The sequence below is a fragment of the Canis aureus genome, chromosome 13 (assembly GCF_053574225.1).
Source record: "Canis aureus isolate CA01 chromosome 13, VMU_Caureus_v.1.0, whole genome shotgun sequence".
In the NCBI taxonomy this organism is placed as follows: Eukaryota; Metazoa; Chordata; class Mammalia; order Carnivora; family Canidae; genus Canis; species Canis aureus.
In genome coordinates, this window is record NC_135623.1 from 60,072,632 (window position 1) to 60,144,720 (window position 72,089).

The 72,089-nt window shown below is 38.1% G+C and overlaps 2 protein-coding genes across 2 annotated transcripts; one reads left to right on the forward strand and one right to left on the reverse strand.

Annotated features, from left to right (window-relative positions):
* The first annotated feature begins 865 nt into the window (after positions 1 to 865).
* TDO2 (tryptophan 2,3-dioxygenase) lies at positions 866 to 19,764 on the forward strand. The gene is made up of 12 exons (XM_077846488.1): positions 866 to 977; positions 1,203 to 1,308; positions 2,606 to 2,696; positions 4,578 to 4,648; positions 5,956 to 6,083; positions 7,746 to 7,932; positions 9,272 to 9,379; positions 12,290 to 12,401; positions 13,660 to 13,717; positions 15,139 to 15,218; positions 16,269 to 16,359; positions 18,513 to 19,764. Exons 1-12 carry the CDS (start codon positions 943 to 945, stop codon positions 18,664 to 18,666), a joined length of 1,221 nt encoding a protein of 406 aa, XP_077702614.1. The 5' UTR covers positions 866 to 942; the 3' UTR covers positions 18,667 to 19,764.
* Positions 19,765 to 21,903: 2,139 nt separating this feature from the next.
* Positions 21,904 to 45,624, reverse strand: CTSO (cathepsin O). Its single transcript, XM_077846489.1, has 8 exons — positions 45,463 to 45,624; positions 37,147 to 37,255; positions 36,424 to 36,563; positions 33,854 to 34,021; positions 32,562 to 32,683; positions 26,439 to 26,602; positions 25,756 to 25,848; positions 21,904 to 23,517 (listed from the first exon to the last, which is right to left on the reverse strand). Exons 1-8 carry the CDS (start codon positions 45,604 to 45,606, stop codon positions 23,483 to 23,485), a joined length of 975 nt encoding a protein of 324 aa, XP_077702615.1. The 5' UTR covers positions 45,607 to 45,624; the 3' UTR covers positions 21,904 to 23,482.
* Positions 45,625 to 72,089: the final 26,465 nt, after the last annotated feature.

Consider the following 72,089-nt stretch of genomic DNA (forward strand, 5'->3'; position numbering starts at 1 on the left):
ACTTTGGTAAATTAAACCTCAATTGACCTTTTTAGATAATTCAATTGATGAGAAATACTGACTCTACATGTAGTGGTTAGTGCGTAGCCGTGGTTGTACAAAGGACAGGGTGATGGAGCTCCTGGCCTGGTTCAATAGTTTTCAAAGTAACAATTGAGAAGTTAAACTAATAAATAATGTGTTCTAGGAAAAATATTTTATCACTGACATTATTTGGAATTGTGGGCTCTTTATTATTATTTTTACATTCTGTACAAAGTACCCAGTGAGGATGATTCCCATTGTCCCATAATTGCTTATGGGACAATAAGGTAAACAGTAAACTAGTAATGTCCATTTAGGTTCCAATACAATACAGCAGGCCACCTGCTGCTAATTATTAGATGAGATTTAGACCAGAAAAACAGTAAAAACGAGATGGAAATGGGGTATGAGCATGTACCCTGCCTCTGTCACACTCAAGTTCAGCTTTTGGCTGAATAGTAGTAAGAATAGCCAAATCTGAGACTGAGAGAATAAATATTTGTTTTTTACAAGCTCATTATATTATATATCCTAACATTGTGCCAAATGTGTCCTTGGAATAAAATAATTAAATGTCATTTTTTTTCTTTTTTTTTTTTTTTCTAGCCTCCATTGATTTTTTTTTGACTTTTGTTGTTTTGGTTATAAAAACAGAACTTAGCTAGTCAAATGATTTGGTCTGGCAGAAATCTTGCTTTTTTAGCAAACAAACAGTCCCCAACACAAATGCTCTCCAAAGTTTACTGAGTTCAGCTTCTGGACAGACTGAAATGAGAGCCTACCTCAGAGCACACAGAGAGGGCTGATTGGCTGGTTCAGGGAGGGCAGGATATATAAGAGGCAGCTGTAGAACATCTGGGAAGGTCAATGATATCCTCTGTCTAGAGTCCAACCTCAGCTCTCCTCAGTGCTCTCACCATGAGTGGGTGCCCATTTTTAGGCAACAACTTTGGGTGAGTATTTACCTCTATTTTAAGTATGGCCAAGCTCTTCTTAGAAATGCCTATTAAGAATGCTTTGATTCTGAGTTTTAAAAGCATTCAAAATTATCATCCCTATTCTTGCATTAAAAATCTCCTTTAAAATCAATTAGCCAGAGAATTTTGATCACTCGTCTTATTAGTTACTATGCTTTCTCAAGATCTCCTATTTTTTTTCCTCACTTACGTAACCTGTAGCTGTGCTTTTAAAAAATTATCTGTAGAAGACAATGAAGAAGACAAATCACAAACTGGTGTGAATAGAGCCAGCAAAGGAGGACTTATCTATGGAAACTACCTGCATGTAAGTGGTAGAGGCCTTGCAGTGTTTAGCTTCCACGGTTAGGAGCTAAATTCTGCGAAGTGACATTTTCGTGTTTTGGTTTGTTTGTATGTTTGTTTGTTTGTTTGTTTTCTCAGTCATCAAAAAGTTTTCTGGACATAAATATGCAAATGTATGCTTTTTCAACTTTTGTTAGAACAATTCAGGAGACTCGTATGTGAAAATTCACTTCTCTGACAGAGGTACAGTACACGGCAGAGTGCATAATCTAGAGCAGAAGAGTAGACATGAGAAGATGAAGTGTAGATAACTGGCAGGCATTGCACAACTTGTGTAAATAAGACATGGTCACTAAATCCCAGCCTAGATCATTGCAAATGTATCCAGAAAAATGTATTTTTAAAATCGCTTATCATAAAGTAGAAATGTTGGAGATACAGGTTTTCTTGAAATTATTAGTAAATGAAAGAGGAACATTACAAGTGAAGTATTTGGAGATAATTCTGGGGTAAATTCCATTCTATTTGTCTTCTACATTTTTTAAGAAGTGAATTGTTTGAGCCTTTGATACTTTCAATGATGGGTTTCTAAGGATGAGCTGATAAAAAATGTTACGATCTTTTTAGAATAGGCTCTTTGGGTAGTAAAAGAGCGGGAGGTAAACAGTGAGCTAAATTACCAAGCTTTTATCACACTAGTTTCAAGAGATAGGAAGGATATGGTTACTCATTGAGTGCAATTGTATTTGTAATGATAGAATCCTACCCAATGTAAGTTCTTCTGGAAAGAATAAAAATCATAAATTTAACTCATTCTTTATGATTAAGACTCATGATTTGTTAGAAAGACATAGAATGCTTCCCGAGAATTTGGGTATTCTTTTTTTTTTAGCATTGTATTCTACTTCTTATTTATTTATTTTTTCTTTTTCTCTACTTCTTATTTAAATTGATAAAAAAAAAAGTTTTACAACTTCAAAATTAATCTTTCTTTTTAAAAATCTTTTTTTAGCTTTATTGAGACATAATTAATGTATAATAGTGTGTAAATTTAAGGTATATAACATGTTAATTTGACAAACTTCTATATTGCAAAATGATTACCACCATAACATTAGCTAACATCTGCATTATTTCACATAATTACCATTTCTTTTTTTTGTGGTGAGGACACTTAAGACCTATTCTCTTAGCAACTTTCAAGTATATAATACAGTTGATTAACTATGATCACTATGCTATATATATGATCCTCATTACTTATCCATCTTATACGTGGAAGTTTATACAAAATTAGTCTTTTTATTTTTTGTTTAAAGTTGGAAAAGGTTTTGAATGCACAGGAACTTCAAAGTGAAATAAAAGGAAATAAAATCCATGATGAACATCTTTTTATCATAACTCATCAAGGTAAGTTGCACAAAAGGTTGGATAGTCATTATTCCACAAGCATTTCCCAACAGTAATGAGAGCCACAATTCTTTAAGGTGGCGAAAGATGAAGGAATCACTTCCCTTAGAAATGCTGCCAGATAAATTCTCATAAGGCATCCTTTTAGAATTTTGTAACAGTCTTTTTTATGTAACTTCATTGCTAACTGAATCATGTAGGACTTTAGCTTTTTCTTAAACCCAAGGGAACATTCTATATCTTGGATTTCACAAAGAATTTGCAAGATAAGATGTTACTGCTTTTCAACCTGGAACTTTAAAAAACTAATTTCAAGGGATGCCTGGGTGATTCAGTTGGTTGAGTGACTGACTCTTGATTTCAGGGCAGGTCATGATCTTCTCAGGGTTGTGGATGGAGCCCCACATCAGGCTACTCACTCAGGGGGAGTCTGCTGGAGAGTCTCTATCCCCCTTTCTCTGCCCTTCCCCTTCACTCTTTCTCTCTCTGTAAAAATAATAAATAAATCTTAAAAATAAATAAAATAAAATAAAATAAAATAAAAAACTATTTTCAAGAAACAGACACTCAAATTTATTGTGACTTTACATAATCATAATCTGGTACAAAACAGAAATGTAAAATTTGTCTAAAATGTGCGTTTATTCTCCTCAGGCTTCTTACCTCTGGACAGTGGTTTTTAACATAGGAATCTGTGACTTTGGGAGTTTAGAAAGTCCCTGAACTCATTGAAATTGTGCACAAAATTTCTTGAATATATGTCTTAAAGAGGTTGTGAGCTCAGAATATTAAATTTGACTCTAAGATTGTTGGTGCCGTAATATAGTCCTTTGTCTGACAAGGTCCAATGACTCATGCTAGTCAGTGGTCCATTTCTAGATGTGCTTTCTTTCCCTATCTGTTCTTCATGTCTTTTTCTCAAATGGTTGTTTGCTTCACTGACTGGTTAAAATGATCAACACCTTAGAGTAAAAAAATAAGATAGAAAATAATTGACTTGATATGTTACCTCTCCTGTTTTCATGCTTACATTTTTATTACATTTATTGTCTTAGCCAAGACAAAATTAATAGAAGTATCATGGCAGGGTAGCCCAGATTTGGAATCAGAAAACTGTTCAGAATCCCATCTGTACCATTACAAATTGTGTGACTTTGGTCAGGTTTTTTGACCAAGAATTCTATTTCTCCACCTGCAAAATGGAGACAATTATTTTATCTTCTCATTCATAGCGTCCTTGTGAAGATGAAATAAACTAATGTGCATTGAGCACTTACCCCAAGGTGTAGCATGTGATAAGCATACAAGAAATGGGAGCTATCATGATTTGGTAGGGAGACTTGTCCTTCCAGCCTTCAGTTATGATATGTGGTCAGTGGGGTTATGGAACTAGCCACACAAAGTTAAACTTGAAAAAAAGATATAGAAACTGAGAAATAAACATTTGATTTGCTCTTAGTCCAAATATGAAAATTAGATCCCTTGGAAGTCTTCTTAAACGTAATTTAAAATTATATTTGATTCCTCTACTTAGTACAGAAACATAGCCTTACCCATACAATAGCACCAAATTAGAATGCACCAGGAATCTCTAAGATTTTTGATATTTTATGCTCATCTAATGACTACATTGGTTATTTAGTTCCTTTGTTCGTAAAATAATCACCTATTATTTATTTCATGCTAAGCACTGTGCTTGGTACTAAGAGAGGTAGATGATGAAGATTTAGACTCTTCACAAAAATGTAAGACTATATTGGTATTTATTGCTTTAAAATTACATTTTATTTTTTTCAATGTGTTAATCCTGTCTTTCAGAGAATTATGGTCAAAAAAAAGCTCCCATAACTTTACAATTGACAATGATGTTTCTCGTTGCAGCTTATGAACTCTGGTTTAAGCAAATCCTCTGGGAATTAGATTCTGTTCGAGAGATCTTTCAGAATGGCCATGTAAGTTAATTTTGTCACTATATTGGGTTTATACTTTTTTTGATCACGTAGAAAAATATTGTTTATTAGAAAAACTTAACAGCAAATGATGGAATTATTAATGGAAACATTTTAAAAACCTTTCTGAATGGACAAGAGTGGAATTATACTTTCAGTGCCATTGCTATGGATTGCTTTAAGGTTCCTTTCAAATTTCAATTTCAGGCCTCTTGTTTAGAACTTTTTTTTTTTGCCCTTAAAGAAAGTTGTTGTATATGACGGTGGATTGCCAAAATAGCTAACATAGATTCTTTAACTAACAAGTACCAGAATTGTGTTTCTTTCTTTTGTGTGTGTGTGTGTTTTCTTCAAAGATTTTTTCTAATGAATATTTGATATGGGATGATAGGAACAATGATAAGAAGAGAGAGGCGGGAGGGAGGGTGTAGTAGAAGAAAGAAAAAGAGGACACCTCAGTGGGTCAGCTGGTTAAGCTGCTTTTGGCTCAGGTCATGATCCCAGGGTCCTGGGATGGAGGTGGGAGAGGAGAGGCTCCCTACTTAGCGGGGAGTCTGCTTTTCCCCCAATGCACACCCCAATTCTCTCTCTCACTGTATCTTTCTCTTTCTCTCTCTCTCGAATAAATAAAATTTTTAAAAAAACTTAAAAGAAAAAGAAGAAGAAGGAAAAAGAAAAAAGAGAATAGGAAAGGAATACCGAGGGAAAGCCTGGGGAGGATCAAGAGTGGGCGGAGAGCGGGGTAGAGCTTGAGGTGATTGCAGAAGTCTGAATTACCCTCTCCACCCGGAGCTCTGCCCCCTGCTCCTCCTACACACCTTCCCCAAGCAGGACACAACCTAGTCCCTGCAGCCTCTGAGCCCCTGCTCCAAGACAACTCTGCGCACACAATACTCCTCTTATACATGTCAATACAATTCCCATTTATGTTAATGGACACTTAACATAAAAACAGGTGTTGTTTAGTCCTCAGCCAGAAGTTTCTCTGTTTCCTTGACCTTTACTCCTTAAAGAAAACTAAGAGAGAAATTGACTTTGAAATCAGTGGCTGTTGGGTCTCAAAACTGACTTCTTAGTTACTTCCACATAATTTTCTATTTTTAAAGAAAAATGATTCCAAATTTGCAGACAGTCTTTGCACACAACTTCTAGTCGCTATTAATTCAATATATATATATATGGCAAATTTTAATCCCAATGTTCCTCTTTAAAACAGAGAAAGTTACTAGGAGTACATTATTGTTTGTAGTCCATTTTGTATTTCTAGAAATCAGGATTGATTACTCTGTGTTCCATTTCTTAACCATCAGGTCAGGGATGAAAGGAACATGCTCAAGGTTGTCACTCGTATGCACCGAGTGGCCGTGATCCTTAAACTACTGGTGCAGCAGTTTTCCGTTCTGGAAACGATGACAGCTTTGGACTTCAACGACTTCAGGTGTGTATCTGTGGCTTGTAAGAATGCGGTGGGATTTGCCTTTTCATTTGGGTGGGGTAGAAGGGGAACATGTGTGCTGAGTAAGGCTCCTGTCCTACCGACACTGAGTCACTACAAACATGTGGGAGTCTTGATCACAAAGCATTTGAAAAGTTTTAAAAAATATGCCCTCATTCACTTTTACAGATGAACCTAATATGATCAATTAACTTCAATTCATTGTTATGTGTCTTGTTTTTATCTAAAAAGAATTTCACACTTGATTTTAGCCAAAAGGCCGAGAAGCCACTAAAAGGTATTTTGGACAGGCCATGTGGGCAGCTCAGTCAGTGAAGCATCTGCCTTCAGCTTAGGTCATGATCTTTGGGTCCTGGGATCAAGCACCACATTGCATCTGGATCCCCACTCAGTGGGGAGCCTGCTTCTCCCTCTCCCTCTGCCCCTCCCCCTGCGTGTGCTCTCTCTCTCTCTCTCTCAAATAAATAAAATCTTTTGAAAAAAGGAATTTTGGACAACTTATCAAAATGGCTAACATGACTGACACAATGCATATAACTACATTTTTAAAAATAGCAAAACTAAAAATACAAGAGAAACAAGAGTTGACAGGAAGCCTGTCAGCAAAAGTATCAGTTTAAGTTATGGATTGAACTATAAGCATCAGCTCTGCATTTCCAGGCAGCCAAAGCCATATATATATTTTTTTTTAAAAAAAGCTTTTTCATACTAAAATTGGAGAAGAGATTTTCTTAAGAACATCAGGTGCATTTAAGGATATCACAGGCAGCGTCTCCAACATGTGTGATGGTCAAGTAAAATTTCTTTGTGGTGGTTTTTAAAAATTGAAGTCTTACAATCAATTAGGTGAAGAAAGCTTAGAAGAATAGAAGAGTTAGAAGGATGTAGGATGGGAATTATAACATTTTTTGATTGCCTATTTTGTGCAAGGTGATATCTCATTTGTTTTACTGGTAGTATCTCATTGGTGCTCATAATAATACTAGGTAGTGAGGTCAATGATGACATCCGAGAATACAGATTTTTTTTTTAAATTTTATTTATTCATTCATGAGAGACACAGGGAGAGAGAGAGGGAGAGACAGAGGGAGAAGCAGGCTCCATGCAGGGAGCCCGACGTGGGACTCGATCCCGGGACTCCAGGATCACACCCTGGGCTGAAGGCAGGTGCTAAACCGCTGAGCCACCCATGGATCCCCCAAGAATACAAATTTTAGGAGGGATTGAATAATATGTATAAAGAATCTTTTCAGCACTATAGAATAAGCAGTATTGCTCAATGTCCATGTGTCTTTATCTCAGGAAAAAAAATTGGTGTACAAACACATAAACATATGTGCATATACGTATGTGCGTGTATACGTATATATATGTACACACATGCATATATGCCATTGCCCAAACTATATAAACATTCCATCTTTAAATGTATTAATCGACAGCAACAATGATATTTAGACAGCTCATTGTTTTTCTTCAGCAAGGTCAAATCACTGGTCCAACTCTAGGCAGTTTTGCGTCAGTGTTCTTGGTAATACCTAAGAGAGTAAAACTGATGACCTCTCAAAATAGAAGAAATCAGTGTTTTGTAATGTCAGCTCCTCTCTTCTTTCTCTTCTCTTGCCTTCCTCCATTTGTCCTCAGAGAGTACTTATCTCCAGCATCAGGCTTCCAGAGTTTGCAATTCCGACTATTAGAAAACAAGATAGGTGTCCTTCAGAGTTTGAGGGTCCCTTACAACAGAAGACATTATCGTGATAACTTCAAAGGAGAAGATAATGAACTGCTACTTAAGTCTGAGCAGGAGCAAACACTACTGCAACTGGTGGAGGTACGTATGCTCAAATACTATCCTGACATCTTATTAATTTAGCTTCTGTTAGGTCAAAATTTTAAAACTCAGCTGTTTTGTCACATTAATTGTAAGTAGGAACAGAGAGAATTTATAAAAATACTTAAACTCAACTAATTAAAATGTTTAAAATATAACGAACTATCTTGAGAGTTTCAGAAATATTTATATAATCAATTATGTTCATATTTAATAACTTTCTCATGTTATAAGGCAATTCTTTTAAACAAGCCTACTAAACAACACTTAGCTGATTTTTAAGCTAAGTATAGTCATTTAGTGAGCTTTACTTTTAAAAATATAGTCCATAATTGAACAGTTCCACAAGTTAAGTATTTTTCTCAATTAAAGTAAATTACTAAGAGTAGAGTCTTCAGAATTTGTTTTTTTCATATCTTAATTCTCTATGAGTCTATACAAGGTCTTAAGGGACTACTGTTTCTCCATAAGTAAATTATTAAATCAAGGTTACATGGTTTTGATTTCCTTCATAATGGTTTTTCCCTTTGCAAATTAAAATTTTCTTTACTGACTTCTACTCTGCACACTAATGCCCTTGGTATTGTAAATGTGGATTTAGGTGAATATGCTATATATGATGCCAAATAATAGCTCATAAAGATGGGAGGGAAAGAATCACAAAGCTAATTTCAAAACCAAAAATAGGTTAAATGAGAATCCAAAGAGATGCATGAATTTTGTTTCATTTTTACATGAAAAAAAAATCTCTGTGTTAACTATACTGGAATCAAAGTAAAGTACATTAAAAAAAAAAAAACCAATTCTTGTGGACTCTTAAAATAATCCAATAGTTAGTTCATGCCATAGTTGTTAAGTATACTATGCTTCTACATTTAGAAGAGAGCATATCATAAGCATGTCATAATTCCTTCAGCTCCTAAGCCATAATTTATTTTGAGAATAAACCAGAAGACTTCATTCAAACAACATTTAGATATGCGCATACATTTATAGAACAAAATTGGGATTTCTGTAATCCTATATTTAACAACATTTAGATATGTGCATACATTTATAGAACAAAATTGGGATTTCTGTAATCCTATATTTCTTAATAAATAATGAGTAAATATTATTATATGATTGCTTTAAAGACTAAGAAATGAAATATAATGAATTGCTGTTCTTTAAGTGAAGAAGTTGAAGGGAAAGGGAAAATATACATAAAAAACACTTATGACATATGTTTCTCAAAATTAATAAAATTTCCTATTTCAAGTTCATAGATATTAGATACAATGTATTTTACATTATTTAAAATTCTACAATATATTTACTTAAAAAAATAATGCTTCAGGCATGGCTGGAAAGAACACCAGGTTTAGAGCCACATGGATTTAACTTCTGGGGAAAGCTTGAAAACAACATTGTCAAGGGCCTGGAAGAAGAATTCATAAGAATTCAGGTATTTATGATGCCATAAGTAGATATTTTATTTATTGGAAATTTTATTTAAGAAATCTCCAGCTTTCTCTTAAACTTCCATTTTTCTCATATTCTTTTTCTTTCACAAATGCATCTGCAAGAAATATATTACATGAATGATTTTATTTGTGTATAATACAAAATAAAGAGTTCATAATCGGCATGATTTTATTTTAGATAAATATATCAGATTAATAGATCTTTTTATTTCTATTGAAAATTTCATATCATGAGCAATTTTAGACAGAAGTAGGCTCACAAAAGACCAGTCAACCAAATATATTTAACCATATAATTTACCATGGGCTCATGTATATTTGTTGGACCCTTCCTGTTGCCTCTCGGTTAAAATTTCTTTCACTTAAGAAAGATACTGTTGATTCTTCATTTCCCTCAAGCTACCCCCTCATCCTCTCATCATAACTACATTTTTTCGAAAGAATTGTTTCAATTCTATATCTGAGGAGGCTGTATCAGGTTAGTTCTTAAAGCAGGGACTTTGAAGTCACACTGCATGGGTTCAAGTCTCACTTTCATCTCTTAATGACTGTGACATTGAACTTTTCTGTTATGTAACCTCCCTCTGCTTTGCTTTCACCAATGGTAAAATAGAAAATAAGAGTATTTTCCTCGTAGGATTATTATGAGCATTAAGTTAGATTAATATCTGTACAGTATTTAGCACATAGTTAGCATAATTATTTATTTCTCATCAAATCCTCAACCCAAATCAGTCTGTCTTCTTGTCCCATCATTCATAGGAGGCCTCCAGGTATATAAATCCAATGGCTTCATTTTAGTTTATTTTACTTCATCTCCTAGTGGCATTCAATAATAATGGCTCCTTATTCTTTCTTGAAAAAAATTTCCCCTTGGATTTAATATATGACATTGTCTTCCTTTAGATCACTGGCCCTTATTGTCTTGATTTGTCCCTTTTTTACTGGCTCATTTTTCTTCTCAGACCAATAAGTGGTAGGATTTTGCATTGCATTGTCTTAGACACTTTGTATTCTCTCTCTGCACTCTTTCACCACATGAACTCATTTATACCCAATGTTTTAATATCTACTTATATACCAATAACTCCCAAACATTCATCTCCAGCATAAATAACTCTTTGTTTCAAATTACTTATCTCACACCCTACTTTATAATTTCCCCCTGGTCCTCTCAAAAACAAAATGATAAAACCAAGCTTTCCTTTTCCTTTCCTCCTCATATCAACTCAGTCTTCTACAAATTGAAGAAATTTTTTTCTTATAAACCATCTAGTTTGTCAAGTCTGAAATGTACAACTGATCCTTGGCGCTTCCCTCTTCTTCAATCACTTCTTCAACTTATCACCAAATCCTACCAGTTTTACTTTCTAAATAGGTGTCAGATATCTCCATTTTATCTACCACCCTCAATCACATGAAAACTACTCGTTTTTCACCTGGACTCTTAATTTCTCTCAACTATTCTACTTCTCCCCAATATGATTCCATTCCAATTTATCCTGCATACTGCAATTTGAGCAATCTTCTTAAAATGCAGATCTGATCACATTTTGTTTTTGCATAAAACCTGTTTTTCTCCCAATTGTTTTTAAAATTAAGATAAAAACCTTTAACATAGTCTTCAAGGTGATTCATCATCTCATGTGGTCCAACCATATTGAATTTCTTTACAGTAAATTTAATTCTTTGAATTTATCACCACGGAGTCTTTTTATATGTTATTCTCTGGGCTTAGAATATTCTTCCCCAGGTACTCCTTCCATTCTTCAAGTCTTGGCTCCAGGAGAACTTCAAAAAGATCTCCCCCTGGGACATCTGGGTGACTTAGTCCATTGAGCGTTGGACTCCTGATTTTGGCTCAGGTCATAATATCAGGGTCCTGGGATCAGGCTTCATGTTCAGAGGGGAGTTTGCTTGAGATCCCTCCCTCTGCCTCGCTTTCCCTTCCCCCCAACTCCGTTCACATGCATGCACTCATACTCTCTTTCTGTAAAATAAATAAATAAATCCTAAAAAAAAGGATCTCCCCTGACCTCCTCACTACTGTTAAGTTCTCATGGCATTATATATTCTGCTCCTATATTCTACTGTCCACACTTGCAGTATAATGCCTAGGTAATTATTTGTTCGATGTCTTTTTCCCACCAGATGGTATACTTACTGCATGAGTTCACGGAACTCAATTTTTGCTCACAATTTTATCTCTATCACCTTAGCGTGACATTTACTAAATAAATGAATAATTAATTGACAATAATGTGCATACAAGTTCTTACCACATGAGTGATTGTTCAAACTGAAATAATTGACTTAACTGATTTTTGCTTCAGCTCAATTAATTGAATTGTAAGTAAAGCATTTGTAGTAGGCAGAAGTATAAGAATTTCCTTAAATGGTTCAACAGATTTCAAATGAATAAATATCTGAGTGTGGAAAATATCTAAGAAATTATAGAATATAAATTCTATACTGAATATAGAATTTTAATAGAGTTAATAGTTTTTCTGGCTGGAAATTCTTAACCTTTCCTACGTGAAATTACTTTCCTTCCTGTCTTAAAAAATTACTGTCTAAAATTAGATTATTGGCCACTTGTAAGTTGTCTCCAGTTTTGCCCCTCTGAGTCCATTTCTCATGATATTTATGAAAATAACATTTGAGATTAACAAATCATGTAAACTTAAATAAAAGGATAGAACCAGGGAGTGTGAGGAAGACTCATCTCATAAGCCATAATTTCCAAGTTATATTATTAGATGAGAAGGCAAATATTCCTTCAGAAACTATACCCTTTTTGCTCCTGTGAGTCTATTTCTCACAAGAGATGTTTTCCAAAATTAGAATCTGTGATCTCTCCTGAGAATATTAATGCAATATTTTTCCCAAAGGCTAAAGAAGAGTCAGAGGAAAAAGAGGAACAGATGGCTGAATTTCAGAAACAAAAAGAAGTGTTACTCTCCTTATTTGATGAGAAACGTCATGAACATCTCTATAGTAAAGGTGAGTATTTTATTCTGAGTCCTTTCCCCGTAATGTATGACTGTGAGATTAAAATACCAAATCTTATGTGGGAGAAATAAAATGAAACTTTATATCGTGCTCACAGAAACATGAATAAGGTTAATTTTTTCTGCTATAACTTTATATGGTAAGTTTGTGTGTCCAATATATCTCAAAGACATTAGTCAGAAGCTTTCATATGTATCAGACATACAGGATACCAGGAGAAATTGAATAGGAGTGCATTTTAGTTCACAGCCAAATAAAGACAGAAATGAAGATAAGCAGTGTAACTGTAAATAATACAGCAGTACAGAGCAGAGGAATAATTATTGTGAGGGCAAGGGTGGTTTGACAGAGGAAATCAGTTTCCCAAATAGACAGGGGAAAGCACATATTTAGATTTTCTGGCATAATTAATGTTGGGATATTATTTTCTGAAGCTCATTGACCAGTAATATCATCAATACCTTCATTATTTAACTCTTTTATGTGTTTGAAATTTTTGTGTTCATTTGTATTTGGAACTTTTATTACAAATTACTTATAATTTTTTTGGAAATGAGTGGAATAGAAGGTAAAATTAATTTTTATAACATAAGTACAAGGCATAGCGGTATATGAAATTACTATGAAATGCTACAAACTTAAAGGTTGTTCGTCTGTTTTCTATAAAATCCCTGTAAAGAATAGCAAAAATCTTGTTTTTCTGCAGATAGAAGAAAGCCTTTTAGTAGAGCACCCATAAAAGATTTTATTTTATTTTATTTTATTTTTTATAAGAGATTTTATATAATGGTTGTACTCCTTGAAGCCAAATGATTTCAAGTAATTTAGGTTATTTTGAGTGAATTAGAAGTATAAGAATACTTTCAAATGAACCTCTGAATTAATCTTATTTTTTATAAAGTAAGTCATTATACTATTTGACTTAAATATATTTTAGTATAGAAGTTAAATATTTTCTATATCAAGTTTTCCTAACATGATACTTAAAGGTCATGAAAATTTAAAATGCATACATATATATTTTAAAGGCATATGTATTATATATATAAAGTGTGCATATATAAAATATGTATTACATATATATTTGAAATATATATTAATTTGCTTTGTAAAATCTAAGGAATAAAAAATTTAAACCAAACTACTGTTTTCTAAAAACATATGAAACTCAATTATTTAAGATCATGATGCCAAATTAATATGACTGCCTTAAATTCCTCATTATATTGAAACTCACTGTTTCTTGCAGGTGAAAGACGATTGTCATACAGAGCACTTCAGGGGGCCTTGATGATATATTTTTACAGGTAAAAGCAAAGAAGAGTAGAAGCAGAAGCTGAGGAGTGGGTACAGATAATATATCAAGTATAAAGCTTATGAATTGCAATCATAGTTTTAAGAAGTCATTTAGTTTTGGGAGAAATCTTAGAAAATAATTGTGACATTCATTAATTTGTATTCTAGATAGTAAGAATGTAACTTTACCCCTATAGTGGGTAAAAATATACATACCACACACCAATTAAACTTGCTTTTTATTGAATTCTACAATATTCTATATGACATGACATTTTCTAAATGGCCTAAGTTTAATCTACTCAGAAACTCAGTCATAAAAATGTCTTCCATCATTAAACATTATTGTAGAGTATTCCTGTTTTATGAAATTTTTAAAAAGTGATAAAGTGAAAGCAACTTTATAAACTGATTTCTCTTTATTCTGCAATTACAAGTAAAATTGTCTTTACTGTCCAAAGTGTTTGGGGTGTCCCTTAAATGTCCATGTACTCCCACTCCATTGGTATGAAGGCATTATCTTCATGTTTCATAAATTAAATGTGTCAGAACAATGGAGAGCACACTAGTAAACATTAAAGACAAAAACAAAAATAAAACCGCATTTATTGGACCTCTTATATTTGATTTTTTAATCTTCTCAAATTCATTCCTTCAGAAACATCAACAAAATTTTTTACTCTTTTCCTAAACTTCTACTAAATGTATGCCACTCAAGTTTATGTACCTGAAGCAGAAAATGTACTGAGTGTTGAATGACTAGATAAAGAAAGGGAAAAAAATGTATGAGAGGAAATAAAAAAGCAGTTTTTGTTTTTGTGTTTTAATATTTTTGCCTAGAAGAAGTTTTAATATAGTTTGCCTATAAGAAGCTGGTGAATCTGAAATAGAGTATTTGTCTACTTTTTGTTTCTTTAATTTTAAGGCTTTTTTTTTTTTTTTTTTTTTTTTTTTGAGAGAGAGCATGTGTGCACATGTGTGGGAACTGGGGGGAAGGGTAGAAGGAGAGGGAGAGAGAAAAATCTGAAGCCAACTTCACACTCAGCCTGGAGCCAGATGGGCACCCTGATCTCGGGATCCTGAGATCATGACCTGAGCTGAAACCAAGAATCCAAAGTTTAACCAACTGAGCCACCCAGGTGCTCCTATGTCTATCTTTTAATGAGTGTCAATGTTGAGTGTGATTCTGGCTGGTTACATGTATTACATGGAATATTCTAGACCCTTTAAACAAATACTATAAGCTGATTAGTAGTATCCTCATTTTTGAGACTAAGAAACTAAGACTGAGAGAGTAATTCAGAGCTGCTGCAGCTCTTAACAGGTGAAGTTGACATTTGTTTGGAGAGCCAACAGATTACAAAACTCATGCCCTTCTGAACACACTAGAGTTGCTTCAATAGATATATTTTTATTATTATTTCTTCTTTAGGGAAGAGCCTAGATTCCAGGTGCCTTTTCAGTTGCTGACTTCTCTCATGGACATAGACACACTCATGACTAAATGGAGATGTAAGTTTCCCCACACCTTCTTCTTTTTTTTAAGATTTATTTATTCATGGGAGACACAGACTGAAAGAGAGAAGCAGAGACACAAGCAGAGGGAGAAGCAGGCTCCTCACAGGGAGCCTGATGCGGGACTTGATCCCAGATACCAGGATCACAAACTGAGCCGAAGGCAGACGCCCAACCACTGAGCCACCCAGGTGTCCCTTCCTCACACCTTCCAGCATGACCACCTCAACCCTGATAATTATTCCTTCTCATCCTATATCTTGAATCCTTTTCTCCATCTGTCTGCTCCCTTTCCTGCTATCTTTTCTTTCCTCCTTTGTGTGTGAATGAATTGTGTTTTTTGTTGTTGTTTCTTTTTTTTTTAAATCTGCCCAACAGTTATTCTCTCCCAGGGCCATTTACCCATTATACACAGCAAGCATAATACCAAGGGCCCAGACTATCTTTGGGGCTCCATGAAACTATTTAATAGTCAGAAGAAAAAAATAACTTCAGGTTAAATAGAATGTGTTAATATATAACCATATCTTATTCATCCTTATGCCAATACAATTTTAAAATATAATTTATATATGTGTGTGTATTACTTGTGTGTATATATGTATATTATATATATTATGTATATATGTATATGTATATATGTGTGTATATATATGTATATACATATATATGTCTGTGTAATATATATATATATATATATATATATATATATATATATATATATAAAATGGAGAAAGGGACCCATGAAGGCAAAGGTGGTGAGGGCTTGTGAGTGTCATAATTTGGCCCTACTCTTTCCTATTGTGTTCACAGGCTAGTCCATCATTATTTTGGATGGATTCATATGCATGTAGCCTGAGCCAAGTGGGGTGCCAGGCAACCTACTGGTCTCATCAGGCTCTCACCTGCAAACCTTCCATACGGCTAAATGATAAGGTGTGAACATTTTCTCAGGGAGCAATAATCATTACCAACCACTTGCTTTTAGAAAATTGTGGAACTAATGGCAGAAAAAGATCCATGGAGTTAATTTGTGTGTTTGCCTAGATAACCACGTGTGCATGGTGCACAGAATGCTGGGCAGCAAAGCTGGCACTGGTGGGTCCTCTGGCTATCATTATCTGCGCTCAACAGTGAGGTAAGTTGGGGGAAATTCACCTGTTTTTCTTGGTGGAAGTCACTGATTCTTGGTTCGTCTACATACACATACATTATCTAGGAAATGTGATTTATACTTGCTCTCATCCGAACTGCTAACAACACATTTATCCTGGTTAGATGAAGGCATTCCTATTAGAGAGGTCATTATAAAAATTCTTAGTTCTGGAACTTCATCATTTTGATCCTGAGATGAAATGAGGCATTATTTGTGGTGGCATGACCTATGAGGATATGAGGGAGTTCATCCAGGTAGGAACATTTTCAACTCATTCTGGCTCAAGTTTGGACTAGACTCAAACAATTATCATTTATTCGGCTAATGTCCTCTTGCCCAGGTGAATGACACAGCTGAAAAAATAGTTTCTTATTTCCTAGTATGACTCTGTGTTATAAATACTACTTCCATCTATTCCAGAGAGTGCCCAGGAAGGAAAGAGGTCAAGGAAAGGCACCAACATTTATTTAGCACCTAAAACATGCTAGAAAGATCTATAGGACATTTGTGTTTTTAATGTATTTAATGTTCCCAACATTATAGATGGATATAAAGATAGATACATACATAGGAAAATGGGAAAACTTAAAAGGCCCCGTAAGAAAGGAGAATCAGCTCAAGAATAAATTAGATATTCACATTTATTTTTATTCTTTTTGTTTTGAACATTTAATTTTATTTTTTATTGGAATTCAATTTGCCAACATATGGCATAACACCCAGTGCTCATCCCATCAAGTGCCCCCCAGTGCCCATCACCCAGTCCACCCCCACCCCCTGCCCACCTCCCTTTCCACCACCCCTTGTTAGTTTCCCAGAGTTAGGAGTCTCTCATGTTCTGTCTCCCTTTTTGATATTTCCCACTCATTTTTTTCTCCTTTCCCCTTTATTCCCTTTCACTATTTTTTATATTCCCCAAATGAGTAAGACCATATAATGTTTGTCCTTCTCCGATTGACTTCTTTCACTCAGCATAATACCCTCCAGTTCCATCCACATCAAAGCAAATGGCAGGTATTTGTCGTTTCTAATGGCTGAGTAATATTCCATTGTATACATATTCACATTTAGTCTCCAAAATTCTTCATATTGTATATGGTTTCCATCCCTACTCTTATTATTAGATTGACAATTATAAGACACACAGGTTCAATTTTTCATCTTTCTTATAAATTTTCACTTTACTTAGAAACACACTCTATACTACTTATAAAATTCATTGATTTGAATTTTCATAGTCATCACATATTTTCTCTTTCCCTGGGGAATACATTCTGTAAACATGAAACAGTAAATGATTGTCTGTACCACATGACCCTACACATCAGTGGATGGTGGTAATAATGAACACAAATAGCATTTCTAGTGTGCCATTATCTCATTAAGTCTTTACAAAGGCCTGGTCGGGAGAAGGGGCTCTAGTTTTTATTTTACAGAGTTAGAAACCAAGACACTGAGGGTTAGACAACTCATCCAAGGTCACACAAGTTGCAAAGTAACAGAGAGCAGAAATGAACTCTAATTTGACCTCAAAAGCAAATGCTCGTCTGCTATAAAACAGCAACAATTCAAATAACTAACACACAAGATTGTAAATGTTAAAACAACCTTTATAGATATTTACTATGAATCTAAAAGTTGGCATTTTAATTTATTAATCCATCCATGTCAATTACTTGACAGCTACTTTGGAGGTGGGAAATATTTTCTAATGAACATTCAACTAAGAATTTTGTATGCTTTAATTTTTTTTAATTTTGCATACTATCTTTTAAAAGTCAGACACAAGAGTACACCTTCCCTTATCTTTATAAAGGTAGCATGACAATCATAAGACTCTAGGTTTTAATCTGAACCAGCCTGGTTAGGATCAAGGAAACACATAATACTATTTTATGAGCATGAACTTTGGATATGGAACGAAAAGAAGATGATCTTAAGAAGTTATATGCCTTAACTCCTTACTAATACATACATAATATACACAAAATGTAATATATAATGTATAAGGAAGCATAACATTAAATAATAATTATGACATAAAAATCACCTGAGAAATGAAAATTTTTTGATAAACAATTTTAAACATTTCATGTCAATAAATATACACCATCTGTATATTTATGTTTTTCCAGTGACAGATACAAGGTATTTGTAGATTTATTTAATCTTTCAACATATCTTGTTCCCCGACACTGGATACCGAAGATGAACCCAATTATTCATAAATTCCTTTACACGGCTGAATACTGTGACAGCTCTTACTTCAGCAGTGAAGAATCAGATTAAAACCATCTGCAAAAATCTATGAAGACATCGATTACTCAATCTGTGTTTTTTAAAATTTTCTATGAATTTCATGATATACAAAGAGTCCTAATGTAATATATGTATATACTATAGGTAAGCCCTGTGGTCCTTTGATTCAATCCTGTAAATAATTTTATTAACTCATTTTTGTGATAAGACTAAACATTAAGATGAGAAGTTAACTCAATTGAATTGTACCATTGTACATAGAAGGTTTTCCTATTAAAAACTCTGTCCTTTGATATTTACCTTAATATAACCATTTAACAGGTTCGTCTCATTTCATACTTTAATGAGCTTGTAAACTTCAGCTATTTCAAATATTTTCTGCAATAAAATGTGTCATTCTGTACAAAGATCTACACAATCAAAATATTTAAGAAATAATAAGAATTAGCCTTTTTTCCACATACTATTTTGGAAACATTGCTTGTGTTTATTGGGACTCTTGATGACCAATGACAGGAATCTATCTGAAGCTTGCCTAGAAGGAAGGACATGCTGGACAAGTCTACTAGCTCAAAGAATTGAGAGGAGCCTGGGCATGGGTCCAGTTCCTGGAGTACTATGAGGATCCGCTAAGAAGGACATTTTGAGGGCCCTTTGCGTCTCACCACTTTTTTCTGTAGGTGTTGGCTTTATCTTCCCAGCTCTCCCTCAGGCAAGGTCTCAGCTTCCAACACCTCCTGACCAGAAAGGCAAAGGTGCTCTTCCCAGCTCCGGGAGGCAGAGTCAATGCAGGATTGAGGTTATAATGAGTGATAGTTCCCTCAACTGAAGAATGTTGTTTCAGAAGACAGAAGGAGAAACACACTACATAGTGATTTAGCTCATTTCTAATAACAAGTATTAGACTAAGAGTTTAGATCAGACAGGAGTTTTATTCTTCTTTTTCTAGATCAGCATGGAAATTGGCAATACTTAAGATTTATTTTATGGAGGGAGGGCAAAATACTATCAAAGGAATCTAAATGTAGATCAACCTTGACCTGGAACGATTATCTGTAAGTGAGCAGCAAATTCTTCATGGAATTGAACTATTCTTTGGTCTCAATTATAAGTTTTTTCTTATAAAGATCATGTTGTCTAGTTTATCTCTAGACAGTTACATCTAACTGCTTTTACCTATAAGGCCCTTTCATGTGTGTGTGCCTGCGTGTGTGTGTGTGTGCGCACACATGTACGTAGTACCTGATGGTGGCTAAGCTAAAAAATATAGAGACAAGTAGCATCGTGGCTAAAGGCAATGGCTTCGAAATCAGTGCACATGGGAGCAAATTCTGGCATTGCCATTTATTAACTACCCATTCCAGTACAAACTCAATTTTAAGCCCCAGTTTACTATCTATATGGTGGGGATAAAACTACTTATGTTAAGGGGCGCCTGGATGGCTCAGTCAGTTAAGCATCTGACTTGTGCTGCGGTCATAATTTCAGGGTCCTGGTATCAAGCCCCACATTCAGCTCTCAGCTTGATGGGGAGTCTGCTTGTCCCTCTTCCTTTGCCTCTGCTCCTTCCTCAACTCGTGCTCTGTCTCTCTCTCAAATAAATAAATAAATAAAATCTTTAAAAAAAATACTTATCTCGATCTTTATTCTTCTCATGAAGTAATGAAAAAAATATGCTAATAGATGTTCTGTCACCAAGATATTTTGGAATCTTAGAATAAATGCTATTTGTCAGGCTTTATTCTTGTAACAGACTAAATGATCTCACTTAGCTCTTTTATTTTCTGGTATGATTAAACTATGTAGTTGTAAGAGTTTTTTCCAAGGGATTTATCAGTAACTCTAATGTAAAAGTCAAAACAATTTGTAATGCCAGTTTCTATCCTTGCTCCCATTCAAACTTGCTAGTGTTAATGATCCACTTTAAATTATAATTCTCTAACGAGTTACAGAGTGTGTAAGCTTGCCTAATTTAGTATTCACTTTGAGATCTTTGTGAAATCACACACAGGAACATCTTGATGATTTTCATTATGTCCTAATTATTATGTGAAAATTTCATCGCTTTCCTTTTAGCCCCACTGGGTAAACTTGAAGTTGCTTCTTATGGCTGGAGCACAGCAAATGCCTATATAGAACAGCAGAGATCGAGGCAAAGAAGGTAGAAAAGGGGGTTCTTCATGAAAGGTCATTTAAAAAAGTTGGCATGTTATCTTTTAGGCATTGAGGAGCTCCTGAACTGTTTAAAGCAGGGAAATAACATAATGTCTTACAGAAATGCAATTCCAGGGGACACATAGTAAATGGATTATAACAACATCCATCAGAGTCATCTAGAGCACTTATAAAGACAAAGTGTGTCAGGGTGCCTGGGTGGCTCAGTTGGTTGAGCAGCTGATGCTTGGTTTCAGCTCAGGTCATAGTTTCATGGGTCCTGGGATGGAGCCCTCCATCAGGCTCCATGCTCAGCAGGGAATCTGCAAGATTCTCTCCCTTTGCCTCTCCTTCTACTCGTGCATGCAAATGCATGTTCTCTCTTTCTATAAATAAATAAATAAATAAATAAATAAATAAATAAATAAATAAATAAATAAATAAAGTGTTTCATGAGTCCTCAAGTGGCTTCTGGTCTGGGGACTATACTTTGAGAACCTCTGTATTAAGGGACATAGAGTTTAGTAAGTAGACTACTGACTAGTGGAGTTAAGATATAATTAAGTAATACGCATCTAGGAAAGGAAAGTAGAAACAGAGAGTGTAGGTGATTTTTTATAGATTTTATTTATTTATTTGGAGAGAGAGAGTCAGAGACATAGGCAGAGGGAGAAGTAGGCTCCCTGTGGGGAGCCCAATGTGGAACTTGATCCTAGGACACCTGAAATCACGACCTGAGCCAAAGGCAGATGCTCAACCACTGATCCACCCAGGCGCCCCAAGAACATAGGTGAATAAGTGATGGGTTGCTAAGGTGTAGTTGACCTGATTCAATAATATTTCCCTCACTTTTATTGATCGGTTAATTACATAATGTTGATGCTGTTAACCAAAACAGAGACTCTAGGAGGTGTGGAAATTTTGTTGTTGTTGTTGTTGTTGTTAAAAGGAGGGAAGAGGAGATAATTTTGCAGACATTGAGGTCTATGGAGAAAACCAAAAATTGAATATATGGATTTGGAGCTGAGAAAACTCTTATGTGAATGTAAAGCACATCAACACTGTTCACAAAATGTAGGTCATACACTTATCAAGAGTCTTCTTCACCCAAAGTCAAATATAGGTGGTTTTATTATAAATGTCATCAAAATCCAGAATAGCTGAGAGGTATTAATCATTTTGTAATTAAAAAAAATCTTTAACATTTGAAAAAGAGTATCAGAAAAGCACTTATATTGTATAGAAGTCAGTAAATACAGAGATAAATACAACTAGAACAACCAGCACACAGTTCTTTTTTGACACACTTGGCTAATTAAAAAAGTAATCAGCATATCAATATTTTTCTTCCTGGAACATTTCTAAACCTGAGCCAACATGTATTCATTTGAGGTTGCATCTGGTTGGTACAAACCAAAGAAATACAGTCTTTTGTAATTGAGTTTTCTTTTTCTAATAAAGCAGATGGATAGATAAAGGTCAAAAGCGATGGGAAAAATGGAATGTCCTCATTTTTTTAGTGGTTGCTATTACATTTAAAATTTTGTTTTTGCTAAGATAGTCTACATTAGAAGGTAACCATAAATTGCAGAGAAGAAATGTTTACATATGCAATATTTGATATGATTTTCTTTTATTAATCCATTTAATACTTAATTGTACTTCTATTCAAACAGAAGATCAGCTCTTCTGCTCTGAGGTTCTTATATTGCCACATACCCACACATAATGACTTCTGCAAGAGAAAACAGAAACTTGCATCAAGAATCAGAACCAGGTGGAAGCCAGGGGGATGCATAAAAAAATGTGGTTAGAATGGGGAAAGCAGAAAAGTGGGAACAGAAAGGTGAAATCTTGATTTGATAAAGGTTTAGAGGCAAATGGAGCCAAATAAATAGTTATAAAATAGAATTGTAAAGTAAAAAATGAGACTTCTTTAGCCAGGGGAGCCAAACCACCAGGAAAATGTAGGAGTGTCACAGTAACGAACAAGAGAAAGAGAGTGGGGAAATGCATTGCTCTTCAATACAGGAAGAACAAGGAAGACTTAAGATCTGTTGAAAGTCTATCAACAAGGCGAATTTCCAAACAGCAATTTGTCTCTCATGCAATGCTACTAGAGTTTTTCCTGCCACAGAATAGCCATACTGGTCCTTTAATTTCAATCTACTTCTCTTAAAAAGGGATTTTGTCCTTTTTTTTTTTTCTTTCTTTCTATATGACCTTTCTACTGTTTGAGGGGTAAACATTTTTTGTGGAGGTAAAGCAACTGGCATTTCAAAATCCTTAAGAAATTCCATCTCAGAGGGCTGTGAATATATTTGTGAGAAGCACACCTCATTTTTTAGGCTGCCTATTCTTGTATAGAAGTGTAAGTTAAGGCTGGTGATTATGTTTTACAAAGGAAAAGACATTCGTATTCCCTTTTTAACCTACTGGAAGTATATCATTAAAAATAAGCAAACAAAAACAACAATCAAACCAGATAAAACCCTCTTCAAATTGAAGAGATTCCTAATGTGACCTTTATCCCAGAGTAAGAAACTGTTCTACAGATTCCTCCCAAGCCATGGAGCTGGTGGCCCAAAGAGAGCTGGTGGCCCAAAGATGAACAATGCTGAGAATGAAGTTCTTTGCTACAACTCATTATGAACCTTCATTTTTGTCGTTGTCCTTTGATCTGCCCAACATGTCACACAAATACAGCAGAAACAGAATCTGCAATACCTAGAAAAAAAGAAATTTTTAGCGCTGGTCTATTTCCTCCAGGAAATAATGTAATGGTTATAGCTATCTGTCAGTATAAGCATGGTAACTTCAAAAACAGATATTAGAAGAGATGGCTAATAGTTTTGCTTCAAGAAACTACTCAGGCACCTGGATGGCTCAATCAGTTAAGCAACTGACTTTTTGTTTTGGCCCAGGTCATGACCTCAGGGTTGTGAGACTGAGCCTTGAGCAGGGATCTGCTTGGTGTGGGGTCTGCTTGTCCCTCTTCCTCCTCCTTAGTCCTTCCCCCTCACTCTTAAGTGCTCTTCCCCTCTCTGTCTGTAAAATAAATAAATAAAATCTTTGAAAAAAAAAAAAAAAGAAATGACAAAAAACCCAAAATGACTAAGTACCTAAACAGATGAATGTATCTGAAATCTTTATGGCACTCATATGTATTGCTTAGAGGAATACAGTAATTTATAGGATTGTTTTAAATACAATTTGAAATTTCAAACTCTAAGATTTAAACTTCAGCAAAATTTAAATAAATCACAAATGTACTATGCTTTCTTAGCACATAAGACCATAGATCTCAATATCATGGTGGAAGCAATAAATAGTCCATTTGAAGATTGGATGTCATTGTAATGAGCTATGTCTTTAAAATTTCTTGGGGCATGGGATGCTATCTGTGTTATACCATTGTCTCTAAGAGACCTGTGATCATTAGGTATGTAACTTTCACCAAATATTCATTTTCAGGAAGGATTTGGACCCCTGCATAATTACTAACTAGGCAGGCCCTTGAAGGATCAAGTTGGAACACAAGTAGAGAGGAGAAAGTATTTCAACTCCCTCTTAGTAGATGGGGGCTGAAGAAGAGGTGTGTGTGTGTGGCGGGGGCGGGGGGTGGTGGATACAGAGTCATAATTGAGGCAACTATGAACAAACATCAGAGCCTTGCCAGAGCCTTGAAAAAGCCACCCTTCGGCCCAGATCCAGGTACCACAACTTTGATAGGTAGAGATAATTTAAGTTTAGTAACCAAGGTCCATGAATAGCACCAGTAATTTATCTTCAAGTTCCAAAAATGTAAAAGTCCCCATGTTGCTAAAAAGTAGAAGCCTGATTGGCTTAATAGTGCTCTGGCTGGAAGATTTCTGTGATGTTCACTCTCCTTCATAAATAATTTAATTAAAAAAATTTACTGGGGTGATAGAACGGACCACTGATTAACTCTCATGGATCCTACATTATGGAACTATTGGCCAAGTGTCACCAGACTGAATCAACATTTAAACTCTCAAACTTTCCTATAACTCTCTTTTCTCAGTCTCACTCTCTGGAGGGCTCTACAGTTTTTAAGAAGTTATATACATGTTAGGAATCATTGTAATGAGAAATTAAATGATCACTTTAATATGCAATATAGTTGGGGTGGAACTTGATTCATAAACTGTGCTGATTTTCCAGATCAAAATTTTAGTATATAGCATACATTGTAGAACAGTTTAAAATACTTAACTAGCTATTTTAATTTGGCTTGTGGCTAACCAAAAACAAAGCTGTTATTCAGTAAAAAATGTATTATTTGGTATTCACATCAGCCCCTTAATTCCAGTATATTTTTTGCTTGAATCTGTAGGTGACAAGGGGCATATTAAATCAGAAACAATCATAGTGCTCAGATTTTCATACATTTTGCCACAAAGAAAAGTGCTTCTTGTTATCCTCGAGCAGGTATTACAATGCACAAATTGAGGAAAATTGATTCATCTATAAAAAAATAAATTTGGGGGGTGTCTGGCTGGCTCAGTTGGTGGGATGTGTAGCTCTTGATCTTAGGGTTGTGAGTTCAAACCTCACGTTGGGTGTGGAGCCTACTTAAAAAATAAATGAAATAAATAAACTTTGGAGATGTTTTTGGGAATTTCAGCCTCCTAAGTTGAGGGTTTATATGGTTTTTGAAATTACCTTTGGTAAATGAGTACTCTATTTTATCATATTTTGCACATATTTGCTTTCCCTGCAGTCCTTCTTCTTTTTCAAAATGTGAACATGTATGACGTGTGTCTCTAAAGAACACTATTTTATTTTCATCAATTGGCTAAAGAATGAAAATTATTCTGTAAAAGTGATCTGAGTACACTGGAAGCATACTATGGACTTAAATTATAAGCATACAGGCTCATAACTTTAATATTTTCAAATGGACATTTAGCCTGAAGTTTTAAACATAAATTCATGACTCACCACAAATATTGCCTCCCATTTTAACATGGGCATAGCCGTCTACTCCCCATGAACTTCCCCATGAGTTCCGCACAATCCAATATGGAGTACTTCCTACAAACATAAGACAGTAACAAGTCTTGAAAAATTCAGAGTTTTTTGTGAATGCATGTTTCTTTAAAGTTTAGTTCTTGTTTAGTAGCTCTGAGCAAAATATTAAAAATGTAACGTGATGCCTAAATAAACTAGCTAACTAAATGTGTGCTGTACTTAAGTGTCAGACTCCAATTAATGGAAAAATACGTTTGAATCGGAGCGCATGAAAGGAAGATACACACACAATTCCAGAGAATTAGGAAAAGGAAAAAAAAAAAAGAATTTTAGAGGTGCATGATAAAACAACAATTTCTTTTCTTTTTCCCCAACAGTTATTCTAAACATTCCAAGTGGAGAATGCACATTATTTAAATCATAAATTATCATTATTTTAACAAGGTTGTCCTCAAAATTGATTGGAGGGACCAATCAATTGACATTGACCCATGACATAACAGGATATTTATATATAGAAGTCTACTGAAAATCTGTAAAGGTCTTAGGAAGACTTAGACATAGAGGCACCAAATTTCAGCATTTTGAAGGATGTTGACCATTTGTCAGTCAGAGTTCAAGCTGGAAAGCAATCAAGCCTTATCAGCACTTACCTATTTTATCAAATCCAGTTATGAGAACTGCATGATTTGCTTCTCCACTAGAGCAGTGGTGCTGTATTATCCCTCCCAAATAGTCTTGCCAACTCACTGCATCTACTACCACTACCAATGGGCCAAAGGTAAGAAGTACTTTTGCCATTTCATCTTCTTGGTCACTATCGAAAGGGGAAATACATGGTTAAGGAGTTGTTTTTAAGGTAAAGATATTTTATAAAAATAATCTATTTAATCTGTGTATTGTTAGGAGTAGGTTTGGTTGCAATTACAGAAGACCTAAAAGATGGAGACTAGAATTCTGGGAGACTGGGTAGTCTAGGACTACTATGGATCTCCTAGATAGCAGGAAGCCAGAATTTTTCTATGTGCTTGTTCAATCATGTGAGGTTTCCATTGCCAAGGCCATTTAATGGTCCAAGGTGGCTGCTGGAGCTCTAGCCATTTAACACATATTTCAGAGAGTAAAAGAGAGAGGTGCTACATTCCCGTTGAGAAGACTTCCCAAAAGTAACACACACATTCTGCATATGTCTATATGGATCTCATTGGCTATGACTCAGTTATGGGGCTAAGTTTAGCTTCAAGGAAGATGGAAAATGGGGTTTTGTAGCTAGCTGGCAGTGCTCAGCTACTATAGGGGGATTCTTTTAATAAGGAAAGTAAGAAGACTGGATGCATGGAAATATATTTCTGCCATACCATGTGAGAATCCAGATTGACAAATTTATGTGAGAGAATGCCAAATGCAGAAACCATAGTGTAGGGTAACACAAAGGTGGCAAATGTAATTATATGACAGAAGCAATGTTAAGATGCCAGGAGAACTAGTACTAGATTGTGAAGTCTGTGAAAGACCCAGTTATTGCTCTCACACATGGACACCTACTGATAAAGTCTAATATTACACAACATTTGGCCATCATCGATCTTGGAAGTATGATTAAACCATTATTTACACTTTTAAAGGTCAACCTTATGAGTGAAGGACACTGAAACCAAGTTACTGATATTTCAAGCCATTAAGATAGCATGTGGTAGTTTATTGCTGCCGCAAGCCATGGGTAGATTAGTAGCTCCCAAAAGTAAATAATCCATCATCATATCCAGCTGGGGATCAGTTTCTATCAAGGGGCTATTTTGTCCACAAGTGGGGAAAAAAATGGAGTGGAAAAGAGAATTTATTCAGACAGAAACTACACATTCATTCTAAACATTTATATTACCTGTTAATGTGAAGATCCTTTTCTAGAGATCTATAAGCAGTCAATTCTAATTTTTGCTACTGTAATAATAACTTGTATTCATTAAGATTACCCTGAGACAGGCAAAATTACAAAATTCCTAAAAGGCAGCATAGTAGGATATAGGCTTTGAGGTTCTGCATACCTGGCTTCAAATTCCAGCTATAGACTAGAGACATTCTGGTCACACTGGAGAGTCCAGTGACTCAAGCAGGTAACTGACTGAAGTCACCTATGTTGTAAAATCAATATAAGGATAAAATTGTAGGCCTAAGTTTTATAGCAAGCCTAACACATAAATTATACTGTAAATTTGGGATCCCTGGGTGGCGCAGCGGTTTGGCGCCTGCCTTTGGCCCAGGGCGCGATCCTGGAGACCCGGGATCGAGTCCCACGTCGGGCTCCCGGTGCATGGAGCCTGCTTCTCCCTCGGCCTGTGTCTCTGCCTCTCTCTCTCTCTCTCTCTGTGACTATCATAAATAAATAAAAATTGAAAAAAATATTTAAAAAAAAATTATACTGTAAATTTAAAATAGTTTCCTTTCCTTATTTCTAAATTATCTAATAAGCGAATTTTGTTTACATAGGTTTTTAGTGTATAATGTATATTTTCTTGTATTCAAACTTTTGAACAATTGGTGTTCAAAATTTTGAATATTCTTGTTATCCAGATATGACAAACGGGATTCTCTCTGTAAAAGCGTGCACAAGTGCCTATATCTTTTTAAGATAATAAAAGATATACTGTAAATATATGACCTCAAAGGTCTAGGGGTAGGAACAGCATGATGGAAAGAGAATGATCAAGAAGGAAATATATTTTTTTAGAGTACAATTCTAAAAAATTAACATTGTAAGATCAAAGAAACAATTGAGTAATAGTTTCTGTTTTGAAGCAAGAGTAAGACAGTAACAAGCCTTGAAAAATTCAGAGTTTTTTGTGAATGCATGTTTCTTTAAAGTTTAGTTCTTGTTTAGTAGCTCTGAGCAAAATATTAAAAAAGTAACGTGATGCCTACATAAACTAGCTAACTAAATGTGAGCTGTACTTAGTGTCAGACTCCAATTAATGGAAAAATACGTTTGAATCGGAGCGCATGAAAGGAAGATACACACACAATTCCAGAGAATTAGGAAAAGGAAAAAAAAAAAGAATTTTAGAGGTGCATGATAAAACAACAATTTCTTTTCTTTTTCCCCAACAATTATTCTAAACATTCAAGTGGAGAATGCACATTATTTAAATCATAAATTATCATTATTTTAACAAGGTTGTCCTCAAAATTGATTGGAGGGACCAATCAATTGACATTGACCCATGACATGACAGGATATTTATATATAGAAGTCTACTGAAAATAAAAGTATGGAATAGTATGAAATAGGAGGATATGCCATAGTCTGGACCAGCAAGCAAATGTTCCTTTTTGCCCCAGAACTGATTAGCATTGCTATCATTTGTGTTTTAGAAAGATGCTGGCTTTTAGTAAGTCCAAATATACTCCAAACAGCATCTTTTTTTCCATTATTAGCCCGATGTAGAATTACAATCGACCACTGAACTGGAGGTTACGAGTGCCCAACCCCTACACAGTTGAAAGTCCGAAAGTAACTTTTTGACTCCTCCCAAAACTTGTCTACTGTTAACCGGGAGACTGAGTGATAACATAAGCAATCCATTAACCCATTTTTCTATGTTATATGTACTTAATACTGTATTCGCACGATAAAGTTAGAGAAAGTTTTTATGAAAATCAGAAGGAAGAGAAAATACAATACTATACTGTACTTCTTAAAAAAAATCTGCTTCTAAGTGGAACATGTAGTTCAAACTTGTGTAGTTTGAAGGTCAAGTGTACTATCGAAATACATATTATTGATAATGGATATATTACCAAATCTTTCTCTATGCTTATTATATTTATTTCACAGATAAGTAAGATACAAATCCTACATTCTTTAAAGAATTCTGAATTTTATTGTCATCAAGATTTAGTGATTAAGGTAGGTTGGTAGGTTACCAACCCTTCATGAGAATGTGGATTTCTATCTTCTCATTCCTAGAATTCAGGGTGTGGTACTGTGCTCTAGTTTTTCAATCCCTTGTTATATGGAGTCCTTCTCTGTTTAAATAGTCATCCTCATATTTAGTTTGAGTTTTGAAAGGTCTTTCCTGAGGTCTGATGAACAGGGCATGAAGAATCCTGGGTATACATGGTCATTTTACTTTAGGACTAGACTGTTTTTATGATTCAGTGGGGTTTTGCTCATTTGGTTGGTTGATTGGTTTCATTTTTAGATCTTTTCAGATTCTACAGAAGATTATTTTGAATCCAAGCCTGGATTCATCCTTGACTCACTTTTCTCTCATCCATATAATCCACATAATCCTTCAATATACTCTGTGGGGCTTTATATTCCACGAGGGGTATTAACCTATTATGTCTCATGCCTAAGACCATTCTTCTAGTGCTGCTCCAAGGTTATCACCTGATAACCTTTATTACCTCATCTCCTACTAGTCTTGTGCATCTTGGGACTACAGTCCCATTGGCTTCCTCATCATCCTTTAAATATGCCAAACATGTTTCTGCCTCAGAGCCTTTGCACTTCTGGCTCCTTCTGCTTGAAACAGTAATCTCCAAGATGTCTGCAAGGTTACGTTCCCACACTTCTCCAGGTCTTTGCTCAAATGTCATCTTCTCAAGGAGCCCCTCCCTTTCCCTCACTCTGGTATTTCCTCTTTTTCCCCACTGTTTTACTTAATTCTCTGTTATTATATCTAACATTCTGTACATATTTTTATGTTTTCTTTATTGACTGTCTCTATCACTAAAATATGCTCAGGGTTTTTTTGTCTGTTTTGTTCACTGCCGAATCCCCAGAACCTGAAGCAGTGTTCAATGTATATTTAATGAACGAGTAAATCAATGAAAGATCTTTCAGAGCCTAACACAATTAGCTCAGCACTGTATTATAAGAATATTATATTCAGTGTAAATGTAAAGGTTTTTTTTTATAGGGACCTCTTTCTTCTTAACCAAAGGGTTAGATAAAATACGCTTCAGGTCCAATGCCAGTCACTTTTATATTCTCTCTCTAATTCAGACTCATGCCTATTCTTCCTTTTTGTCTTTTTTTTTTTTTTTCATTTTGCTACTCATGAGGGATTTCCTGAAGTTTTTAAGTGACATTTTGTAGGGTTAGTGGGGTTTTTTGTCTTTAAAAAAAAATTTAAGTGTCATTTTGAAAATCTAGTTCCTTCTTGTACACATGCTTCCCTTACACTCTCAAGGAATCGACAGCTTATAGAGACACACTTCCTCATTTTTGAAAGTGTGTTTCCCTCACAAAAGATATGGAACAATGCACTCAGTGACTCTATACATTTTATTATAGATTGTCTGTAGTCTGCCATCAGTGGAATTGAGGCTCTCTGGCGTGTGGTTCCTGGGGTCACCCCGAGAGCCCCTGAAGACAGGAGCTGTGCTGACAATCTGCCAGTTGTCTGGTACACTTAGGCATATTTAGAGGGGTTCCATTTTGTTCAATGATCTAATGTCACCCTTGATTTCCTTGAGCTCTCACAGGCAGGCACCATCTGGATCAAGACGTCCTTTAATGTTCAGTATCAGTATGTTTTAGGGTCGTCTGTCACCTTGGCTGAATATAATTTACATTCTGTTTTCTGTTTCAAAGAGTATACAAAGGTCCCTTTATATATATATATTTTAAATGAAAATGGAGTTCTTTGAATTTTCCTTTGTCCTATTATCCCTGAATACCTATTTTACACCATATCAAATGGTCACAATGGTTTTCTAGCTGGCTTTCAGTTCTTTATGTATTTTTTTTTAAACTACCACTTTTTTTTTAAGATTTTATTTATTCATGAGCGACACACACACACAGAGAGGCAGAGACACAGGCATAGCGAGAAACAGGCTCCATGGAGGGAGCCCGACATGGGACTCGATCCCAAGTCTCCAGGATCACACCCTAGGCTGTAGGAGGCACTAAACCACTGCACCACCCGGGTTGCCCTCTCTATGCATTTTTTTTTATTATTATTTATGATAGTCACAGAGAGAGAGAGAGAGGCAGAGACACAGGCAGAGGGAGATGCAGGCTCCATGCACCGGGAGCCCGATGTGGGATTCGATCCCGGGTCTCCAGGATCATGCCCTGGGCCAAAGGCAGGCGCCAAACCGCTGCGCCACCCAGGGATCCCCTCTCTATGCATTTTTAAAGCATTGTTTTAATGACTGTTTTCCCCTGAACCTATCCAAAGTTATCACGCCTTTCAGCTTCCAACACAAACCCCTTTCTTCTGCCTGTCCTTATCTACCCCTGTACTCCCATCGTGCCTATAGCGTGTGCCACAGAATCTATCTCCAGTAGAGCTAGGTAGATTATCAGTAGAGCAAGACTACTTGCTACTATTATGAAACTTTCAGTTTATGTTTTTCTTATAGCTGATGCCTTAAAAAAATGCAAGGGTGTTCAAAAACTACTTCTTGGTAAGTGGACTGCTTGATATTAATTGGAGAGTCTATACAAAGCAATTTTGGATCAATTCAACAGTGAGACAAATGACAATTAGGATAACTCAATTTGTCAAAAGGAAGGTGTTAAATATAAACTATACCTTACACCGGATTAAAATGTGTTAATTCCATTATAAACACAAATGGAAAAATAAGTAGATCGTACTTAAGAAACAACATCCATAGTACTCCATTAGTCTCTGTATCAAAAAGTAGGTCTCAAAACAATTACAAGTATGCAGTGATGCCTTCAATCCAGTTATTGATTCTGAATGGACAACTGATCAGAAATTAATACAGAGAAAGACACAATAGAATGAGACAATTACCTGAAGTCATATGCAGAATAACCTCTGATTGAAAATCCAGAATATGAATCAGAAAAGTAATGACACAGGCCATTCTGTGCTTTAAATGGGTACTCTGAATCTCTCACCAGTTTTACTTGTGTCTAAAAGAAAAAAACCATCCAAAGTATTCTCTAATTAAAATGCAGTTGTTTTAGAAATCAAATAGAACTTAACTATGATGCGTCAAAATAAGATTCAAGTTGGCCACATCCTCCTCATGTGGATACCCTTTAGGTTATTAAGATCTTAAATTCAACCTTTAGGTGTTTGTTATGGATATTCTAAGTAATTAAACTCAGCATCTTTCTCTTTTACTCTTGTTTTTCCTCTATCTTCCTACCTTAGAACTAACTTCCATTTGATATTAGTCATTGCTTTTCTCCTGAGGTTGCAATGGGGCAACTCAATTTTCCTTCCAGAGCTTCTGGCTTTGTCAGCCAGTTTTTGAGATGCATTCAGCATTGGCAATGGTCAATTCAAGCATTCTTTCCATCCAAGTCTCTAGATGCTATTCATTTAGCACATGCCTCATATTTTTAGTTGTTGATAGACTATCCTCCTTTTCTGATCCTGGTCTTACAGAAGCCAGGGGATGCAGAACATGTACTCCTGGCATGTAGTAACTCAAAATATGGCAAACACTCAAGGAAAGAATATTCAAGTTTGGGAAATTCCAGCTTGACAACTTTTACAAAACATAGTAACATCCTCATTGGCTGGCTTCATGAAGTTGATACTGGATATAGGACCATGTCAGAGAGTGTCCTAAGAACATGGAGCACACGGTGGTGTATTGGATAAAGCCCTCCAGTGAGAGACAGAAGACTTAAGACACAGTCCTGACTCAGCTACTGACTTGGCAACATGACCTCTCCTCTCAGGTCTGATTTCTTCATCTACATAAAGTGTTATTAAATTTGCTGATTTCTAAGGTTGCTTATAATCGCAGTATTCAAAAATCCTATGGCAATAAGTAATCATATGTTCTCATCTGAGACTTTATGCAATTCATATCTATGAAAAAAAACCATTTACCTGTTAATAAATGCTAAGAAAGAAATTATGTATTTTTCTGAAAACAAATCCAGGTAAGATTTTTCACACTTTGATCTCTCAATGGCTGACCTGCCTGAAAGCAATTCATTTTTAAATCTGATTAATTCAAGCTCTGGACATCTAAAATTTCTGAATTAAAAAACATTCTTTGGTATATGAGAGTAAACTATTTAAATTCTGAAACATAGAGTTTAAAAGGCTGAGATACTAGTTACCTTATTCAACCAGTTCAAAGCATTGAGAGTAGAGCCTCCACTGCAGCCGTAATTATTATATGAACAATCAATGACCTGCTGTACACTTATGTCTGCCAAAGGCTTCCCTTTTATTGCATATGCAGATTCCACAGCACCCACCACACTGAAGGCCCAGCATCCTCCACACTGTTTAAAAACAGAAATAGAAAAAAACAAAACAAAAAAAACAAACAAAACAAAACAAAACAAAAAAAACAGAAATAGCATTGTATTTATCATCAAATAATGTTCAAACCAAGTTTGGCAACATCTCTAAATATTACAAGTTATCAAGTTTTAAGTGAGTACAATTTGGGGGCCTACAGAATATTAATGCCCATCTTGTAGATTTTCAAACTGGCAAAAGAAAAGAAAACCATAATTCTCTTTTAAGCACCAAAATATAATTATTAGAGATAAATTGATGATCACTATTGTCAATTAGATAATGCAAGGTAAAAGCGAATTTTAGCGATCGAGAGAACACTTGGATGATCTTTTAAAAGACTAATCAGTTCACTGAATGTGACTTCTGTTTTTATGAGGTGCTCCTATACCCACCCACTCTTCAATCCATCTTGTTTCTTCCCTGATACTCTGCCTCTATGGCATCCACTGTCTCCACCCTAAGGGGCAGAGGCAGTGATGTGGTGACATGGGATGAGGATGTATGTCGTCTATGCTCCACTCATTATTTGATGGACTGAATTACTTTTTAGGCTGTCAAGGTGCCAGTATGGGCATATCACAGATATACATAAAATGTCATAATGATAAAAACCCACACCGGTCACTCCTCATTCTAACGTTGGCTGGCAATCTTCCTGATTCTGGATTTATTAACTTGATTTTACTAGATAGACTAGAATGAAAGAATAAAAAGGCTGGTTCTGAAAAAAAGGGAGAAGATGGAGGAAATGAAATCAATGTTTTTGAATTGTCACACACAAGAAAGAGGACTTCATAGAAAAGGCAAAGGTAAGGGTAAGGTTAGGAGTTGGACATAACGGACTTCATCACTAGACAAGTGCTACGGAGTTAGGCAAAGAAAGGAAGGAGAACAATTAGTTGTCTTTGTGAAGTAGTGTCAAGCAAGTTTATGGCTTTAAGTGTCTTATGTCTATACCTCCAATTCCTATGGCATAGGAAGATACATGCTAAAGAACTCTATTTCTAGGTCTCTACCCCTTGGGAAAAGTGAATACAGGTTGCTAATACCTTATCTATAGCTAGCTTTAGTTTACCTCCCTGTGGCTGCCCCAGAAGGCAGTTTGTGCTCAAAAATATCTCTCCAGTATATTTCTTTAATTAAAGATTACTAATTGAATTGTATTCCTTTAATACAAGATAGATACTTTCTGGAAGGATTCAGTTTCTGGCTAATTCACACTTCATTATGAATTCAATAATAAAGCAAATGATTTGGTGGTAAAGTTTAAATCATAACAATAGATATTTTTAAAAGAATAAGAGAGGGCAGCCCGGGTGGCTTGGCAGATGAGTGTCGCCTTCAGTCCAGGGCGTGATCCCAGAGATCCGGGATTGAGTCCTACGTCAGGCTCCCTGCATGGAGCCTGCTTCTCCCTCTGCCTGTGTCTCTTCCTCTCTCTCTCTCTGTCTCTATGAATAAATAAAATAAAATAAAATGTTAAAAAAAAAGAATAAGAGATATACAATCTGAGAAGTAAAAATGTATCATTCCAACTAGACAGTGACTGAGAAACTGCTTGGTCTAAAACACTATACAGTGGGGGGGTGGGGGGGGTCCCTAGATGGCTCAGTGGTTTAGAGTCTGCCTTCGGCCCAGGGCCTGATCCTGGAGTCCTGAGATCGAATCCCACATCCAGGCATGAAGCCTGCTTCTCCCTCTGCCTGTGTTTCTGCCTCTCTCTCTCTCTCTCTCTCTCTCTCGCTTTCTCTCATGAAAAAGTAAATAAAATCTTAAAAAAAAAACAAAAAACAAAACAAAACAAAAAAACAAACAAAAAAAAACACTATACACGGAGGCTGAGTGACCTACTGAGGTTTCCACTGCAGATAAATTGAGACTATGTTCCTGTGGTTAAGGGTCGATTTCCCCTGGTTGGCTGACATTTCCTATGCCAATGGGGTTGCAGAGGAGTAGGTTTATCTTCATTTATTTTTATTTTTATTTTTTTAAAGATTTTATTTATTCATCCATGAAAGACACAGAGAGAGACACACAGAGACACAGGCAGAGGGAGAAGTAGGCTCCATGCAGGGAGCCTGACGTGGGACTCGATCCAGGGTCTCCAGGATCACATCCTGGGCCGAAGTGGGCGCTAAACCACTGAGCACCTAGGCTGCCCCCCAGGTTTATCTTTAAAATAAAAGTTGGCCTTGATACCTGCTTCTCATTTCACCAGAGATTCTTCCTTCATTGTCATTTCTGGATGACTGGAGTGTGATTTTACCCAGAGAAATGATGGCTTTCATTGCAAGTTTGATTGTACTGGTCCTCAAAGGTGACTTCCCATGCATGCTAAGATGATTCAAAAAGAAAAAAAAAAAAAAGCCCTACAACTCACAGTCTGCTGGTTCCTCACTTGGGTTACAACACGTTTGTCCCGCCAGTCAAATCTTAATGGTAAAGACACATTGCGTATGGATGTTCGCACCTCTGCTGGGTACCTGGGCGATCTGGAAGGTTTGCTTCTTAAATAAATAGCTGAATAGAAACATGAGATAAAAAGACAGCCACAATTATTTTATAGGGAGGGCCTCCTGGGATTCTTTCTGGAGAAATTTTTCAAACACAAGCAGTAGCTTTCCAGTAGAGCTGGCCATTTGTGATTTTCCTTTAGAACATGAAACGCAGACACTGGAAGCTACAAAGATAGGAATTTCTACAACAGGAATGGAACTGCCACATAAAATGACTTGTCTGATAGAACTCTGTCAATAGTAAAAAATAAGTATAATTGACATCATTAGCTTTATCATCACCCATGGAACTGTGGATGTGCAGAATAGAAATGACACTAAAAAACTGCAGAAGGGATGAAACACTGGCCCTTACAGCCACATGGAAACATCTGTAATTACAACATTTAAATCTTAAGCAATAATTAGAAGACAGTAGCCAGGAGTCTATTTTTCTGTCAGCACCTGGCACATGCATAACATTCAGTATTTAATAAATGTTAAGTATGACTTCATTTACTACATTCGCAATTAAACAGTTCCTCAAAAATTAAGGAAACAAATTAAATTCAGAAAACCAAACAACTAATAGCAAAATCACACCATACCTTTAAACTCTTCAGGAGACAAATAAGAAAATTGATTTATTCCATAGACGGCACTTGAGTTTTCACGAGGGAATACAGAATTCAAGTATCGATGTCTATTAAGACTTTCCTGAAAAAAGAAAAAAGTTAATTCACATCACGTATATTAACTTTGCAGAGCAATGTATGTGTATCTAACTTGGACATATTTTTCAGGTATTAGAAGTCAAAACTTGATTTATTTCCTGCGGATCAGAATGAAAGATTGCATTAAGACCTCCAGATCAGATTTATAGACATTTGTATGAAAACTATCATCTGATTTCAGGTATATTTTTGAGGCAGGGAGAGGTATGTCTTAATGCATATATAATTCCTTTTCACTAAGCATGTTGAAAGCACAAACTATGTATTTGTTTAACATACTGGAAAAAATAAAATGAATTGCGAATAAACCCCAGATACTAGTAGAAACCGTCCCCAATAGACACTCATTAGATTAAACAATTATGAAATCAGAGAGTGTGTCTTTATCTTTGTATTTCCAAGCACAATGTAACAGAGCACGAAAAAAATAATAATAAATAAATATGATTCCATTGGAGCTTTATAGACCTCTCCATCTCATTAAGGGTAAAAAGGCTTTGTGAAAGATATATAATCCTGGAAATGTTCCAGGAGGATAGATTGGCTTCTTTATCTGGAGAGAAAATACCACCATTTACAGATTTCTCAGCTCTGAATTTTGCGATAATTTATCTGAAGCTTGACTTTGATGAGAACTTGCCTCAATTTCCTAATGCTAACCAACTCTGCATGATAAATAAAACTTCAGGGGACTACTGTTTTGTAAGTTTCCAACTCTAGCTTGTAAATATTTGTTTATGCATTTTGTGTTTATTGTGTGTCTGTCTCAAAAACCTGTAAATAAAATGAGGGCCTCATCACTGTATCCCCACACTGAGTACATGCCTAGCACACAATGAGTGCTTACTTAATATTTGTTGTTGAATAAATACACAAGTGACATCTTATATACAACATGCCTTTAATAGCTTTAGGCTGTTTATTTTTAAGCAAACTATGACTGGAACTTATCATAATCTTATTTTGTCCTTATTGACCATGCCTGGAAGGATTGTTACTAAAATAATAAACAGTTGTTAAATTTTAGTTACTTAAAAATAATCCTGGTAAAGTGGAGTTCTGAATATAATTTAGTGAGGAGATTACAAACATAAAAATAGAACAGAAACACAAAGCAAATATCTTTTGCCATATTCCATGTGACAAATATGAGCCAGAGACTGCTAACTGCTAAGGAATTTAAAATGCATTCATTTTGTAAGTATTGGTTGAGTATCTTTGTGGGTTAAGAGTAACCAGGGAAGGCACTGAGAATGCACGACACTTGACTGCACAGGGAAGTATGCAGTAGCCATGAGAGTGGGCCTCAGAGACGTCCATCTGTCCATCTATAAGGAGCTTATGCGCTGTACGCTGAATTATCACAATTACACAAACAGAGGCCACGGTTACAAAGGCTGCATCTAGCCAATGACTGAGCCTTGAGGCTGGCCTATTTTAGGGAAACGTGGGACTCCCCTGAAAGCTGGCTGATGATTAACAAGTCCCTGATGGTTTCTCTGACCCTTCCTTGGGCTGCACTGCAGCATGTGGCACTTTCCCCAACCTTTCTTCACTTTCTCCTCCACTCAGGGTCAGTTACATTGCAACCAGACAGCTCTCCCTGACCCTCTCCTCATTTCTCTCAGTCATTGGTCTTGTGATAAAGAAATGAAAAAAAACAAAAAGAAAAGAAAAAGAAATAAAAAAAAAAAAAAACAAAACAAAAAGAAAAGGATAAGACAAAATTACCAAGAATAAAAAAGGGCCATCACTACAGATGCTTCAGTCATTAGAAGAATATTTCAAAAACTGTAAGCCAGTAAGTTTGATAACGTGTATGAAATGGACAAACTCCTTGGAAGTCACCAATTACAAAAGCTGAATGTAAGAGAAATTGAAAACTCTAAGCCCAGATGTCTTGGTTGGTGAATTCTATACAATTAAAAAATAATAATACCAATCTTATACACATTCTTTGAGAAAACAAAAGATAAGGGAACACTTTACACCTTATTTTATAATTTATAAGGCCAGTATGACCCTGATTGCAAAACCAGACAAAGACATCTCAAGAAAATAGAACAACGCACCAATAGCCCTCATGGCTATAGATGCAAAATCCTTAAGAAAATATTAGAAAATTAAATCCAACAATATATAAAAAGGACAACACATCATGACCACGTAAGGTTCATTAAAAAATGTTACACTGGTTGAATTTTTGAAAATCAATCAGCATAATATACCACATTAGCAGAATTTTTAAAAAGGAAGGAAAATTGTAGGATATTTTCAGGTGATGCAGAAAATGCCCTTGACATAATTCAAAACTAATTCATTATAAAAATCCTCAGCAAACAGTGCATGACAGAAAATTTCTTCCATGTGACTGTGGGAATCTACGAAATACCTATATCAGCCAGAGGCCAACTTCTAAAAGAATCGCATTGGTGAGTTTCCTATGTCTTTCCAGTGCAATGACTCCTGTCATCTCATGGCTGTCCACAGCCCACGCTGAGGCTACTTGATGTTTACAATGTGACTTCTTGCCAAAGACAAAGACCTCTAAACCCCAAAGTGCTCCACTTTGTCCTCTCCCTGACACTAATCTTCATCCTCCCTTTTTGGATTTTGCAAAACCACTAATAATATTAAAAATGCTTCCCATGAGAATTGTGAACAAAGTTGAACAAAGCACAATTCCCTTGCACATTTGCCTATGCACACAGTAGATTTCTCCAATCTCTTCTCAATTTGCAATACATGGCTTAACCACATTGCCTTGCAATCTTTGGCTATATATTCAACCTCTTTGGTCTTTATTTTCTTCACTGACAAATGGGGCAATTCTGACCTGGAATAATGTGAGGATTAATTATGAGATTGTTTGGAAAACACAAATTACAGTGACTGACAGAAAGATATTAAATACTCCCATGCTGTATCTTTTTTTTCTCTTTTGAACACAGAGCATTTGGATATAGAAAATGTTGTTCAAAGACCATGCTTTCAGGTTTCCTTAATGTGGGGCTAATCTTTCTCATGGAATTAGAAATGATCAATTACCTATTGAAAGAAACAGATAGCTTTCATAGTAAAATAATATTATCAGTATATCCAAGAATATCTATTCTATTTGCTGTAACAGTAGGACACATATCAAGTCCACCTAACAGAATGTCAAATCACTTAAATTTTAAAAAGCCCTGTGTCTCCTTTCTAGAACGAACTCCTCTTTCAAGTGACTTTTCCGGTCTACTTCAATTTCTTCCATGAGAGCAGATTTCATAGAAGCATCGCGAACTGTGATTCTATTGAGCCTCTGCGCCTCATCATGTTAACAACCTCTGTCCAGAATCAATCATCGGTAAATGATCAATCACCACATGTTCTTAACATAAGGCAATGAAGCATATCATAATGATATAATAGTATAATAAACTATACACACAGTACAATAAACGATCCTAAATCCATATAAAATATTAAAATGAAAGACTTGAGCCTTAATTTCACTCATGAAAGAAGAGAGTAAAGTATTGAGAAGTATACAGGAAACATCATTAGTAGTTTTGAAAGTCTCAGAAGTGTGAAAAACAGACAGATCATATGATGGTGACCTATTTTGCACTTAACAATATGTGGTGTGTGCTCCCTTACGATGAATCCATGCATTGGCGGGATGAGCTGTACATTGAAATCACTACAGAATCAAAAGGTACTTTGTAAGACTCTAAACTTACACTCTAAACTCATTCTCACTTCTGTTACTTAGACTTTTCCCTTAAAAGTCCTCATTTGCAGATTCTGAGGTCTGGTGTAGGATAAATCATATATTGTACAGATGGATTTAAATTGTTCTCCTTGCTGGTGCTTTAGTTTCTAGAAGTTGTAGTAAGCCCAGGGATAAACCAAAAGGTAAAATATTTGTATGCAGTGTTGGGGCATTGCTGAGAATTTCTCTCCAACTTGGGAGATGCAAATCTTAGATCAGTGTATCTCTTCTGAGGCAATCTCCCTCCTTCCTTTTCTTCCCTCCCAAAGACTGTTGGCAATCTGGAGACATTTTTGATAGTCGCTACTGGCACCTAGTGGGTAGAGGCTAAGGATACTGCCAATCACACTACAAGGCACAGGACAGCTCCCCACAACAAATAATTATCCGTTCTAAAATGTCAAGAGTGCAGTTGTTGAGAAGGCCTCTACTAGGAAAATAAAATACTTTGACAAAGTTTTACTGCTTTATTACAAAAGTTGCTTTACAAAAGCTGCCTACGCAAAGAATATTGTACATGTGTGTTGACATCTGTGTAAAAATAATATGCATGCATACTTATCATGCAAAGTAAAATGAAAAGAAATATGTAGTCGGTATTGTCTGTGTGCATGCATATAAAGACTGAGTTAAAAAGACACTCTTGAGAATTGGTGGAAGCAATTATTTTTCTAGTGTATTAGTCTACATTTTTCTATTTGTTCACTGAAATAGGCATTACAGTACAATGTTTAAATATGCAATATCCATTTGTTAGGTTACAATTTCTTAGAATGTGGCACATGTCTTTTTCCCCCACTGACGCAGAAAACCTAGACCAACTTCTTATATGTAGAGAATATCAAAATATTGGATAGAGAGATGGACAGCTGGACAAATGAATGAATAAATTCTGATCCAAGATTTCAAGTTCCTGATATATTTCCATTTTGGCAATGCATACATTAAGCTAGAATTACTGGAAGTGGTCACTTGAACAACAGTATCTTACATAAAATTCACCCATGTTAGGTAGAAAATGTGGTTTAAAGCATTCTTGTATAAGAGTTCACTTGGAGGACACAAACCAGATTTCAAGGGGTTGATTAGGGCAAATACGTGACCCATTAGTTAGGATTGCTCGTTATAAAATGCTATGATCTTCAACTTACACAGAAACAACATGCCTACACGTATATATTATTTTATTTTATTATTTATTTATTTTATATCATTATGGCAAGAATTTTTAAGGTGACAATTCTGAAATTTTATGCACAAGTCACACATGTATCGGCATGTAAACACGATCCTGAAGTGAGCACATATGACTTTTATTAGTTCCACAATTGGGTCTGTGACTTTTCGAAGGCGTAAGAATACCAACTGATCTGTGGCAAAATGATGAGCATCAGTCAGTATCAGTGCACACCTCGGTTTCATCACAAAGAAGAGTAGGCTGGATCCTAGTTAGGTTCTTCTTGAGTGCTAGAAGTTCTAAAGCAGTGAAAGAACAGAGGTAGGGGTCACTATCCCTTGTCCCCTCATCAGTTATCCTGACAGGCATCCCACAACAAACCAAGGAGCAGCCTCGTCTTCACCCAACGATAATGTGAGGATAGCTTGTGGGCAAGTATCATAGATGTCATCTAACTTCCATTTAAGAAATAGTCCCAGGAATTTATGGATACACAAGGCAGGGATGACAAGACCCTTTCACCATTCTCTGAACCCACCACCATGAAAGACATGACTCATCAATTGGTCACTTTCTCCAAGAGTCAGAATTCATTCATTCATTTGTCTAGCTGTCCATCTCTCTATCCAACTACAATCCCCGAAATACTGTCCAATGTCATATTTCAGGCAGCCACTACTAATCCATCACTTTGCAAACATGATGTGATCTATTTGTTATCCCTAAATAAGAAACAAAGATCCAAAGACTATAGCTCTATACAAATCTATAGATTTGTTCACTTTTTATGCTATCTATAGATTCTGGCCCAACACAGAGCACTTTATGATTCTATTTTAATTTTTAAACTTTATTTTTTTAAAAAAATGTAAAATATTTATTTACATATTTATTTGAGAGAGAGAGAGAAAGAAAACTCTGGAGAGCAGGGGAAGGGGCAAAGGGAGAGGGAGAAAATCTCCTGCCGACTCCCTGCTGAGTGCTGAGCACTGAACAAGGGCCCTTATGTGAGGCTGGATCCCATGACCCTGAGATCATGACCTGAGCTGAAACCAAGAGTCAGTCAGTCAACCGACTGAGCCACCTAGGTGCCCCTATTTTTTAAAACTTTGACTTCATTGTGAAGCAAGGACATTTTCTAGATTCTGCACACAATTTACCTGATGGGTGAACAGTGGGGAATCTCCCCCAATTCATAATTTGACATAATCTTACAGAAGCAAAGCGTTGTGGAGTTATACTGAGTTGAGTTACCACATCCTTCAGTCTACCCTGCTAGGCCACATGCTCCTGGCTGCCAAGGAAGCAAGGCCTTTTCTTTCTTTGCCTGCGTCCAGCCCTCTACTCTAGGTCCAGACATCTAGATTCTAACACCAAGAGGTGTTCCCGGGCAGCCCGGGTGGTTCAGCCGTTTAGCACCACCTTCGGCCCAGGGCCTGATCCTGGAGACCTAGGGATCAAGTCCCACGTCAGGCTCCCTACATGGAGCCTGCTTGTCTCTCTGCCTGTGTCTCTGCCTCTCTCTGTCTCTCTGTCTCTCATGAATAAATAAATAAAATCTTAAAAAAAAAAAAAAAAAAAAAAGAAGTGTTCCCACTTTCCAGCAATGTGTTCTGAAGTCTAAACACTCTCGTTTCTGGGCATCCATTTCATGAAGGAAACTCCCACTGGAAGCAATTGCTTTGGAAACTTTTCCAGGCTTTTTCAACTCAAGTTTTTTAAATGTACTAAAAACCTTCATAACTGCCTTCCTCCACTTAAACTCCATCTCCAGGTATGGATCCTTATCTTTCTCCTGAGAAGAGTTGCATTTTTATAACAGACATTTGCCTCCTGGATATAGGGCTCTTTCACAGGACCAATAGGAATAACTAAGTAAGTAAATACACATGCTTATAAATGTCAAAAAAATACATTTATGACTTGGGCCTTCTTGTGCTTCCAAACCTGCGACATGATTTTCTTGAGGAGTACAGCAGTCCCTCTATGTATTCAGTCCATGAATACGTGATCACTATAGATAAGATTGACTATTTTCTCCCTGCAGGGTTTGGGTCACCACCATAGCCACCAAACTCAGGACAGGGGTAGAACACAGGACAGAAAGTTTGTAGCAATTGTACTGGTGCTTCTGGTTCAAAGAAGCTAGAATGTAGCTCAAGAGCAATAAAGCAGAGACAAAAGTACACATCTTGGTTTGGGCAAAAAACAAGAATGGGCAGAACCAGGTTAAGATTGGGACTTCCTACACACTGGAATTTTCTAGAGGAGAGAGGAAGAGCAGAAGAGCACAGCTATAGAACCCCAGGAGGGGCGCCTGGGTGGCTCAAGGTTGAGCATCTGCCTTCGGCTCAGGGTGTGATCCCAGGGTCCTGGGATCGAGTCCAGCGTCAGACTCCTCCTAGGGGACCTGTTTCTCCCTCTGCCTGTGTCTCTCTGTGACTCTCATGAATACATAAATTAAATCTAAAAAAAAAAAAAAAAAATAGAATGCCAGGAGAAATCCCAAGACTAAAGCAGCAAGAAGCCAAAACTTAGTTCCAGAAAGCAGTATTACTAAATGCTTACTTCTTTTGGATTTAGAATGAATCAGTTTTCTCTTGTCATCAAATGATGACATCTTCCCTGATTAAAATAAATTGTCAAGCGGTATCAGATACACAGAACCCAGTGACGCAAACCCTAAATGGGTAACTCAAGGTCACGGGAAACCCTGCTTATCCTCCGCTAACTTGGCGCATTCCAGTTTTAACGCCGGGGTCATTAGATTTTACACGCTCATAAAGATCCTCGAAAATAACGTGGAAAAGAAACACAATGTTCCCTTTTCTCAAAATCCGCGTGCACCACCACGAAGAATGTTCGGGTGAGGAGCCCCGGCTCGGCAAGACCAAAGGGCAGGACAGCGCCCCCCGGCGGCAGAGGAGGAGCCGGCAGGTTCCCGCCCGGAGTAGGTTCTCGCGACCTCAAGGAGACCCGGCCCGGGGACCTGCCAAAAGGGGAGCCCGGGGAAAGCACCCCTTGCCGCGGATGAGAATACGCTGGACGGGTCCGTGGATTCCTCAGGGCGCGGGGTTCACGGCCCGGGCGGCACTCCGGGGGCCCCGGGCCCGGGGCAGCTGCCACGCGGAGAACGGAGGGAGAAGGGGCCGGCGAACGGCGGCCCGGGCCCCGGGTGGAGGCGGCTCGCGGCGGCCCAGCCCCACCCCCACCCCCCCCCCCGACCAGGAAACACACGGGGCGGCGCGATCGGTACCCGGAAGGCGGCCGCCGGCGGCTCGCGGCTCCGCGCCTCAGTCGCCGTGAAGGTGGCGCGGGGCTGCGCGGGGCCGGCGCAGCAGCAGCAGCAGCAGCAGCAGCAGCAAAGCAGCCAGAGGCGCCGCAGCGCCCGCAGCTCCATCCGCGCGCCCTGCGCCCCCGGCCCCCGCCCCGGGCCCCGCCCCCCCTCTGCGCCCCCGGCCCGCCCCCTGCACGCAGGCCCTGCCCCGGCCCTGTCCCTCCCCGCCCCCTCCCTTCCCGCTGCGCCCCCCCCCCCTGCACGCCCCCCGCAGCTCCATCCGCGCGCCCTGCGCCCCCAGCCCCACCCCCCCGCCCCGGTCCCCGCCCCCCGCTCTGCGCCCCCGACCCGCCCCTGCCCGCAGGCCCTGCCCCCGGCCCTGCCTCTCCCCGCCCCCTCCCCGCCCGCTGCGCCCGCCCCCCCCTCCACGCCCCCTGCAGCCCCATCCGCGCGCCCTGCGCCCCCGGCCCCCGCCCCGTCCCTGCCCCCCCAGCCCCGCCCCTCCCCGCCCCCTGCACGCCCCGGGCAGCTCCATCCGCGCGCCCTCCGCCCTCCGCCCCCTGCGCCCTCTGCGCCCCCTGCCCGCCCCCAGCCCGCCCCCAGCCCGCCCCATGCTCCGCCCCTGGCCCCGCCCCCGCTCTGACCCCGCCCCCGCTCCCCCTTTGGCCCCGCCCCCTTTGTCCCTGGCCCCGCCCCCCGCTCCCCCGGCTGCTTCCTCTTTCGCCCGCTGGCTCCTCCCGGTCGGGGTTTGCGTGGCGGGAGCCGGGGGCGGGCTGCGGGGCGCTGGGAGCTCGGCCGCCCGGTTGCCCCAGCGCCCGGCCCGTGGGGTCGCTGGGTGGCGACTCAGGCGGCCCTCGCCGATTCTTTTTTTAAAAATATTTTATGTATTTATTCATGAGAGACACAGAGAGAGAGGCAGAGACCCAAGCAGAGGGAGAAGCGGGCTCCGTGCAGGAGAAGCCCCACGTGGGACTCGATCCCGGGACCCCGGGACCCCGCCCGGCCGTTCCCGCTGGAGCCCGGACCCGGGCCTCCCCCTCCCCTGCCGCGGTGCAGGCCACTGTGCCACCTGCGCTTCGGGACGAAGTCCCTTTCTTCTCTCTTTTCTCTTTTTTTTCTTTCTTCTTCCCTTTCTTCCTTTTATCTCAAATTGAAAGATTCGGGCGGTGTTTGAATGCACCTTGGTCTGGTTCCTGTTGTCCCCACCGCGACGGTCTCCCAACACGTAGGCCCGATGCGGGTGTGCGCGAGCTGCCGCAGGCCTCACCCCCGGGCAGAGGTCTCTAAGTCCGAGCCGGGCCCCACAGCCCCCGAAAGGGCGCACAGCCCCTGCCTCGGTTACAGGGTGGCCGCTGGGGACTCCGCGCTGCTGTGGGCTCTGTAGTGATGCTTAGATACAGTGAGGCACCTGAACACTTTGCAGGACGCCGGGCATAGCAAGTGTTCGGTTTTAGCTATTGTGTGTTTAAGGTAGCTTTCTCCTCTTCGTTTTCTTTTTTCTTTATTTTTTTTTTAAGATTTTATTTATTTATTCACGAGAAACACACAGAGAGAGGCAGAGACACAGGCAGAGGGAGAAGCAGGCTCCCTGCAGGGAGCCCGACTGGGACTCGAACCCAGGTCTCTAAGATCACGCCCTGAGTGCAAGGCAAGCGCCAAACCGCTGAACCACTCAGGCGTCCCTCCCCTTCTTTTTCTTATTCCAAACGCTTTCCACCTTCTCAGCTTTGTTCGTAACAACCCATTCTTCATGCTTTCCTCTTGTTTTTATTTAATTTTTTTCAAACCACAGCACTTCATATTAACCCGATCCTGGAGAAGGGACTGCAGAAGGAACAAAAGTAATGTTCAAATCAGTTAGCATCCCAATCTGGCACCATCTCAGATGAGGGATTTTTTTTTTTTTTTTTTTTTTTTTTTGGTGGAAAGGGAAAAAGAAATCCAAGAAATCCTCTTGAAGGATCCTCTTGAAGAAAAGCAACCTCTTTCAAATGTCCACTATTGTGGTGTCCTGGATTACTCCTGGGGCAGCCCACATCTGTCTCTCAAATCGAGAGTGCACAGGAAATGTAAACTCTGGTCCAATAAGTCTGGAGTGGGGCCTAATTCTGCTTTTCCAATAAGCTCCTCAGGCATGTTGCTGCCACTGCTGGCACCGGCCACACTCGGAGTAGCAAGCACTGCACCACTGCTACTGTCTGTCCAGTTCTCAGGAGGAGGGCGGGGATGGGAGGAGGCCTGGGGGTACAGCTGTGAAATTTCTCTATGCTTCTGTGGCCATTCTGCCTCTGTTTGTGTCCTTGGGCAGTGAGTGGTAACTGAGTAAGTCTTCCTTGGGCCGCAGGACCAGCTATGTAATTTGCAGCACCCAGTATAAAGTGAAAATGAGGGTCCTTATTCATAAATTATTAGGAATTCCGAGACAGCAACAGCAGAGCATTAAACCAAGTAATGGGCCCTTCTAAGTACGAGGCCCTGTGTGACTGCACAGGTCCCACATCCATAAAGGTGGTGCTAATGGGCCTTTATATGAGAATCTTTTCTAAGCAAGGCTTCCAGAAGTCCTCAAAATCGATGTCATAGCCCTCTTAGACTTTCTAGAACCACCGTCTGATTTATGCCTTTAGTTTTTGTCTAGGTAAAGTGACTAATACTATTCTTTGATGCAAAATTGGTAATAAAAATAACATACATCTGTTTTGAGTATTAAAAGGAAAGACACGAGAGTCCTTTTATATGCACGCATGATGAGATATATTGCTCTTAGAATGTGTAATGGCAAAGATTTAATTTAGAAAATACGTTCACAAATCAATGCCCATCTCAGCCTCTTTAGTTCTTCTGCATCCGGTCCTTTCTTGTGAGTCACTCAAGCTAACGATTCTTATTTTGAAATGGAGGGTTGCTTTTAGATCATAGCTACCGTTTATTAACAACCAGTGAGTCAGAAAATTTAAGTATAGCGATAATTCTTAACCCAGGGTAGTTGGTACTATAAATGAGCTATTAGAACTAAATTTACTTCCTAAACTCACATCAACAAACATTTATTGAGCACCTATTAAGTGCCAGGCGTTGTTCTGGGTAATGAGGATATGTCAGTGCATGATTAAAGAGACAAAAATCCCCACCCCATAGAGCTGGCAGGCGGTGAGGGGAGATACACACAGAATCAGTGGAGCAAATTGAGGATACGCTCATGAGGATATGAGGATATCCCTCATTTTTGCTCACGTGATGGAGCAAAAATGAGGGATAAGGGAGAGTCAGGAGGGCGAAGGAATGGGGTTGCAATTTTAAGTTAGGTGCTTGAGGCAGATCTCGAGGTGGAGGAGACACTGATCAAAGAGACGAAGTAAGATACCCAGGTATTTGAGGGAAGAGAAATTAAGATAGAAGGGAGAGTCAGTGCAAAAGCCTTAAAGTGGAAGTATGCCTGGCATATTCCAGAAACATGAAAGGAAAGTGAGTGTGGATAGAGTGGAAAGAGGGGAAGAGTAGAGGATGAAATGAGAAGCTCACAGAGTATATAGGTTTTTGCAGGCTAGTTAAAGGGGAACCAAAAGTTCCTATTAAAAATGTTTTTAAAGTGATTCGAGAGGCTTTTATCTGGGAAAGGAAAGGTCACAAGTATCCACCTATTTTGGGAATAAACGTGAGAGGTATAAACCCTCTTATGAATTTGCGCAGTAGCACACGCAGCTTCCTTCACCTGTGTGGTGGTTCCCTGTTGCTGCGTGACCGTGACTCCCAAACTTCGCAGCTTAAAAACACTGGCATTTATTATCCCACGTGGTTTCTGTGGGGCCACAATCTGGAACCAGCTTAGCTGGGTGTCCTGGTTCAGGCTCTCTCCTGAGCTTGCAGACAGAGTGGCTGTCGTCATCTGAAGGAGGATTTGATTTCAAGCTCACGTGGCTGTTGGCAGGAGTGTTTAGTTTTCAGGCCCCTGAACAAAGCCCTCAGATCCTTCCCACCTGGGCTCTTCAGAGGGCTGCTTGTGGTGTGACAGCTGTCTTCTTCCAAGTGAGGGCTTGGAGGCACAGAGTGGCCAAGGGAAGGAGGAAGATGAGAGCAGCAGGGGCCTCCCTACCCTAACCTGGGTAGGGCTCCGCCGTCCCTTCTCCTGTTTTCACAGCCAAAGCCTGGTGCATTGTGGGAGTTGGGGTTCCCCCAGGTGTGAACACCAGAAGGTGGGGCTTCTTGGTGCTGCCTCTAAGGCCGGCCACCCAAGCCTCATCTTGACAAACATGGTGATTGTTTTGGCTGTGAAAATAATCCAGGCCTTCATCCGTTTTCACAAATGATTCTCAACCTCTAGGATATTCAAATCATTTTCATTGTTGTTTCTTACCTGTCAAGAACCTTCTGGATTTTCTCCAGTTTTTAGACATTCTACTTCGTTTTTAAATGGCTTTGTCATGGAAGTTATTTTGTTTGTTTTCATCCTTACTATTGTGATTCACCAAGCATGTACCAAGCACTTTTTAAAGTCCTCCTAACATATACTTGCAGTAGATAGTATTATCATTTTTATAGATGGGGAAACTGAGGCACAGAAAAGCTAAGATACTGGCTCACGGTTATGCATCTAGTAACCGGTGTATCTAGCATTTGAGTTTGTGTCGTCTGGCACTAGTTTATGCCATGCAGCCTCTCCCGTTCCTCATCATCATATCCATAGACTTCATGGAATCCTGCACCTTCTCAGATGAACATTATTAAGTGGTTATCAGTGAAAAAAAATGTGTTATCAGTGGTCACTCTAATTGAGCGAGATACTGTAACTTCAGGTAATCAGCTACAGATTTTCAAATAATTTGAAACCTAACCTGAGAGAGATGTTAGTATTAAATCGGGGAAATAATTGAATGGGTGTTAATTTTAGAACAGGGTAGTCCTTTGGTGAAGGTTTTCATGATACGAGGATTTTGCATTCCTGTAGACTTCACCACTGCAGGGGTTCGGATAATGAATATGCTGATGAGGAAGTTGGTCCCTTACCTCTAATACTTACAGCTGCACAAGGTGGGAATTCTTACCCTCAGTTCACACATGGGACAAGTGACTTGTAAAGCAATTAAAGAATTTATTTAGCTCCTCAGTGGTCAGTAGCCATAGTGAGATGTAAATCGAGCTGTCAGACTTCAGAGCTCCTGCACAGTTTTTCAGCTACACCAGGCTGCTCTCGGTTATACCGAAGCATATTTCTTTTCTTCTTCTTATTTTTATTTTGTGTTGGCTTTTCTTTAGTAATCAGATCTTTCACAGTGACCTATGAGCTTTCTATGTTCTGATATAAATTATAGAAAGACATGGCACCCAATAATGTACTTGGGTCATTGCATTACTTCTGTGTTGAATGGTTGTTTTTTTTCCTTTTTAATTTTTCTCCCTATGTTATGGGAAAGGATATTATTTCTCCAGGCCACTAATTAGCTAGTGTATGGATTGAAAGATTTGATTATCTTCAGTCTTGGACTTTACAGTGAAAATCTTACCAATGCCACAAAGTCTCACTTACATGCCCTTGCCACTTGTAGTTGTTGGTTCGGTTTATACAATCAACTTTATACAGTCATTGCAGTTGTCCGTAACCTCTAGTATTGGCAGCGTGTCAGAGGGACTATAAATTCTGCATAAGAAGATGTGTTACATAAATTTCCAGATACGAGACTTTCAAATTTCCTTTCTGGCCAAAAAAAGAAGAAATGCTGTCTGAACAGCCACCGCTAATGGGCAGGATTTGTCGGGCTTTAGAAGGAGCTCATTCTGGTTTCTCAGCTGGAGGGGAAAGACTGTCACAGGGGCTGCCAAAAATGTGGTAAAACAAAGGAGAATGTGGGAACTCCACGGACCAGCTTCTAACGAGGAGGGAAAATACCATTAATGAAAAGCCATAATGCGTACCTTCTTTCTCCAAACAGTTAATGGAACAAAATGCCCTGAGAAACACCTGAAACCACAAGTGGTTTCTATAGAAACCTCAATCCATTTCTATTCTGCTGACATTTGAATAAATGTGAACAGAGGAATGCTTTAGCTCTGCTGCATTACTGCACTGTGGAGACGGAGCTAATGGGTTAGCTTAGAACCATGATTAACTACCCAGAGCCAAAGAGTGTCGGTTCTCTCTGCATCGGCTGACTGTTCGATAGTCCTAAGTATTTCAGAAAAATCTGGGATTCACAGGTAAAAGCAAGACATTTTGGATGGCAATAATATCTTGCAGGAGCCTAAAACTCCCTTTCTTTCTACATTATTAAATGTAATGATTTTAAATAGCAGAAATTTGTCATGTTCACGATCGAAGACAATAATTCCGGTATCCTTTATTCTGAGTATGTCATTAATACTAATGCACATTCGGTTTTATTAGCTCTCCATTCCCCTTAAGCAAGTGGATCCTGAGAGAAGTACATACCTTTTGGCTTCTATTGCCTATACAAAAACCATGTTGTTCCAAAAATGAGATGGAAGAAAAAAGGAGGACTTACAGGAAGGGGACAAGCATATAGGAATATCAGTCTTTAGGTGAAAATTGTGTAAGTGAGGGTGATTCATCCTGACTATAAATCTAGCCCTACACTTAACAATTATAAAAAACTCTGTCTCTCAGGCAGCATATGAAAAAGATACCTACTTGCCTCCAAACTGCACACACAATTAGCTGCGGAATGACTTAGCTTTGTTGCTTTGAAGGATTATTTGGTTCCTTTTTTATTTCTTTTTTCAATAATTTGTTTTGTTTTTAAGGATTTTATATATTCATTTGAGAGAGAGAGCACAAGCAGAGGGAGGGGGAGAGGGGGAGAGAGAAGCAGACTCCCTACTGTGCCAGAAGCCAGACGTGGGGCTTGATCCCAGAAGCCTGAGATCATGAGCTGAGCTCAAGGCAGACGCTTAACCATCTGAGCCACCCAGGCGTCCCAAGGGTTATTTAGTTTCAATACTTTTCAATTGATCATAATTTTTCCAAATTAATAAACTTTGTGCTTTAGACAAGTTTCGGGTTTGGAGCAAAATGAGCAGAAAGTATAGAGAGTTCCCATACAATACTTGTCCCCACACATGAACGACCTTCCACGTTATCAACATCCCCCATCATAGGGGTACACCTGTTCCAATCAGTTACTTACAGTGATGCATCATTATTTCCCATTGGGGTTCACTCTTGCTGTTCAACATTCTGTGGGGTTTGACAAATATGTAATGACGTGTATCCACTGCTATAGCATCAACAGGATAGTTCAACTGCCCTAAAATTCTGCATCCCTCCCTCCCCTGACCCTTAGCAACCAAGAATCTTTTTACTCTCTCCACAAGTTTGCCTATTCCAGAATGTCATATACTTGGAATCATTTAGTATGCAGCCTTTTCAGATTGGCTTAAATTTATCTGAGCAATATCCTTTTAACTTCCTTCCATATCTTTTCATGGATTGATAAGTCATTTCTTTTTAGTGCTGAAATTATTCCATTATTTAGATATACCACAATTTATTTATTCGCTCGCCTGCTGAAAGATATCTTGGTTGCTTCCAAGATTTGTCAATTTATAAAGCTTCTGTAAATGTCCGTGTGTAAGTTTTGTGTGTGCGTAAGTTTTCAATTCTATTTGAGTAAATACTAAGGAATACAATTGCTGTATGTACACTATGATGAAAGTATATAGTAGTTTTATAAGAATTGTCAAACTGTCCTTCAAAGTGGCTGTACCATTTGCATTACTACCATTCATGAATGCAAGTTCATTTTGCTCTACATCTTTAGACATCATATCCCATCACATTTAATAATGTCAGTGTCTTGGATTTTAGCCATTTTAATATGCATATAATAGTATTTCATTGTTTTAATTTGCAATTCATTAATGACATATAGTATTGAACTCTTTTTGTGTGCTTACTTGCTGTCTATATATCTTCTTTGGTAAAGTATCTTTTAAGCTCTTTGGCCCATTTTTTAATGGGGTTGTCCGTTTTCTTATTGCTGAATTTTAAGAGTTTATATATTTTGAACAACAGCCCTTTATCAAATGTGTCCTTTGCGAATAATTTCTTCAAATCTGTGTCTTGTCTTTCATTCTCCTGACATTGCCTCTCACAGAGCAGAACTTTTAAATTCTAATAAAACTCACCTTATGACTTATTTCTTTCATAGGTTGTGCCTTTGGCATTGTCTTTAAAAGATTCATTACCATACCCAGGTCGTCTAGGTTTTCTCCTATGTTACCCTCTAAGAGTTTTATAATTTTGCTTTGAGTTAACTTTTGTGAAAGGTATAATAAAATCTATGTCTAGGTTCACTTCCTTGTATGTGGATGTTTAGTTGTTCTAGCACCACTGGTTGTAGAAACCAATTGTATTGCCTTTGCTCCTTTGTCAAATATTAGTGGATTATATTTATATGGGTCTATTTCTGGGGTTTCTACTCCATTTCACCAACATTACACTGTATTGATTACTGCAGCTTTTATGAGTTGGTTAGTGTCAGTCCTCATGCTTTGCTCTTCTGCTTCAATATCAGTGTCTCTTCTGAATCTTTTGCCTTTCCTCATAAACTTTAGACACAGTTTGTCGATTTTGATTGACATTGTATTGAATTCACAGATTAAATTAGAACTAACATCTTGACAATATTGATTTTTCCTATCTATGAACATGGACTATCTTTCCTTTTGTTTAGTTTTTTATATCTTCCATTAGAGTTTTGTACCTTTCTTTATATAGATTTTGTACATGTTTTGTTAGATTTATTCCTAAGTGTTTGGGGGGGCGGGTGCTAACATAAATGATATTGTGCCTTTAATTTCAAATTCCAACTGTTCATTGCTAGTATATAGGAAAGGAACTGACTTTAGTATATTAATATTATATTTTGCAGCCTTGCTATGATCATTTATTAGTTCCAGGGTTTTGTTTTGTTTTGTTTTGTTTTTGGTTGATTCTTTTAGATTTTCTACCCTGACAAATTTATCATCTGTGAACAAAGACAGTTTATTTTCTCCCTCCTAATATGTAAAGCTTTTATTTCCTTTTCTTGTCTTATTGTATTAGCTAGGATTTTAAGTGTGATGTTGAAAAGCAGTGGTGAGAGGGAACCTCTGCTTCCTTCCGGATTATCACCATTTTAAATACCATATTTGTGCATCACAAAATCTTCAAGGTAATACTTGGGTGAAGACCCTATGTGAGTGACATAGTTTAGTGAATAAAGCATTGTCTTCAATTTGAATAAAAATGGATTATTTTTAAAAATATTTATTTATTTATTTATTCATTAGAGACACAAAGAGAGAGAAACAGACATAGGCAGAGGGAGAAGCAGGCTCCGTGCAGAGAGCCTGATGTGGGACTCGATCCCGGATCTCAGCATCACGACAGGAACCAAAGGCAGGTGCCCAACCGCTGAGCCACCCAGGCATCCCAAAATGGATTCTTATATTTGTGTATTCTCTGTGTGACCTTAAGAAATTATTTATCTGTCTTGAGCCTTGATTACGTTATACATACATTGGAAATAATTTCTAGTTCTGGTGTTGTTATGAGGATTAGAGGTAATAGATAAAGAGTACTTGGGTCAGAGAAGTTGATTCATAGGAGTTGTAATTATTTGGCTATAATGTTTTCCTTTCAGACAAGATTTCCAACCAATTTATAGACTTGTAGACTTTATTCTCTTCACTGTTAAGTCCTTAGACAAAAATACTTTCATATGTGAAGATTATAGCTCTTCCTTGTCTTTTTTGCATCTTAATGATCTTCTTTACTGATGTCAGCACTGTTTTTCATAGTCTTATAGTATTAGAGCTAGCTATTGTTATTATCAGGGAAATAAGGTAATTTCCTAATAGCTATAACTTGTGTGGGTTTCATTCCCCAGGAAACTTGGGGAATTTTTGTTTAACTGGGTATTTTTAATTTAAAGATATTTAAGGAAATAGGGTTCTTGTAGTTTGGACTAGAAAATAGAGGTAACATGACAGCAGAGCGTGCTTTCTGCATGGAATTTGGTGAGAGAGGATGTCACATGAAACTGAATCCATAGCTCTCTGTGTCTGGGTGATGCATTAAAAGGATCTGATGGCGGTACTATCTTTAAGTTATTAGAGGAAGAGATAAGACTATTTATTAACCTCAAGTCTCATGGGGGTGGTTGAGACATAGCTGAGTAAGTTAAATAAAGCCTAACCAAATACAAGCCCTCCTCCTATTGGGTTTTCTGAAACTTAACCCATAGAGCCAAGAAGTGATTGTGACATTGTTAAACAAAGTGGGCCAAAGATGAATGTGGCCTAAGACTTTTTAGAATCACTAGGACAATGGAATGTAGAAGCTGGCAGAGCATATGCAAATCCTAGAGCCTGGTCCCTTTAATTTGCAGAGTAGATGGTTCCCAATGAGATGAAGAAAACCTAAAGTCACACAGCTAGCCCTCAGAGAGCCAGAGATTAGCGAGGTAGCCTGCTATTACACTTCTAACGTCTTATGCTGACACTTTGAGTGGATACATTCTCCCACTTTTAAAATTAAACGTGGCCCTCTTTTCTTTTCTGCAACTAGAAACACAGCCCCTGCTGATTGCCTTATGAAGTTTTTCAATACAATCGTAAACCTGGGGAAAAAAAATCTTCTTCCATTACAAAATTTTTAACAGATCTTTTTGCACTCACCTTGATAGCATTTGAACTATTGAGAAAATGAGTACTCATCGGTTGGTATAAAATATTTAATCTCTTTATTGATTCACATCACGTTAATAGCGAATATTAATTATCAAATAAAGAAGTGTTATACTCTTAGCAATAGAATGCATAATTCAAATAATATTCTTTGAGCTCTTCTTTTCATATCAAACATTGTATTTTGTAGTTTTCATATATATTATCACATTTTCAGGGACTCTGTCCAATTCCTTAGGGATGTCTCCTAGAACAAAGGAATTTCAGGGAATGAGCTCTCATAAATATATAATGGTTGGTTGAGAATATAGCTGTCAAAGAGTTAGGGCTATGGCATCAGACAACTTGGATTGATACTGGTCTTTCCATTTATTTATTGTGATATCCTGACACTTGATCCAATTGTGTTTTATTTTCTGCATCTAAAAAATGATACATTTAAAAAAGAACCTATTGGGATGCCTGGGTGGCTCGGTGGTTGAGCATTTGCCTTCTGCTCAGGTCATGATCCTGGGGTCCTGGGATGGACCTGCATGGAACCTGCTTCTCCCTCTGCCTGTGTCTCTGCCTCTCTCTCTCTTTCTGTATCTCTTATGAATAAATAAATAAAATCTTTAAAAAAACCCCACCTTATCTTTGAATAATTAAGTGGAATAAGATATGTAAAATATGTGTAGGGCCCGATATTTAGGTAGTGCTCATTAATGTTAACTAATATTAGTATTTATGTTATTATTCGTACATGAAAACTTTGCATCACTGTGAATGCGTAAAACCTTGACACTTTTAATGGATACGTGATTCAGCATGATTTTGTTACTGACCATTTATGAATTTTTATTAAAACTAAACAAAACAAATATATTTCCTGGCTTCAGTAACTATGTATTATTTCAGGTCTGACCACATGAGGGCAGCATGGTACCTTTTAAAACAAGGAGGTAGCTTGGCTAGAGGAGAAAAAAAAAATCAAATATTAAAGCTTCAGAAATCATAGATACAAAATTAAGCCTGGAAGACGCTTTAATGATTCTCTAATCCAGATTTCCATTTTACTGTTGAAAAGGAATTGAATTGCAGCGAGGCCAGTTAGCAAGTCCCCCATCACACAATTGATGTCTCCTGATGGTGGAGCCGAGAACTGGTCCATTGCATGATTAGTGGCAACAATAACAGAATTATCAGAGCACCTGGGTTCTCTAAGAGACTCCTTATTATGTACTAATATTGTGTGTGACAATGGTTTAAAGGAAATCGAATAGTTCTGATAATGAATTCGCCACAGGGATGTTCCTTTCCGGGGAAATAGAAAAATGAAAAGATGGGATTTTATTTCTGGAAGACGTAAGTGTGAACTTGAAGGCGGAGGATTGAACTGTATGACTTCTCAAGGTTGTCATTAATATTTTGCTCACAACTGCGTGTTTGTGAGTTGCCTTGAAACCGCAGCACTGTCTCTAAGCAGCAGGAGCTAGCAAGGCAATGACCAGTTTTGTCTGGTCATTTTCTCCATTTTTTAACCTTCTTTTTCTCTGCACCCCGAACCCCAGCCATATAGTCATGCACATGCTACACATACACAACCAGTAACATGCAACCCCCCACCCCCAGTGTCACCACCACCACCACAAAAAGCTAACCAGTGGCAGTAGCGCAGAGGGTACTTGGTGGGGAAAGGTGCTTTCACTTTGCATCCATAGTCATCACATGTACCGCTTTTCCAGACTTTTCCAATAAGCATCGGATAATCTGAGTGAATGGAAAATGCTTGCTGCACACTCCACTCTCCCTATTTCTCTCCACCTCCCTTATGTCTTTTCAATGTTTGAAACTCTTTCCTTCTCTGCTGCCATCACTATCACCCATTTTCATTACTCCATCAGCCTCACAAATTGGACACTATGATGGTTGATTTATTTGTCAACTTGACTAGGACACAGAGTTCCCAGTTATTGGGTCAGCCAGTGTTTGGGGTCTTTCCATGAGGGTGATGAGATTAGCATTTAAATCAGTAGACTGTTCAAAGTAGGCTGCCCTCTACAATGTGGGTGGGCCTCATCCAATCAGTTGAAGGCCGAACAAAGAAATAGACTAGCTAATTAGTCCCAAGTAATGGAGAATTCCTTCCACTAACTGCCTTCAAGCTGGGCTTTAGACTTGAAATATCAGCCCTTCCTGGGTCTTAAGCCTGCCAGCCTTCGAACTGGAACTTCACTATCAAGCTTTCCTGCCTCTTAGGCCTTCATACTTTTGACTGTGTACTTACTATCCTTGTTCTCCAGCCTGCTAACTCACTCTGCAAATCTTGGGATTTGCTAATCCCCATAATCACATGAGTAAATTTCTTATAATAAATCTCTTTATAAATAAATAAATAAATACACTTATTTGGCTCTCTTCAATCTATTTGCAATTAAAACAACAGTGTCATTGTACAGTATTTTACTAACATGAATAATTAATTAACTTAATAAATAACCTAATAAATATGAAATCCCTACATTATACTGGGCACTGACTTCAAGTCCTCAATGATCATCGAGGTGCTTGGAGTTTAGTGGGGATTGAATAAACATGTGTTAACAGATTGAATACATAAATTCTATTAGTTATCTTGTGATAGAATTTTTGTTTCTATCAGAGCTCTAGCATTTTCCCTTCCATTTGTATGTGATGAGATTAGCTTAGTACAAAGAAAGTGCTTATTTTTTTGTTGCTAGGATACTACTTTGTCCACCCACAAAGCTATGCTTATTATGGTTTTATGCTGAAGGACAAACAGATTCCAAGTCTGATTAACATAAAATAAAGAGGCTTAATATAACAATGTTAGTCGTCAGTCAATGTTAGATCATTAGATTTTTGTTTAATTTAATTTATTAATATCTATAATGGCAACTTGACAGTATAGATTCCTATCTTTACAGGTAAGAAAAATGAGATCCAGAAGAGTGTTTTGTTTGCTCAAGTTTGTGTAGTGTGTCAGTGAGAGAGCGATTACTATGAATAAGATCCCCAAACACCTGGTCCTTGCTGCTGCTTCATAGGCAAACTGCTTCTTTATTGGCCTGTATATATGCTACACCCTGGAAACCACCATCATCTGTGTCAAAACTCTCAGTGACATGACCTTGCCCACCACACTGAGCCCACCAGCTACCATGCTCCCCCTTACTCACTGGGCAGCAGTGTCGTGCCTTGTCTTTACCTTGTATGTTGGATACCACAGGCTCCATTTGCACAGGAGACCCTTTCCCCTATTTTCCTCCAAGCTTGGAGATCTCTTCCTCAAGATGTCCACATAGCTGGAGACCCACATTGGTTATGTCTTTTTTCCTTTAGATTTCAGCTTACATATCTTTCCTGACCCCCTAAATCAAATAGCACACATACTGGGAGTCATTTCCTATTTCATTTCTCTGCTTATTTTCTCCATAAAACATTGAACTATCCAAAAATATATTTTTTCTTTTAAATTTATTTTGCTCTCTCTTATCTCTCTTCCCGGTAGATGATATCTAAAATCTCCTTGACAACAGAAGCCTTGTCTATACTGCTGGTTCCTATAGTCTGTGAAGTGTCCAATGCTCAATATATGGTAGATGGCCCACAAATATTCTCTAGAATGACTGACTCTTAAGTCGGTGAAGAAAAACAATATGAAAATGTAGTTTGTGAGAATAAGACTTTTACATCAGATGTTCATTGAAAAATATGGTCCAATAAATAATAAACTAAAGCATCAAATGTTAAGTGCTATCTAAATTAGCAGTTGCATCATTTAAATGCGTATTTGTTAAATTTGTGTGCAGTTTCTCAACTTTCAAATTGGAGGGACTACACATGTGTGAGACATTGGGATTAGTTTCGAATAGAAGATATATTTGGTTTTTTGGAAAGATGATTTATTTTAGAGAACATATATGCATGAGCCAGGGGAGGAGACAGGGGAGGGACAGATGGAGAGGGAGAGAGAGATAACCTCAAGGAGACTCCCCACTGAGCAAGAACACCAGTCCAGGGCTCAGTCCCAGGACCCTGACATCATGACCCTGAGATCAAAGAGTCGGATGCCCAACTGACTGAGCCACCCAGATGCCCCAAAGATATATGTCTTTAATTAACAAAGATAAAGTTGTGGCCTTGTCTCAGATACTTAGTATCAGATGAGTAGAATTCTGTGAAACTTTTAAGGCTCATGCTGTCATCGTTTGAATGAGTTTACCAAGAAATCAAAGACAGGGAGATATATAAAAGGTGAAAAAAAAAAGGTGACTATAAGTCTTAATGACACAGGTAAGGATAAAAGCATAAATACCATATCTCATGGCTTCTCTGGTATTTAAGAAGCCCAATCTCTTATATTTGATCTTTGTTTTAAACAAAAACGAATATATAAATATGAATAAATGAATATATAAAATCGAATCACAAATTTTCTTTAAGTATTATTGATTAAGAAGTCCAACTTCATAATATCTTTCACTGCGTAATGACTTTCGTGTTTTGAGTATAAACATTCTCAATAAGAAGTTGGATATTTTCAAGAGACAGCATCCAGTCAGGAGTCATGGTTGCCAGGCTGTACCTGCCAGATGCTTCTGGTGAGGGGTTGGACGGTGGGAATACCTACCCAGGCTGAGTAACAATGAAGGATTTGGTAAGAGTGAGAATCTGCGGCAGAGGCCAGAGCTAAACCCAGAAGAAAAGCTGTTGTCCAGGGAATCATGGCCGAAATACTAAACCAAAAGAAGGGGAAAAGAATGTGCTATAAACTGAGCCGGAAAAGCTTCCCCATCAGGGCCTGAGATGACTGAATAGGTATGGAGCTGACTCCGGGGTGGGTATGAGCTTGAGTCATCCTTACTAAGGAGTTTAAATTGCTACATCCTGACTTCTTTTGCAATTGTGATTTTCTTAGTGGACTATTTGGAAGATAGTACTGGACACCAGGCTTTATTATCTATCTCTTTTCTTACATTACTGGGGTGGATTGTCTTATGCGTTCATAGTTCTTCCTCTCTCACCTGCTGTGCTATCACTCACCTGTGGATGGAGTATATTTCCTTACCATATTGACTTTGAGTTTGTCCAAGTGACACATACTTTAACTAATGGAATGTTGAACAGCAATGATCATGCGCCTTTTCCCAACTTGTGCCTTAGTGGCAAGGTTCACCCAATACCCTTGGAATAGCTGTCCTTTGCCATAATGGGAACATTTCTCAGGGAGCTATTTCTTCTTCAGCCTGGATCCTGAAAGGACAACTCAGACCAACCCGATGGCTGTGATTCCGCCTAGCTAAGGAAAGACGAGACAAGCCCAGCTGAGAGCAGCCAAATGAGAGATCATCTACCAACATGTGAATATGGGAAAAAAATGATGGTTTTTGTAAGTCATGGAAATTTAGTGGATGTTTGTTATGCAGCATATTTACAGCAAAAACCGAATTAACCCACGGATAAAATATAGCCAACTAAAATAGTGAATTTACAGAAGAGAGGATAAAATGATTAATTAAAAAATGCTTCTAGGAATCGAAACATCACATCCAATGTAATTGAGAAGATAATCACTATTTTAAATAGCCTGCTAGACTCTAAGATGAATCCAATAATTTATCTATTACAATGTCTAAAAGTAACTTAGGTTCAATATGGTAACTCTGGTCTTTGAGTTGCTGTTACCTCCTTCTTCGTGCCAGAAAGCAGTCCTCGTTTAGATTCTATTTTAGGGAAAGACAAATAATAAACTTGCATGAGGACCCTGGTATCTATCCATTATGATTTTCTGAATTGGATTTTTCTGGGGAGCTCTTCAGAGGAACACTGTATTACCAGTTTGACTAAACCATGTATCGCATGGACACACCAACGGGTGGACTTGCTGATTCCTCTCAAGTGGAAAGTCTATGGCTATTTCTTCTGTTATAACAAAATGGTCCTACATCATTTTGCACCCTATTCTTCTTTCTTAAACTGTGTCTATTGCAAACAAGTAAAGAGTTGCAATAATATTCTCATCTCTGAAAGTGTGTGTGCTACAAATACAAGATATGTCTGCTGTATTTGTTTATACTTTTAAATTAGCATATTTATTCATATATATATATAGATGCTCTTTTAAATTTTCCTATTTAATTTTAAACACGGTGAAGCTAGAGACTATTGCTTTCTTTAAAGTCACCCATAGAGCATACTAGGACGTTCTGTGAAAAGTGAGCACTCAGTAGTTATTAGTTATTGCTAGTTACCTCTGTTCTCCACCTCACTTTGTTACAACAGACCTGGCCACAACTCTATGACTAAGTGAATCCCATCTTTGGTCCAGCTAATAATCATCCTTTTGGAGAAGAAGTGAACATTGGTAATTGAAACAAGTAGTAAATATGCATCACACATTGAAAGGAAGCTCTAGTTAGCACATGAATTTAAAAAATCATGATTTCAATTGAATACTAAATAATTTTGCTATTCTGAACATTTTAAAAATCCAGTTTCCAAGACATTTTTAGTGATTGGCTTAATATACCATCATTCACACATCAGTAATTGATGGTTTTATTTATTTATTTTTTTAAAGCAAAAGTAACCAAACCTGGGAAATTTTATTAACTTTAAACCATTTAAATTAACATAAGTATATTTTCAAGGATATTTTGGGAAGCAATACTTTTAAAATTTACTCCAGCTATAACTTTGAAAAACTGGTTTGAGGCTTTTCGAAGTTGTAAACTATAGGGTTTATGAGGCAATATCAATTAAAGAGGTGGAAGAATGATGGCACTAATGTCTTTTTTTTTTTTAAATAGCTTTTATGATATATTTTGGAATTTCTTGGAAGTAAAAAAGTACCTTCAGCTCAAATGTGTCATTTTCTAGAAGTGTAGTCTTTCAACTATCAGATTACAGATGACACATTTGAAAACTCTAAATGATGTTAATGTATCTTTTTCCAAAAAGAAGAAAGCTTCTTTTTTTTTGAAAGCTTCTAAAATTATGGAAAAAAATGTTTATTTTCTATAGTAATTGCAATATGCTTAAGTGCCCCTTTTATTTTCTGTCCCATAGATTTCTATAATATTTACCTATTACCTATATATTCCCTCACAAGACAAAGGTAACACACTAACCATTTAGAACTTTGTGGTTATTGAAAACTCTTTCCATTATTTTTTTATCTTTAATAGTCATATTACAATGTTGTAGAAAGATTTCCTTATATATTCAGATAAAGCAACAAATAGTGTAACAAAATGCCTACTAGAAATTATCAAGTGTGGGGCTCCTGAGTGGCTCAGTTGGTTAAACATTTGCCTTCTGCTCAGGTTACTGGCCTGAGGTCCTGGGATCAAGCCCCACATAGGGCTTCCTGCTGAGCAAGGAGTTGGCTTCCCCCATACCTCTCCTCTCCCTTTGCCCCTCTCTGCTCAGCTCATGGTCTCTTTCTCTCATGTACTCTCTCCCTTGTGCTCTCTCTCAAAAAGAGAGAGAGAGAAACTACCAAGTAAATAATGATGACTTCTTTCTTCTGTAAATTACCTTGGAGGTGATGGCCACCCTGTCCAATCTCAGTGAACTAAGTATTTGGTAGTTCAGTCTCTTACTCCAATGGATATTGAAAATTTCCCAGAGAGACTTAAAAGTTATATAGAATCAATGAGAAAAATACACAATAGTTTTTAAAAATCACCCTAGAGAAGACAGAGGACCCAGTATCCTCATTAAAAGGATGGAATAAAATGAAAGTTCTCATTGGTATTTACAATCCTATCTGGTTCCCACATGTGATAGATGTTGAGTCTAAGGCCAGTGGGTGTGTCATGGGACCCACCAAGGTAGTGATGAGATGAACTTGCCTTAAAAGTGGTAATGGCCAGGGAACCTGTTGAGGGTGTGGGGTATCTAGTTCTGCACAAGCAAAATGAAGGCTGAGCTTGCAGAGAGAAGTAACTGGCCACAGCTGAGCTCGGCACTGATAGGCCTCCTGTTAGCTACAGATTCAGCCGCAGATGCTAATTAGAATACCCAGGGATGAAACCAGGTGCTATGTGCACCCCAAGAAAGATCAGGCTGGCCACTGTACAGGAAATACTGGCATGGACTTTGCGGATAGTGTATAGATCTGAGAACCCAACCCCATCTTCCCCAAGGTCCCCTGAGTTTCCTTGAACTCACACATCAAACACTATCTCAGAGAGGAACGTGAAGGAGAGGTGGAGAACAGAACTCACAGGCTGAATTTTTCCTACTCACTTGCGTGGGAGTGTGTGGGGAACACTAGACCAGTCGTAAAGTTGAGTCAGAGTCAGTTTGTGATAACACTATAGACAGAAAAGCAAATGAAAACCAAACAGTCATGTTTCTTGCCATGTATTCAACTTTATTATTTCTTAGATTTTTCTTTGCCATTCTTTTCATTTGTGATGACATTGCGATCCAATATTATGAACACTTTTCCCTTTATCCTCAAATGGGTGGCCTATATCCATAGCTGAAAACTAACAGAAGCATATTCCTTACATTTTAAAGAGAACTAACACTGTAGCCAGAATCCTGCAGAATCAGTGCCATGAAAAGGAGAAGCCCCAGCCTTCTAAGACTGAGGTGATGCCCAGATGGGAAGAAAAAGTCTAGCCTCCTGGGGAATGTCGTATTAGTGATGAATACTGAGTCCTTCCCTTCCCAGCTAAGGAAGAGGGACACCAGCCCCAATTCCCATGTTTATTGACAGCAGGAGGGTTAAGGGGAAGGCATAAAAGATAGAAGGCTTCTCTGCAAAAATGGAAAACCGGGAAGGCTGGCATTCTGATCTGCAGTTGGATACCTGCTTACACAACACATCTGCCTCTCTACCAGATGCCCACCTGATCAGGGCCAAAGGTGACCTGGGAGAGAAAGAGTAAGCCAGAGAGAGAGAAAAGAAATGGAGCAGGCTGGGGCCACCAGTTTAGGATGACAAGAATGTGTGTTTTTCATGGGCCAAATGGAAATCTCTAGAAGGAGTTGAGCGGAGCACTTTCTGGCATGTTTACTGCATACAAGGATCCTAGTAGGGGTGGGTTCAAGGTGGACCATCAGGGGCTGGAGCTGGAGAAGGTACTAGAGACCAGAGACGAAACCCAGACCAGTTTCTCATTTCAGGAACTGTGGGCTAGGGGGCTCTGGAGCACCTTCCAAAGACCTCACATGGGTGCTCAAGGAGCAGGCCAACCCTGGGATGCCTTCCTCACAGAAAGCACTGCCAGCCAATCAGCATTAGCTAGAGGAGCAACAGCAACCCACCATGGAAAGACTGCAGCTGATCCCTGTTCGAGTGACACCTGCCCTGTTCCCCCCATCCGTTCTCCTGGTCACGATGAGCAGGACTTAAAGTTTACAAGGGCAAGGGGGAGGGCAGTAAAATTGCCAACCATTTCTCTTTTCTTAGACAATTTCCCCTGCATAGCCAGATACAGCACATGGGAAAGCATTGGATTCGATATGACTGGAATTGTACCTTGTATGGCTTAACTTCTGGTAAGGAAAAATATCTCAAAAGTCACAAAATCTTCCTGGGATGCCATTCAAGGCTGAGAAAGGGGGTTCAAGCGAACATGACCAAAAGTAGTACCTAGAAAAAAAATAATAAAGCGATTTTATGTTTCTAGGCTAAATTAACTGATTTATGATGAATGAGCTATTATGAATTTAGATCAAAGTAACAGAGACTATTTCATGAGGAAAGCAGAAAGAAAACTACCATTTATTGAGCACACATTAACAGGTGGGTTGCTTGTGAAGAGTCCACATCTCTTAATTATTCTTACAAGGAGTTGCCTACCGTTTTCTCCTTTAAATAGTGAAACCCAAGCTGACAAACATTAAAGGACTTACCCAGGGACACACAGCAAATAAATGGTGGATCTGGGGTTAAATTTAGGTAAATATGTTTTTCATGCTGGTATTTATTTCTACTCTTCTTCGCTGCTAACTGAGGAACTGCTAGACATGACTCACATTAAAACTTCCTTAGCGTCTACCTTCTTATTTTTGTCTGATCTAGTACAAAAGTCATTCTTTGAGGGATCGTATACCTGACCTGGATTTGTCAAGAGTATACAATGAGTCTTTGTCAGTTCTAACACTAATTCCCCATTAAGAATATGTAGAGTCTTGCTTTTATTGTGAATTTCCTTTGTTTGGGTGGTGTACTTTGGTGCCATGGAGATGATATTCACAGACAGATGTTAACACGTCATTATAAACACTGCCTGTTCTTGCTCTCTGCTGAAAACGAAGAGCTCTGTTAGCACTTCATGGCACATCGCCATCTGGATTTGACTCAAATCTTCTCTCTTGACACATTTTCACTTTGAATGACCCGGGGGTTTGGTTGTTGTTGTTTGTTCTGGTTTGGATTTCTGAGGTCACATTGCAGTTTCCAACCTGAAGAGTAAATGGTGGGGAAAGAAGAGGCAGGATGCAGGGTGAGGCAGAGGAGATGGCCCTTTAACAAAATGTTTGATGCTGGAGATTTTAATAGAGTAAGTCTGAAGGCAAGCACTGACTGAGTGATTTACTCAGATTTTCCCATCTTAAAAATTCCAAGGTCCTAAAATCTCAGATGAATTTTTCTGATACTCATCCTTTCCTTTGGCTTCCTTGCATTAGATAATTTCCCAATTTATCCCTGTGCTCAGTATTTGATTAAATCTGACCAGTACATTCACTTTTGGCCTAGGTCTACATAAAGTCCTTAGTTTTATCATTAGAGCTAGGACTGAATTACATCAAATGCCTCTTTTTTATTTTTTATTTTTTTTTAAATGCCTCTTTTTTAATCCTGATTTTAATATCTTCCTCCTTGGAACCACTCAGGGACATTTCTTCTTACACTGCAGATATTCAGCAGTTACATAGTGTTAAGACCTCATAGACTTTCAGTCTTAATGTTGATAACCATTTGGAGCTTGTTTTTTTTTTTTTTTTTTTTTTCAATTGCTTATCTGTAGTGATTTAAATAACTTCGTATTCATTTCCACCAGTAAATAGTCTTACGGCAGTGGGCAAAGCATTAGTCTGTCATCAACACACAGAGATTTCTAGGTGTAGGGGGATAAATTAATAAAACAAAAGAAAATACCTATGCAGACTTTATTAATAATATATCATAAATTTAAAGGCTTAATTAACTGAAATGTCTGCACTGGAGACAGAAAAGAAAAAAGTAAGCAAAAGCTCTAATTATATCTGGAAGTTTTCAGATACAGCTTTGAAGATGTATTTCCTACATGTGTATGTCCTACATTTTGAGCTCTGCTTTCACAGTTGTACTCATGGTTGGCTAATTTAAGGACCAGATGAGTGAGTTTATTGAGGCATAATCGCATCCATCCTCATTAAATTTGTGAGACTATATACTTCTTATAACATGCATCAGCACTTTTTTTTGTTGTTGTTTTCTAGTCTGTTTTTATAAAGCGTAAGGGCAGATCACACAAACCCTGCTTTGTTGACAAAGGTGAGGATGTTCTAAAATCATGCTGTTGATCAGAGGACCATCCAAAAGGAAATAGCTCAAAATATTTAACTGACAGATGCTGGGCAAATGGAAGGTGACTTTATGTCATCAGTGGAAAAGCTACACAGAGATAGTTTGTATAAAAGTTGAACTTAAGAACATTTCAGTCCAAGTTCTACAAGTGCATTTCACCACACGTGGTCTAGGTTTTGCTGTGTGTCCAGAGGGAAAAATAGTTCCAAAGATCCCACCTAGTTTATCTTGAGTGACCCTGCTGTCAATTCTAAGGGCTGCGTGCAGCACTGTTCCTGACATAATGTCTGTAGAAGGTGAAGTTGAGAAGGTCACAGGCTATAGCCAACATGGACTAGTATGGATTGAGAGGGAATGGAAAGCAGGGCTTGGTTGATGCAGAGTATGTTCGATGAAAGCTGCTTAAGAGCAGCTATTCTAAATTCACTTCCCCAGTTAAGTGACCATGTGAATTGGGTGATTATATTATCTTTACCACCTATTCACTCTTTTGAAATTATCTATTTGCTCTTTTGTGAAGCAATCACCTGGATTCACTTTATAAAATGATGATAGATATCAAGTTCTCTTACTATTCCTATGAGCCCTCTTTTCCAAGCACTATGTCCATCCTACTGAGTGGTTATGTGAAAAGCTCAGTGGGTAAAAGCTCTTTGAACTGTATTTTTCTTTTTAGCTGAATGAGAACATCTGAAAGTCCATCTCCCATTTTCTTTCATTGACACTAACTCAGTTTGACAGTCTGTACCCAGGAGAACTATATATCACAATGTGAACTAGAGTTGGCCAGACATTTAAATGCTCTTCCAGCCCTGAACTGACAAGGCCATTTTTAACTTTTATTTTGTTTGTAGACTGCTGTTCAAGGTAAGTTCCCATGTAAAGTGACCGCCTTTGTTCCATATGGAGTTCACTTCTATTTGTTAGACAGACAACCTAATTTCTTCTTCTTTATTATATTGCAAAACACTCCAGAAGCCCCAGATAGTAATATCGTCTACCTCTGTCTTCAATAGTCATCCATTTGGAAACTTACGACAAACTGGTGTCCATCGCAGCCATGAAAATCAAATGATTTTGATATATAAACATAAATAGTGCATGTAAAACTAGGTGGTTTTTTTTTTTCAGTGGAGTGTACACTTAGGCCTTCCAACAGTTCTGTTACAAATCAGTCTAAATTGAGGGATCTAATTTTTCCACCATTTTTTCTTGATACTTTTGAAATTGCTCCAAAATTGAATTCATCGCTCTTGGGTACCAGGTACCATGATGATATGAAACCTAGAACTTTATGTTCTTTGTGTGTATGTTACATAACTTGCTGGGTGAAATCACACTTAGACCTGGTAGTTTACATTCTTACTATGCCTGTCTGTCCCTAACTGTATCATGACATTCTTTGTGTTGCCAATTTCAACACATAACTATAACCTGGTGAAACCGTCTTTGATCTCTTTGTTTTTTAGTGACTGACATTTGGATGCTTGTTAAATGGGCTGGTTTGCTAAAGCAATGGGAGCTTTGTTATAACTTGAGCTTTTAGCCTAGGCAGTTGTTTCTAGGCAAGGCCTTTAAATTCATGCTTTAAAAATACGCCTTTGTATCTTAATGTACAAGACATTGTTTTAGGAGACACAGTTTCTGCAGCTGGAGAATCTACCTTCCAGTGGGGAATAAAAAAACATGCACAGCAGAACACAACCTGTGAATCCTGTGTTTTCAGGAGGAGAAAGTGTTGTAGTGCTCAGAGGAAGGAGAGATAGTCATAGGAGTCTTCCAATCTAAGAGAATGCGACATCCTTGAAAGATAGTCAAGAACTTCATGTGCAGAAATGAGATTGAGGGAGGAAGTGGGTAGGACACCGCAAGCATACCGATGGCTTGGCTTTTCTCTTAGAATAAAACTCAAGCTCCTTTCTTTAAAATACAAAAGGCACGTCAGTGATTTTCCTCTTTGGCTGAACTTCAGAATCTCATAGCTGACCTTCATTCCTAGAGCTTCTGATTTACTTCATCCAAAGGCAATCCCCATATAGAACCAGGGTTAAGATTTGCTGATAGGAGTGGTCTCATCCCCGGATCCCTGTCAGACCTCATTTCATACCACGTTCTCCCATGTTCACTTAGCTCCCTGTCCCCACTATTCCTGCCTCGGTGTCTACTCTCCAGGAGCATCACTCCTACCAGGGTAACCTGCCGTTAGCTGCATCTGGACTAATATTTCTGAGATGATAACAAAACCTAACGTTTACTGAGCACTCACAATGCCCCAGGCGCTCTGTAGCACATGCTTTGTGAGATGTGTTAACTCATCTAATCCTCCCAACAAACTTATGACTCATCTCAGTTATACAGTTTGAGGGACCTGATGCACAGAGCTGTGACATATGTGCACGGGTGTGGCAGTGCTGAGATTTGGAATGATACAGGCAAACCTCATAACCCTGATGCTAATTGCTGTCCAGACACGTCCTTTTTGCCTCCCTGTCATTGAAGGGATTCAAATGTCATTGAAGATGATCCAAATGTCACCTTCTGGGAGAGCTTTGCTTGACTATCCTATCTAAAATATCTCCCAGCTCACTCCAGTTACTCTCTAGTCCCTTACCTGGCAATGATCATGTTTATTTATGTATTATAGAAGTCTTTCCTCAACCACAATGTAAATTCCACATAGCTGACTGTATCTGTTTGTTCAACACTGCCTTTTAGCACCAGAAAAACAGCACAGAGAAATTTTTCACCAGCTACCTGTCAGAGGAAAGAATGAATTTCTAGTGTAAGAGGTATTCAAGGGGAATGAATTTGCTCTAGGTGTGTTTCTTTTCTGGCATATCTCTGGCATTATGACTCTATGATTTGAGATTCCAAAAGGAGGGCTTAGGCTAAGGACTGTTGGATCTCAGATACTCAACCCATATGTCCACATTCCTGGAACCTGACCATAAGGGGGACACTGCAGCAGACGTGATGGCCATTGAGTCCACATCCATTGTCCCCTGTGTCCTTGCTGGCAGAGCACTCACCTTGTCCTGATGTTCCTTCTCCAGGAGGCTTCAGGAGAACCTGGCTGCACCCCAAGGCCACAGGACTAATTGTGAGCATATGGGTCCATCATGATGGTCCCATTCTCTTGCTGATGATAGCTGAAGTTGGGCAAGGGTGACAAGGGTGGCAAAAGAGACCTGAATGAAAGTCTGCAGAGGGGGGCCTCTGACAAGGGGGGGGTGAGTCTTAAAAATAAAAACAAGGGAATGAACTCCCCCTCTGCCCTCATGTGATTACATGGGAAGGGATTCCCTGCGGCTGTGTGCCATCTTGAGACAATGAGGACAGACAGCCTAGTGGTTAAGAGTAGGTGCTTTGGAGTCAGGATATTACCTTCAATTTCAAAATCAGCCACTTGCCGGCTATGTAGTCTTGTGCTAGTTGGTTGATCTCTCTGTGCCTCATTTCCCTTCTCTGTAAAATGGGTAATGACACTGCCTACTTCATGGGATATTTTGAGGATTTATGAGTTAATATGAAACCAAAATCCCCTTATTTGAAGAATAAAATAAGAAAAACAAGATGGTCTAACTCAGAGGACTGTTGTGAGGAGTACATGAATTAAAACATATCGAAGGCATTTACACCAAGTTTGGCACACAGATAGGGTTTATAAGTGTTAGCAAGAAACAAAATAAGGTAGGAATGCAGAGCTGAGGCAGCCTCAAGGAAACAGAACCGAAGCCCATTGTACTGATCTTGGAGCTTTGAAATTCTTTTATATCAAATTAAAAAAAAAAAAACAATGTCACAATTTGAACTATTACAATCAGGATTTCTGTATCGTCCAGCGAAAATGATCTTATCTGACAAATTGCCCATAAGTGCAGAAGTCGTGGAACTGAGATCACTGGTGCCAAGGGCTTCTTTTCTCTACTCTGCTCAGGAAGAAAGATGCAATTCTCACTCCTACTGAACACTGTACTTTCACATGGGTGAATATTAGTATTTTAATCCAATCCAAAACATTTAAATGCTCTCCACTTTCATGACCAATAGAGCTGATAACGACTATAGGGCACAGTTCTGAATGCAGACACTGGTAAATGTCCTAGAATCATGCAGGGATTTAAAAATCTTCAGCTTAGGCTAAAACAACACAGAAAGCGTTCCAATTTTACTTTCTTCCAGGTCTAGCTCCCATGACTAAAATTCTGAAGTCCAGAACGTACACTGTTTAATTATCTAACAACTCCTGAATCTCATTTGAGCAAAAACAGTTTGATCGATGGGTCCAGCTGTGACCATTGTGTAGCATGAGTTTTCTGATCACTTTAAAATGTTGGCTATGCAGCTGTCATCTGGAACTTTAGAATGCGCGAGCATTAAAATGCCA

Coding starts and splice junctions, on each gene's coding strand:
- TDO2 (XM_077846488.1), top strand. CDS start 943: ATGAGTGGGTGCCCATTTTTAGGCAACAACTTTGG. Junction 978..1,202: donor TTTTTAGGCAACAACTTTGG/GTGAGTATTTAC, acceptor CGTAACCTGTAG/CTGTGCTTTTAAAAAATTAT. Junction 12,402..13,659: donor TGAACATCTCTATAGTAAAG/GTGAGTATTTTA, acceptor TGTTTCTTGCAG/GTGAAAGACGATTGTCATAC.
- CTSO (XM_077846489.1), bottom strand. CDS start 45,606: ATGGAGCTGCGGGCGCTGCGGCGCCTCTGGCTGCTTTGCTGCTGCTGC. Junction 34,022..36,423: donor AAGTGAGGAACCAGCAGACT/GTGAGTTGTAGG, acceptor GTTTTTAAACAG/TGTGGAGGATGCTGGGCCTT. Junction 26,603..32,561: donor TATTCTGCATATGACTTCAG/GTAATTGTCTCA, acceptor CCCTTTCGATAG/TGACCAAGAAGATGAAATGG.